The sequence below is a fragment of the Marmota flaviventris genome, chromosome X (assembly GCF_047511675.1).
Source record: "Marmota flaviventris isolate mMarFla1 chromosome X, mMarFla1.hap1, whole genome shotgun sequence".
NCBI lineage: Eukaryota > Metazoa > Chordata > Mammalia > Rodentia > Sciuridae > Marmota > Marmota flaviventris.
Window position 1 is genome coordinate 84,884,220 of NC_092518.1, and position 72,089 is coordinate 84,956,308.

Sequence of the window (72,089 nt, forward strand, 5' to 3'; positions counted from 1 at the left end):
CTGAAACATCACTGAAGAACATTGGAAAGGCAAATATTCCCTTAGGAAAAATTCTGATCAATGAATCTGTTTTTTCACTTTGCTTGAAGGAATAAATAGTCATATGCATTTTTATATATAAAATAATTTACTGTGTCAACTAGTTTGGCTTGACAGTCAGGGATTACAATGAATATGATTGGAAAATTAATGATAAGTAGTATCATGGATGAGGCATGTGTATGAGGAATGACATCTCTGAATAGTTAAAAATATTGATGATATGTGGGCCCTATGTGCACACTCAACAAAGAGTGACTAGTAGAATTATATTTTAATAGCCTAGTGGGTAAGATGATTCATTATGTAAATAAAATTCATTCCATTTTCCAAGACATGCCTGTCTTCATTTGAAGGAATAATGAACAAAGAGACCATAATGTCTACAATGAAAGTTATGCATGGGCTTAGTAACATGAAATTTCATTTGCCAAGACTGATCTGTAACCAATGGTATGGACAACCACGTATGGGCCCACAACAATGGCAGGACTAAAGAAGGGTGCCCACTATGTTCCTGCTTTCCTCCCCTCATGATATGTTTGTGTGAGTATTGCTTACAGTTCCAGGAATAAGCAACATGGTTCTGCCCCTGTGCTGCTTTTGAACTTGCAGATCCCAATATGTTAAATGCACATTTAAGGTAATCTCTATTATACTAACCATAATATTTCTCAGAAGAAACATTATAGGCCATGAATAAATAGAATGATATATTACAAGTTCTGAAAAATAACCTTAAAACAAGAATATTATAAATAGTAAAGTTAACCTTCATATATTAGGAAGAAATAAAAACTTTTCAAGACAGGCAAAAACTGAGGAAATCCATCACCACCAGATCATATTTACAAAAGATGTTTAAATACTTATGGGAGTCTTGCATCTAAAAAAGAAAAGAAAGATAATTAACACATTGAATTAAATACATTAAAAAAACATTAAAATGGCAGAGCCGCCCCCCACCCCCCTCGCCTGCCAGGTAGGGGAAGGGTGACCACCGACAGAAAAGGCCCAGTGGCCCAGGGCGGGACAGAGCTTCCAATCACTCCTGCAAGGTAGGCGGGCCTGCGACCCACCGGCAGAAGAGGAGCAGCCGCCTGCTGAGAGGCTGAGCCGCCCCCTCCCCCTGCGCCGGATTAGTAGAGGGAACTGGGACCAAACACAGAGCAGGCCCAGCGGCCTGCTGAGGGGCAGAGCCGCCCCCCACCCCCCTCGCCTGCCAGGTAGGGGAAGGGTGACCACCGACAGAAAAGGCCCAGTGGCCCAGGGCGGGACAGAGCTTCCAATCACTCCTGCAAGGTAGGCGGGCCTGCGACCCACCGGCAGAAGAGAAGCAGCCGCCTGATGAGAGGCTGAGCCGCCCCCTCCCCCTGCGCCGGCATAGTAGAGGGAACTGGGACCAATCACAGAGCAGGCCCAGCGGCCTGCTGAGGGGCAGAGCCGCCCCCCACCCCCCTCGCCTGCCAGGTAGGGGAAGGGTGACCACCGACAGAAAAGGCCCAGTGGCCCAGGGCGGGACAGAGCTTCCAATCACTCCTGCAAGGTAGGCGGGCCTGCGACCCACCGGCAGAAGAGGAGCAGCCGCCTGTTGAGAGGCTGAGCCGCCCCCTCCCCCTGCGCCGGCATAGTAGAGGGAACTGGGACCAAACACAGAGCAGGCCCAGCGGCCTGCTGAGGGGCAGAGCCGCCCCCCATCCCCCTCGCCTGCCAGGTAGGGGAAGGGTGACCACCGACAGAAAAGGCCCAGTGGCCCAGGGCGGGACAGAGCTTCCAATCACTCCTGCAAGGTAGGCGGGCCTGCGACCCACCGGCAGAAGAGGAGCAGCGGCCTGCTGAGAGGCAGAGCCGCCCCCTCCCCCCCGCGCCTGCAAGGTAGTCGGAACTGAGACCACCATCAGAACAGGTCAGACCTGCAACCGAGAGACAGAACAGGCCCAGTGGCCTGAGGAAGGGTAGAGCTGCCCCCCCCCCACGCCTGCAAAGTAGGCGGACCTGCGACCCACTGGCAGTACAGCCCCAGAGGCCTGCAGAGGGGCAGTGCCGCTGCCTGCGCCAGCAAAGTAGGCAGAACTGCGACCACCGACAGAACAAGCCTAGCGGCCCGCAGAGGGACAGAGCCGCCGCCCGCGCCTGCAAGGACGGCGGACCTGCTACCGACTGGCAGAGCAGGCCCAGCGGCCTGCCGGCGTGGTAGGCACATTGCCCCAATTGGCGGAGGGGCAGAGCCGCCGCCCGCGCCTGCGAGGGAGACTTTGCAACTATACAAGACCAATATAAATATATAGGGGGAAAATTCAATAGCACAACAGTTTCACCAAGAAGAAAGGAACGCGAACAGTATGAAGAGACAAGGAAAGAAAGGACCACAAGCATTGCAGGTCAACTCAACTTTAGAAGAGGTAATAGCTGCAGCTGATGGAATGTCAGATAAAGAATTCAGGATATACATGCTTCAGATGATCTGGAGTCTCAAGGAAGACATCAGACAGCAAAATCAGACAATGAAAGATCACTTCAACAATGAATTACATAAACAAATCCAAGAAGCAAAAGATCAACTATACAGGGAAATAGAGGTTATAAAAAACAAACAAACAGAAATCCTAGAAATGCAGGAAGCCATAAGCCAACTTAAAAACTCAATTGAGAATACTACCAGCAGAGTAGAACACTTAGAAGACAGAACATCAGACAATGAAGACAAAGTATTTCAACTGGAAAAGAACATACACAGCTCAGCAAGACTGTTAAGAAACCATGAGCAGAACATCCAAGAAATATGGGATAACATCAAGAGACCAAATTTAAGAGTCATTGGGATACAGGAAGGAACAGAGTTTCAAACCAAAGGAATGAGCAATCTATTCAATGAAATAATTCGAGAAAACTTCCCAGACTTGAAGAATGAGACAGAACCCCAAATCCTAGAAGCCTACAGGACGCCGAATGTGCAAAATCATAAGAGACCCACACCTAGACACATTATAATGAAGATGCCCAACATACAGAATAAGGAGAGAATTTTAAAAGCTACAAGAGAAAGGAAGCAGATCACATTTAGGGGTAAGCCAATCAGGATAACAGCTGATCTTTCAACACAGACTCTGAAAGCTAGAAGATCCTGGAATAACATATTTCAAACACTGAAAGAAAATGGGTTCCAACCAAGAATTGTGTTTCCAGCGAAATTAAGCTTCAGGATGGAAGATGAAATTAAAACCTTCCACGATAAACAAAAGTTAAAAGAATTTGCAGCTAGAAAACCATCTCTTCAAAACATCCTTGGCAAAACATTACAGGAAGAGGAAATGGAAAATAACAATGAAAACCAACAGTGGGAGGTAGGACACTAAAGGGGGGAAAATAATCAAAGTGGAAAACAAACCATGTTTAGTAACATAAATAAACAAATATGGCTGGAAGAACAACCCATATCTCAATAATAACCCTAAATGTTAATGGCTTAAACTCACCAATCAAGAGACACAGGCTAGTAGAATGGATCACAAAACAAGACCCAACAATATGCTGCCTACAGGAGACGCATTTGATAGGAAAAGACATACATAGGCTGAAGGTGAAAGGTTGGGAAAAATCATATCACTCATATGGACTTCGGAAACAAGCAGGAGTGTCCATACTCATATCAAATAAAATAGATTTCAAGCCAAAGTTAATCAAAAGGGATAAAGAGGGACACTATATACTGCTCAAGGGAACCATACACCAACAAGACATAACAATCATAAATATATATGCCCCAAACAATGGTGCAGCTATGTTCATCAAACAAACTCTTCTCAAGTTCAAGAGTCTAATAGACCACCATACAATAATCATGGGAGACTTCAACACACCTCTCTCACCACTGGACAGATCTTCCAAACAAAAGTTGAATAAGGAAACTATAGAACTCAATAACACAATTAATAACCTAGACTTAATTGACATATATAGAATATACCACCCAACATCAAACAGTTACACTTTTTTCTCAGCAGCACATGGATCCTTCTCAAAAATAGATCATATATTATGTCACAGGGAAACTCTTAGACAATACAAAGGAGTAGAGATAATACCATGAATCCTATCTGATCATAATGGAATGGAACTGAAAATCAACGATAAAAGAAGGAAGGAAAAAGAATATATCACTTGGAGAATGAACAATAGGTTACTGAATGATCAATGGGTTATAGAAGACATCAAGGAGGAAATTAAAAAATTCTTAGAGATTAATGAAAACACAGACACAACATATCGGAATCTATGGGACACATTGAAAGCAGTTCTAAGAGGAAAATTCATTGCTTGGAGTTCATTCCTTAAAAAAAGAAAAAACCAACAAATAAATGATCTCATACTTCATCTCAAAATCCTAGAAAAAGAAGAGCAAAACAACAGCAAAAGAAGTAGAAGGCAAGAAATAATTAAAATCAGAGCTGAAATCAATGAAATCGAAACAAAAGAAACAATTGAAAAAATTGACAAAACTAAAAGTTGGTTCTTTGAAAAAATAAACAAAATCGACAGACCCTTAGCCATGCTAGCGAAGAGAAGAAGAGAGAGAACTCAAATCACTAACATACGGGATGAAAGAGGCAATATCACAACAGACACTTCAGAAATACAGAAGATAATCAAAAATTATTTTGAATCCTTATACTCCAATAAATTAGAAGATAGTGAAGGCATAGATAAATTTCTTAAGTCATATGATCTGCCCAGATTGAGTCAGGAGGATATAGACAACCTAAACAGACCAATATCAATTGAGGAAATAGAAGAAACCATCAAAAGACTACCAACTAAGAAAAGCCCAGGACCAGATGGGTATACAGCAGAGTTTTACAAAACCTTTAAAGAGGAACTAATACCAATACTTTTCAAGCTACTTCGGGAAATAGAAAAAGAGGGAGAACTTCCAAATTCATTATACGAGGCCAACATCACCCTGATACCTAAACCAGACAAAGACACTTCAAAGAAAGAAAACTACAGACCAATATCTCTAATGAACCTAGATGCAAAAATCCTCAATAAAATTCTGGCCACTCGGATACAAAGGCACATCAAAAAAATTGTGCACCATGATCAAGTAGGATTCATCCCTGGGATGCAAGGCTGGTTCAATATAAGGAAATCAATAAATGTTATTCACCACATCAATAGACTTAAAAATAAGAACCATATGATCATCTCGATAGATGCGGAAAAAGCATTCGACAAAGTACAGCATCCCTTTATGTTCAAAACTCTAGAAAAACTAGGGATAACAGGAACATACCTCAATATTGTAAAAGCAATCTATGCTAAGCCTCAGGCTAGCATCATTCTGAATGGAGAAAAATTGAAGGCATTCCCTCTAAAATCTGGAACAAGACAGGGATGCCCTCTCTCACCACTTCTGTTCAACATAGTTCTCGAAACACTGGCCAGAGCAATTAGACAGACGAAAGAAATTAAAGGCATCAAAATAGGAAAAGAAGAACTTAAATTATCACTATTTGCAGATGACATGATTCTATACCTAGCAGACCCAAAAGGGTCTACAAAGAAACTATTAGAGCTAATAAATGAATTCAGCAAAGTGGCAGGATATAAAATCAACACGCATAAATCAAAGGCATTCCTGTATATCAGCGACAAATCCTCTGAAATGGAAATGAGGACAACCACTCCATTCACAATATCTTCAAAAAAAAAAAAATAAAATACTTGGGAATCAACCTAACAAAAGGGGTGAAAGACTTATACAATGAAAACTACAGAACCCTAAAGAGAGAAATAGAAGAAGATCTTAGAAGATGGAAAAATATACCCTGTTCATGGATAGGCAGAACTAACATCATCAAAATGGCGATATTACCAAAAGTTCTCTATAGGTTTAATGCAATGCCAATCAAAATCCCAACGGCATTTCTTGTAGAAATAGAGAAAGCAATCATGAAATTCATATTGAAAAATTAAAGACCCAGAATAGCAAAAACAATGCTAAGCAGGAAGTGTGAATCAGGCGGTATAGCGATACCAGACTTCAAACTATATTACAGAGCAATAGTAACAAAAACAGCATGGTACTGGTACCAAAACAGGCGGGTGGACCAATGGTACAGAATAGAGGACACAGAAACCAATCCACAAAACTACAACTATCTTATATTTGATAAAGGGTCTAAAAGCATGCAATGGAGGAAGGATAGCATCTTCAACAAATGGTGCTGGGAAAACTGGAAATCCATATGCAACAAAATGAAACTGAATCCCTTTCTCTCGCCATGCACAAAAGTTAATTCAAAATGGATCAAGGAGCTTGATATCAAATCAGAGATGCGCCGTCTGATAGAAGAAAAAGTTGGCTACGATCTACAGTCGGTGGGGTCGGGCTCCAAATTCCTCAATAGGACACCCATAGCACAAAAGTTAATAACTAGAATCAACAAATGGGACTTACTCAAACTAAAAAGTTTTTTCTCAGCAAAAGATACAATAAGAGAGGTAAATAGAGAGCCTACATCCTGGGAACAAATCTTTACTCCTCACACTTCAGATAGAGCCCTAATATCCAGAGTATACAAAGAGCTCAAAAAATTAGACAATAAGAGAACAAACAACCCAATCAACAAATGGGCCAAGGACCTGAACAGACACTTCTCAGAGGAGGACATACAGTCAATCAACAAGTACATGAAAAAATGCTCACCATCTCTAGCAGTCAGAGAAATGCAAATCAAAACCACCCTAAGATACCATCTCACTCCAGTTAGATTGGCAGCCATTATGAAGTCAAACAACAACAAGTGCTGGCGAGGATGTGGGGAAAAGGGTACACTTGTACATTGCTGGTGGGACTGCAAATTGGTGCAGCCAATTTGGAAAGCAGTATGGAGATTTCTTGGAAAGCTGGGAATGGAGCCACCATTTGACCCAGCTATTCCCCTTCTCGGTCTATTCCCTAAAGACCTAAAAAGAGCATGCTACAGGGACACTGCTACATCGATGTTCATAGCAGCACAATTCACAATAGCTAGACTGTGGAACCAACCTAGATGCCCTTCAATGGATGAATGGATAAAAAAAATGTGGCATTTATACACAATGCAGTATTACTCTGCATTAAAAAATGACAAAATCATAGAATTTACAGGGAAATGGATGGCATTAGAGCAGATTATGCTAAGTGAAGCTAGCCAATCCCTAAAAAACAAATGCCAAATGTCTTCTTTGATATAAGGAGAGTAACTAAGAACAGAGTAGGGTCGAAGAGCATGAGAAGAAGATTAACATTAAACAGGGATGAGAGGTGGGAGGGAAAGGGAGAGAGAAGAGAAAATGCATGGAAATGGAAGGAGACCCTCAGAGTTATACAAAAGTACATACAAGAGGAAGTGAGGGGAAGGGGAAAAATAATACAAGGGGGACAAACGAATGTCAGTAAAGGGGGCAGAGAGAGAAGAGGGGAGGGGAGGGGAGGGGAGGGGAGGGGAGGGGGGATAGTAGAGGATAGGAAAGACAGCAGAATACAACAGACACTAGTATGGCAATATGTAAATCAATGGATGTGTAACTGATGTGATTCTGCAATCTGTATATGGGGTAAAAATGGGAGCTCATAACCCACTTGAATCAAATTGTGAAATATGATATATCAAGAACTATGTAATGTTTTGAACAGCCAACAATAAAAAATTAAAAAAAAAATAAAAAAAACATTAAAATGTAAAACCCATGGAAAAGTAGACATACAAGAGAAAGAAAAAATAATCAAATCTTATAAATGCAATAAACTACCAAATCACAAACTTCAACAGGAGAGGAAGAATAGAATAAGAAAAACTGAAAGAAAATTAGAAATATAACAAAATGATAGCAGATGTCATTGCATACATATACCAACCTTGAATGTAAATAAACAAATTCTCCAAATTAAAGATACAGACTGGCTAAATAAATATACAAAAAAAGTATTATTGGTTTTTCAATTGTTTTCTTTTAGAGCTTGGATCATCTCATTCCAAGCCCTTCTGGAATTTAGAGTTCAAGCTTGAGAAGTGAGAATTGATCTTTTACTTCTAAATTAGACCTGACTTGATTATTTTGCACTTTTTAATATACAATCCTTATTATATGTGAGGAATTTTGAGAGTTATATGTCTTGGAGAGGTTCTCTATTATTTTCTTTTTAATTTGGGATTCTATATTTATACTAAATATGGATGGCTATCTCATTCTTAAGGTTTGGAAACGATTCTAATATTATTTCACTAGGAATGATCTTAATTCCATTAACCTGTATCTCCATGATGTACTCATTTTCAATGTCTCTTAAATTTAATCTCTTAATCTTCTTCCAGAGTTGTATGTTCTGATTTTGTCCTTTGCATTTTATTTTTTCTTTTTAAACCCACTGAGTGTTCAAATTCATATCCCCTGTATTTGAGGCCTGAAGTTCTGTTCTCTACATAATCTAACTTATTAGTAATACTTTCAACTAAATGTTGACATGATTTATTGTGACTTTCATTTACAGGATTTCTGATTGGTTTCTTTCTAGAATATCTATTGGCTTATTGAAATTATATTTCACCTGCTATATTTTCTGTTTCTTCATTCATTATATCATCTTTCAGCTCATTGATGTGTTTAATAATCAAATATTTATTGTCTTTCTTTGTATTTTATTTTCTTTTTTGCTTCTTTTCTTTTCTTTTTTTAGAAAAGAAAAAGGAAGATTTATTGGTTTGTTAACAAAGGAGAAATATAGGAAACTCCTATCCCAGAGGTTGTGATTCTTCCCATCAGCTGGAGCAGGGTGCTTTTAAAGAGGCTACATATTGGAGTTGCAATTCACTTGTTAATTTGGGACGTAGTCATTTCTGAGATCTTCTGGTACTATACCCAAAGTCTGTATTACTTTGTTCCTATGGTGGGTGTGCAAAAAAAGAACAAGTAACTTTGCTTAGAGTGGGGAAGAAAGGCCATCTTGCTTTCCCTGAGATTAGGGAGGGGTAGGAGCAAGGAGAGAGCAAAGGAAAGAAACATGTCCATTTAAAAATAAGTTGCAGTGGCAGAGCAGCAAGGGTTATATTCAAATCAGTGGACCACTGTTACATTTTTCCATTGTCAATTTCTACATTCCATTTCTATGGGAAAATTCGTGATGACATCTCCAAACTTCTTCCTGCTGAAAGAGGGCAGAAATGGGGAAAGTAACCCAAAGTATTTTTTCCTCTATCAGGTGAGGTGTGGAGAGTTAAGGGTACTCAGCATAAGAGCAGTTCAGAGGTCCATGGTGGCTGATGACATATGACTGGACAAGGCATACATAGGGCAGGAATCATGCTAAGAAAACAATAAACAAGACAGCAAAGCATTACTTTTTCGGTAAACAATTAGCACAAAAGCAATTTGCATTTTAGCCAGTTCCTTAAAACCACAAGACAGTAACTCATAATGATATCAATGAAAAACTGACCAAGTTTTTCAATATAGGAAGTTAGGATGATTTGTAAGTCTATGAGATCCAGCTCAAATTAACTCAGGACAAACATGTGATTCTTGAGTCCTTTGTGATCATTATTATTAGGCACTTTCACACAAGAAGACTTCCTTTATAGCCTCTAACATTACTCTTGGCAGAGCTGACACAAGTGTACATTTTAAGTTACATTTAAGAAAAAGCAACAAAACATTGTTCTGTCTTTTAAATGTTCCTTTAGGACAATGCTCAGGCTATTTCCTCCTGCCAGGTGTTTAAGACTAAGTCAGTCAAAACTGACGTTGTTCCTATCTACTATTAAGAGTCAGCTGAGATTTCTCAGAGATCACTCTTGGGCATGTATGCAAAGCCTCTTGCCTCTTTTAGATTTTCTCTACCAGAAGTGTCATCTACCAGGATGGGTCAGAGTCCTGCTGACCACATGTGCACTCTCTTGGAAGCTTCAGGGATATTTCCATCTCCATTGACCCTCACTTTGCAAAAAATGCACTGGTTGGCTTCTGGTTGTTTAGTGTCCTCTGAATCTCCTTGTTCAGTAGATTGGGTGACTCACCAGATTTGTAGGGCCCAGAGAGGGGTTCCATCATTCTCTGGATCCTGGCTGACCTTAGAGGGCAAGGGCCAAAATGTTGGCTGTTTTTTCCTTTACCCTTTTACTTCCTTGACTTTGATCTCCAAGTTTTGGGTTTTAAACACATAGCAAGCAAGTTTCACTAGTCTTAAAAGAGTGAGCAACAGGTTATAACTTCAATATCTATAATTTTACAGTTACCCCTTTCATTTAATTGGGGTCAGTATTAGTACTGGGTGTCAGCATTATATACTATCTGCATGTGATGGTTTATTATCTCAAATTAACCCAGGTGGGTTTCTTGTTTGTTTGCTTGTTTCTTAAGCAGTACCTCTGCAAAACATTAACATACAATAGTTACAAAGTTTATAAGGAAAACGCAAAATAAAACTAACAGAGAAAACATATTCAGTTTGTGTAATATGAACCAAAAAATGACTTTTATTTTCTTGTTCTTTTATTTAGCTATAGAGTGTATTCCCTGCTCAAGATCATAGTGATCTTTACAACAAAAAAACAAACTTTTGAACACTACTTTAAATGAGTTGAAGTCTAGCCTATTTTTGAGCCATTCTTATATGTACTAAGATAGGAGGCAGAGCCTTATCTCAGATAACATGGAGTTGTTGACAAATACACAGTACACCATTATATCTGAAACATGAATCAGAGAAAGACTAAGAGTAATCCTTTAACTTTCTTTTTCTGGAAAAAGTAGCAGAATGCTTCCATGTTTTACAATGTTACCTTAAACAGATCAGGCTCTCATTATTATCTCCCAAAAATGCTTTTAAATTCCAATTTCAGTGTGAGAAGTAACACAAAATTGTACATATAACTTATTGACAACAGGTTATTTCATCCAGCTATAAATATCAAATGACATGAATAAATACCAATCAAATTTTTTATTCATATAAAATTTGAGATTTTGCTGCACATAATTTTAGTTTGGAGAACACCAACTTGACAAGGTACTCTCTTAATCTTTACATTTCAATAAGTTAAAATTTTAAAGTACAATTTAGAATCTAGAATGTAATGGTAACAATAATCACAGGTCTTCATGGGTTAGTAAAAATCAAAGGATAGCCTTAAATCTCCTATACATTTAGCAAACAGTGTTAATCATTGTAAGTTGATTTAGTCAAAGCAAATGATATAAGGTAGGTGTTCAAATGACAGTGTGACCCTTCTATGTCAGATACAATGTATAAAAGAGAACAGTTATTGGTTATCTTGACAGGAAGATAACCAATAATTGTTTTATATATATATATATATATATATATATATATATATATATATATATTTTTTTTTTTTTTTTTTTTTTTTTTGGCTGTGTATGTGGGGCTGGGTACCAGAGATTGAAGTCAGGGGCACTCAACCACTTAGCCACATCCCCAGTCTTATTTTGTATTTTATTTAGAGACAGGGTCTCATTGATTTGCTTAGCACCTTGTTTTGTTGAGGCAGGCTTTGAAATCCAGATCCTCCTGCCTCAGGCTCCTGAGCCCCTAGAATTACTGGCATGCACCACCAGACCTTGCTGATTTCAATAATTCTTAAATTTTATCTCTTAGTTTTGAATTAGAAGTGATGCATATTTTGATCATGGTTACTTAATTTTTGTTATTGTACACTGAATGTTCAAGTTCATGTAACTTGTCTTCATGATCTAGAAATCTGTATTTTATATAATCTGATCTACCAGTGAGAATTTTATCTGAATTTTTTTATTTGATTACTGGGTTTTTCATTCCCAGGATTTCTTATAAACTTTTACATAACACTTAAACAAGGCTTAGGCAGATCTAGCTCTCAGATGCATATGTATAACTAGTCCCATATAATCTGGGTGTTGACTATATTGTTACACATAACAGTTTTTTAACCAGTTATAAAGTAATCATTTAAGACTTTGAACAGGAAAAAAATAATAATTCCTTTAAGACTTAGTTTCCCCCAAGTAATAAAACCTAACAAATACAATAAAATTATTTTGATAGATAAGGGCAGAACAATGTTTCATACTTTGTTGTGTATCAGTACATTAAAGTTCTAAGAACTTTGTTATTAATTATAGCCAATTTAATCACAAACACAAACTTTTTTGAGATTTATCTTCCACAGAACTTCTGTGACTTACTTACATTCTCAATTTTGCATTCTTACTTTGGTCCACTTTCATCTTGGACTTTAGCCAGAGAATATTACTTTACCAGACAAAATACTTTCTCATCTAGAAACATTTATTTTAAACTTCTAATTTTCTGTATGAAAATATATTTCCATACCTATACCTTTCTTTTCTAGTTTTGGACCTTTTTTAAAATTCATATTCTGAAGCAGACCTTATGAATGGTATCTGTGCATTTATTTTTTTTTTTAATTTATTTTTATGTGGTGCTGAGGATCGAACTCAGTGTATTTCCCATGCTAGGTGAGTGCTCTACCACTAAATAACAAGCCCCTGTGAATTTAGTTTAGACAACAAATTTCATCTCAGAAGAGAGTTGGAAAATTCAGCATATATAAAAACTTTACATTACTTATTTTCCTCTGAGGTTGCATTCAAGGGGTTGGAACACAGGATATTTTGATCCTGACCTGGCTCTCTTATTATTATCACATTCACTCAACTTTAAGTGAGTTTCCCATTGTCATTTATATCTGGAGGCTTTTTTTTCCTTTGGCCATTTTCTTATGCTAGGCATATTGTCATACAATGGAAGAGGCCCTTTCCATTCTTTTTTTTAGGCTTCCTTGAGGACCCATTTGCAGAGGCTTCCTACAAAACATAGGTTGGCTTTAGTTTCTGTCTTTTTTTTTTCTTTTCTGGGTGCAGTTATTTATTCTGTCAGTTTCTCCAGGCATTTGGTTTGATGGGATACTACTATAGCAAGAATTGCTTTGCCCTAGTGATTAATACGCCCTGGCCAAATGAGGTACCCTGTCTCAGCTTAAAAGGGAAGACTATGCCTTTCTCCAGTCATAAACTGACTGTGCTGGAAACTATTACCACATTGTTTGTAGCCAGTAGCCTCCAACATTGCCCCCCAATGCAAAAAGAGGTTGAAGGCATGACAGAAGCCAGGTTATCTTTAGCCATTTTTTCTGTAGCCCAAGCAGGTTTTCTGGGATTATTTTTCTTTTTTTATACAGTATAGGGCTTGTGTCCTTGGCCCACAATAAGATGATCTGTGGCTGCCAGGGGCCAGGCTGAGAAATAATGCTGGGAGTGTCAACACTGAATTTAAAATATGGATTTAAAAAAAATTTTTTTTCTTCTCATATTCTGCTATCCTTGTACACCAGAGGCAGTGCCTTTTGGCTCCTTTAAATTAGTTTTTGACTGTTCAGACCCCTTGTCATGCAACTGCACAAATGCCTATACATACAGAATCTTTTTCATATACTTTACTCCTGACAAACTTCAACTTCAAGATTATATAATAATCCAGAAAAAAATACTTAATATCCAGATTGTGTTACACTAAACCATCTTTCTCTTAGACAGGTTTATACCCATATTTGGCTGATGTGATCAAGATGTCTCTGCTAAAGAGACTACCAGTAAGATCAATGCAGCATGGCCCATGTCTTAAAGGGCCAGTAACAGAGAAAAAAACAGACAAGAAAGGATCACCAAAACCAGGTGGACAGATGGGAACATTTAAAACAGACAGATCCACCCATGAAAATTTATTCTACTCTTTTTACCTTTGACATACTTACTCCAACTGCAAGATTATACAATAATCCAAAAAGCTATTTAAAAGCCAAGCCATTACAGTAAAACACTATCTGAGACTTATACCTATAGGCAGCACTTTCTTCAACTATTTGTAACTCTTATATGCCAACTCCAATTGCAAGATTGGGGGAAAAAACAGAAAGAGAGACAAGAGACAACCAGAGAGAAGCCTCAAAACCATGGCTGGCAGATGGGAACCTTTAAATAGACCAGCCAAGATCATTCTCAAGAGTTTACCTATAGAATTAATGCAATACTGGCCACGTCTTAATAGGAGCAGTAGCAGATACAAACAAAACAGACAACTAGAGGGAATTACCAATCCCAAGGTCAACAAACAGATGAGAACGTAGAACAGATCAGAAGGAAGTTCATATCCCTCATATCCCTATGTTCTCAAGTCCTGCTTTACCATGACTCCTATACCAGTGGTGTTACAGATGTCCCCAAAAAGAAGGACCAGGTGTTTCCACAAAGAGGAACCCAATGTGCAGGATGAAGGGTTTTGGCACACACACCAGGGGACTTACCAAATGGCCAAGGTTGTCACCATTTTACTGAGTTCAGTTTCCTTTCTCTCAAAGTGGACCATGATGGAACAACCTATACTGTTCAGAGAGAGAATGCAAAACCCCAAACCAAAAGGAGCTTTAGTAGCTGCTGGGATGCTCCCTCAGTCCCTCCCTTTACTGACAGGAATAGATCCTCTTCTTTGACCCCAGGCAAAATCACCTGTCTCCTAACTCTTTTGCTGTTGGCTCTCAACAAGTTAGCCAGCACCTTGGTATGGATGTGGGTTTCCTTGGAGCCAGGCCTGCCAAAGAAAGCTGGAGTGGGTGCTGGTCTTGGGTCCCTTCAGGGTGTGAAATTTGTTGCTAAAATTTGGTCCTTGTCCCCAATGCCAATCTAATAATGAGGACATGGTTTGCCAAAAAAAAAAAAAAAAGGAAGTTTAATGTTTTGTTAGCAAAGAAGAAACAAAACACAGGGTACCCCTGTCCCAGGTGCTATGATTCTCTGGAATTTCTTCCAGTTAGTGTCTGTTGGCTCCTTTATTGGTGAGTTGTAACTATTAGGGTTGGATTATATTATTCTGTTTCCTCATGATTTCTGAGGTCCCAGATTTGACCATCCCTTGAAATATATTCTTTCTCTTTTATGTAGGACCCTTCAAGATAAGATAGATAATAAACTGGGTATGTAGTCAGGTTAATAGACCCCAATTAAGACTTTTTTAATGTAAAGGCCACATTTTGATAATTTCAGCCAAGTCTTTGTCCCAGAAAAGCAGGAAAACTGGTAGGAACAGATCTGGATAGAGGTTAGGAAAGTTGCAAAAAATGTGTGGTCAATCAGAAGGTCACCAACTGAATCAAAAGACTCAACACTTTCAAATACTTGTTTAACAAAGATTTTGACCAGTGACCCTATATTAACCCATAGGCTGACACACTGGGAAGTAAAAAGACTGTTATCCAACCCCCCTTCTCATTTTAAGAAAGCACTGCTAATTTTCTTCTCTCTGGAATAAATCCTACTCTTTTACACTCACCCTTCATTTTCCATGGATTTCATTATTCAAGTTCACAAGAAAAGAACCTGAAGTGAAACTGGTGGTGAGCTGCTTGGGTCTGCTATTATATGGAGAAGGGTACTCCTCAGCACTGAGAAGTGTAACATGCCTGTTGCTGTAGCAGCAGAGAAAAATCTGGCTTCATTGTTTTTAACCCACAGAGCTGATAACAGCACACATTTCTCTGCTGTGATTAGCTGCTAACACTAGAATAAGCTTTCTTGTCTGCAGAGGCCTTAAGTTAGAACTTCCCTACTCCATACACTGCAGAGTGGAAAATTTGGTTTTGTGAAGAACTCCAGTTTCACTGGGATGAGTAATTGTTTCTTTAGAACCAGTCCTGTGCTGACAGTACATCTTAGGTTCAAAACATATGCTCAGTCTAATCCAAGTGCTAATTTCAATCTTCAGTGACCCTGTGGAAGAATAGAATGCCAAAAGTAACAGTTATAGATTAAAAGTAAATGATATATCAATATATAATATAAATATAATTATGAATGATCTCTACAACTTTCTTAACATAAGAGTAATGTGTGAGGTGTAATACAGAATTGGCTGAAATGGTTACAAATTAATAATTGCATAATAAATTGAATTTGAAAATGCAATGAAAATAAATAAGACTGAAATAAGGTAAATAAAAAAGAAAAGATGGTAGAGAGTGGGGTCAGAGGAAAGACTGTTTAAAGCGGGAAGAATAAGATGAGTGCAAAAGAAAAGGGTGACATGGAATAGTTGTTTATAGGAGACACTAGGTATTAGATAATATCAATCAGTTAGAACATCACTTATCCTACAAAGATCCAGATTACTTTTTTGTTTCTTTTTTTAATATGGAACACTTTACAAATTTGTGTATTATCTTTTCACAGGGGCCATGCTAATCTTCTCTGTATCATTCCAATCTTAGTTTATGTGCTACTGAAGCAAGCACTTTTTTGTTTTGTTTTGTTTTTTCTTTTCTTTTTCTTATTCTTCTTTTTTAAATGGAGTCTGTGTCTGGTGTTTCAATATTTAGAAACTGCCACCTATGAAGAAGCCATTAAAACAAATTCTGATACCCTTTCAATTTAGCTCTGACAAAAACTGGCCAAACATGTTAGGTAAATATGTACGCAGAATGCAAATATGATCCCCTTCTTGCATGGCCACCTCTATTGGGGGGATCGATTAGGATATACTACTTTTCATCCTCAGAATGTCTTTTTTAGAGTATCAGTAGGTGAGAACTAAGTTTTATGGGGCAATTGGCCAGATTCCTCACTTTCTTATTCTATAGATTAATCTGGCCTGAATTGCACCTCTTGTTCTAAGAGTACCTATGTGTGTGCTATGAAGACATGTGTGAAAGAACTACCCTATCTTTCAGCCACTTCTGTGGTTGAGGGAGGTAGTATTTTTCATCAACTTCTGATTAGTCCCTGACATATGTCCTTGTCAGCCACACCTTTATCTTTCAAAATAGACTGTCAATTTCAAAAGATAGTACCCTTTGCTCTCCTCTACTCTTCTGAGTCCCAGCAGGAATCCAGTATTTCTTATGTATTCAGATTGGCTGTCATTATAAGTACCCACTGATCCAGTGAGAAGTACATCCTAAATACCTGTTCATAACAATTATATAGAAATACACCCAAGTATTTCTATACTAATGGTTCTGTAATTCAGAAATATCACCATTACTTATAATAGTGTGATTATTATTATTATTATTATTATTATTACTATTATTATTATTATTGGTACTGGATATTTAACCCAGGGATGCTTTATCACTGATCTACATGCCCAGTTATTTATTTTTTGTTATATATGTTATTGTGAGATAGGGTCTTTCTAGGTTACTTAGGGCCTCACAAAGTTGCTGAGACTGGTCTCAAACTTAAAATCTTCTTGCCTCAGCCTCCACAGTTGCTGGGATTACAGACATGTACCACCATACCTGGTTCAAATAGTCTCTCTAATATTTAGATAATACTAATGAATTTGACTAAAATGTCTCAGATTGAAAAAATACTCTTAGTATTATTTTAGAGAAGACTAAGTTTTTACAAAAAAAAAATATATATATATATATATATATATAAATTTCAAAAGAATAAGGAAGTTTGAAGATCTAATATTTTAAGCATATTGAAGTAAAAAAAAACAGTCATATAGAAATTAATCAGAATTACTTTTTAAGAATTGAACTTTACATAACGAAGGTAAATCTTTGGGTAAAAAGGCTATTATAAATTTTGTTTTACTGTAATAGATGTTATTTTATTTTACTATTTCCCCTAAATCATTACAGGTTTATTACTTGAGAAAGTTAAAATTGCCACAACATAATGTTAAAAATTATCGAAATGTAGAACTTTTATAAGTTAGTTTCTGTAAGGACTAAATGAGTTCAGAAAGGACACATGACATAAGATTAGCATGCAAAAATGTATTAAAATTTTATATATTAATAAAAATAATGGGAATAAAACTACAAATAAACACAATTCTATTAGCTATTGCTCCCCTAAAGTTGAAGCACATACATATAAGTGTAACAAAATATATTCATAATTCATTTGTGAAAATTACAAAACCTTAATCAAAAATAGCAGAGAAATCAGACATGGTGGTGCATACCTCTAATCTCAGAACCTTAAGAAGCTGAGGTGGTAGGACTACAAGTTCAAATACAGCCTCAGCAATTTAGTGAGGCCCTACATAACTCAGTGTGACCCTGTCTCTAAATAAAATACAAAAAAAAGTCTGGGGATGTGGCTCAGTGTTTAAGCACCCTTGGATTCAGTCTTTACTATAAAAAAATCAAAGTTAAATAGAGGGATATGAAGTGTCCATGATTTGAAGACTCAACATAGTAAAGAGATAACATGTCCCTAACCTAAAAGGTCTGGAAATTTAGTGTATATCCTATATTTAGACAAAGACAATTTTATTTTAAATTTTATGCAAAATTATGCAAGCTCTAGAATAGCTACAAATTGTGAAGTGAAAAAATGACATAGGAGCAACCAGTTTTCTCAATATTAAAACATGATAAAATAATCAAGATAGTAGGGAACTAGTGAAGGGATAGAAGCATAAATTAATAGAGTTGAATAAAGATCCCAGAAATATGTATACAGATATGCTTAATTAACATCATAGTAATGTGAAAACAAGAAGTTTGATGGAGGAAACTGATACATCAACAAATACCACTGAAACAAATTGATATATGTAGGTAAGAACATCGAAGTAATCTTCATATCTTATGCAAAAATTAACACAAGTGGATGGCAGACTGTATTAGTCAAGAGTTCTAAAGGTATAAATAAGCAATAGAATCTGTGCATGTGAGAGATTGATTGATAACAAGAAAATGAAAAACCTAAGAACAAGAGGAATGAAATGTAGAAGTCCCAGAAATTCAAGACCAAGAATCAAGAGCTGTGATATCCAAGAACAGGAGAAGAAGGATTTATCAGCCATAGAAAAGGGAGAATTTGCCTGTTAAGGATGGATTTTAAATGCCTCGCAAAAGCCTTATTTTGAAAGTTTATTCACTAATCTGTTTTCCTATTGGGAGGTAGTAAAGTTTTTAAGATGTGAGACCTACTGGAAGAAAGTTAATTCACTAGAAGAATAACCTTAAAGGAAAGTTTGGGCCCGGTTTCTTATTCTATTTCCTTCCCAGGCAATGTTGTAAGTATCTTTCTCCAGAAATCTCACCATGCCATGATGTTCAGCCTCAACCATTGCAAAATGATAGGGCTAAGTGACCATCATAAGCTGAAACATCTGAAACCATAATCCAAAATAAATATTTATTTGTTTTATGGATGTCAGGAATTTTTTTTTTACATCAATAAAAGGCTAATACATGTCCATCTTCCATTTTTTTTTCTTTTTTCTCTTTATCTTTTTATTCTCAAGGTATTGAATGATGCCTGCACACTTTGGTGATTTACACATACTATGTTAGTCTACTCACTCAGTGCTAATTTCTCTCAGAGAAACCTTTAAAAACACACCAAAATAAAGTTCTACCAGATATAGTAAATCTTTAAACCAGAAAAATGTACACATAAAATTATCCATCTCACAGACGAAATGTAAAATGAAAACAAAACTATAAAATAAAAACAGAAATATCTAAAAAAAAACCTTGTGATTTAGGGCAATGCAAAGAATTGTTTGGATTAAAATCAAAAGTATAATTTATAAAAGATTAAATTGAGCAATGGGACCTCACAGAATGAAGGAAAAATACTATTCAAAAGATCACATAAAAATATAAACAGTCAAGCTATTTGTAAGGGTTCTGTGTTTGTGATTGGAGTCTCTGAGAGCTTCATGGCTATGGCATACTTGGTGGCTAAGGAAGTTTTTGTGCAGAGGCACAATATACCTGGCTGCTAGGAAGTTTCTGTGTAAAGCACAGAATGTCTGGCTACTAGGAAATGCCTGGCTATTGTAGCAATTGCCTGCATGAGGAGGCTGTGTATTAGAGTCTTATCAGACTTGACCTTGATCTCAGGCACACAGTGCCTGGGAATAAAGAAACTCTCTTGTTAAACAACCACAATGTTTCACCAACCTCCACTGCATCTAGACCTGTCCACATAAAAATAACTTTAAACAATGGAATTTCTTGAGAGCTACACAAAACTCCTAATAATTGCACATTGCAACTATTGTATGTAACTGAGGAACAAGCAGCATAAAGTTGCTAACTCTGTAACCTGCCTAATGACAGAGTGAACAATAATGGACTACTGATGCCAGTGTCCTAATGTAATCTATTAATATAAATAAAGTTGCAGCTTGGCCATTTGGCCATCCTGCCATCTTTCCTGCCTCTGCATCTTGTCTCTGTCTCTTTATATTTTTTCCTTACAGCTATTGAGAAAATATAGTTCCAAAGTACATATCCCATAGAGAACTCAAAACTAGAATAAAGTTTACAGCCCTCAAAACTAAACTCTAGATATCTACTATTGAAATGGTAGCATGAGAATCTCAGTGAATCCATTCTTAAATTAACTACAACTTGAGAAAATTATAAAGTAAAACATTTACAGTATCTGAAATTTTTTCTAAGACAGTGGAACAAAGGAAAAAATATATATTCAATGAAGCCTACCAATTTTTGATTTTTTTCATTTGTTCTTTTTAGATATACATGAAAGTAGAGTATATTTTGTAAAGAACAATAAAATTGTGAAGCATTTAAACCATTACAAATTTTTTCACCTTCTATCCTAGATCACCATGATGGAAGTTTTGTTCCAGATAGGAGTAGCCAGAAACACACAGCTTTATCTTTCCTCAGTACCTACCATCTTTCCTCAGTTCTTAGTCACATGACTAGGGGTATGATCTTTTACCTAACAGGACAATACATCAGAATTCCATCTTCTCTTTTTTATTTACTTAAGAAAATAAGTTTCTCTTCATTATCAATTTTTATAAAATCCTCTGTTTGCTTTTATTGGTTCTTTTTAGTTATAAATTACACTAGAATTTATTTTGACATAATTATACAAGCATGGAATATATAATGTTTTAATTAAGACCTAATTACATCTCCTTGTGTTCCAGAGACTAAATATATGGCAACTCTGGTTGAGAAATTAGTATATCCTTTTCTCCACTAAGCCCATTCACAGAAATATTCTCTACTACAAGGGCATCAGCCCTAAAATAATGATACCATCACCATTCTCACTCAAACATGATATATGACAAAGTTTCAAACAAAAGAAAGTAAATAGATAACATTGGAAAATACCACCTCTCTCTATGCCCTGTTAATATTCAAACAGGGGTAGCATAACCACCCCAAGTCTGAAAGCATGGCTCATAGACTCCCAGTGGGAAAGGCTATCCATATGAACATAGAATTTCAAAGTATACCCCCAAACTAATTTTATCTTGTAAACTATGTGAGAATTAGCAGGATTAAGAGTTCTCTTGAAAGCAATGGAAATTTTGATGGCAAACAACAAAGAAGAGAGCAGCATTATGGTGCAAATAGCTAAAACATGGGACACCTAGTTTACAGGAGGGAAACAGGGAAATAACCCACTGATGGGCGGACACCAGATAAATGCAGTCTGGACTACACTTCTCAAGAAAACAGTCTAGTAATTCTCCAAAATATCACTTTTGATTTGTGGTGTATTTTTAATCATATTGTATATCCTTTCTTCAATTGAACATCCTTCTTTTATGGTTCTTAATAACTTGTTCTGTATAGGACAGACCCTCTATCTTCTCTAATACCTTTCTTAAGATATGAATAGATTATAGATCAGCATATCAGAGAACACATTCAGCCTTTGGATTAGGGGACTGGCTTATTTTGCTTAGCATGATATTCTCTAGTTCCATCCATTTACAGCAAATGCCATAATTTCATTCTTCTTTAAGGATGAGTAACACTCCATTATATATATATATATATATATATATATATATATATATCACATTTTCTTTATCCATTCATCTGTTGAAGGACATCTAGATTGGTTCCATAGTTTAGCTACTGTGAATTGTGCTGCTATAAATATTGTAGTGGCTTCATAACTCTAGTATACTGATTTTAAGTCCTTTGGGTATAAGCCCAGTAGTGGGATAACTGGGTCAAATAGTGCTTCCACTCCAAATTTTCTGAGAAATCTCCATAATGCCTTCCATATTGGTTGCACCAATTTGCAGTTCCACAAACAATTTGTGAGTGTACCTTTTTCCCCACATCCTCAACAACATTTGTTTTTGCCTGTATTCTTGATGATTGCCATTCTGACAGGAGTGAGATGAAATATCAGTGTAGTTTAATTTATACTTCTCTAATTTCCAGAGATCTTAAATATTTTTAAAAGAAATTTAACACCTGATCCATAAATGGGGTAGGAATAAGAAAGAATGGAGGAACTTTGGATTGGGCAGAGGGGAGTGAGAGAAGGGGAGGGAGGAGCATGGAGGTGGGAAGGATGGTGGAATGAATTGGACATTATTGCCCTATGCACATGTATGATTGCACAACTGTTGTAATTCTGCATCATGTACAGACAGAGGAATAAGAAGTTGTGCTCCATTTAAGTACAATATGTCAAAATATATTCTGCTGTCATATATAACTAATTATAACAAATAAAATAAATGAATAAATAAATAAAATATTTGAATAGATTAAAGCAAAGGTGATGATTAAACAAAAAAGCAGAAAGTTATGCAATGCATTCAAAAACTTTTTGAAATTTTGGGTTTATTCTAATTCTTAAACATGAGTTCTATAAAATTTCTTTTTTCTATAAAAAAACCTTTTATTCCTCATGCACAGAGCTTTTTCAAAGAGTGTAAGTTGCTTTTGGAGTCCGCCATGCTTGGGATTCACCTTTAGTGTCCCGCTCCGGTTCTTAGGAGTCCCAGCTTTTGCTGCCGTTCAAGGGCTAGAAGATCCCCGTGGAGTACACCGGGCACCCTGAAAGCCAGCAAACGGATATGTTGACATTCAGGGATGTGGCCATTGATTTCTCTGAGGAGGAATGGAAGTTCCTTGAGCCTGCTCAGCGTGATTTATACAGAGATGTGATGTTAGAGAACTACAGAAACCTCGTCTTCCTGGTGACATACTTGGATTCCTCTTCCATTTGCCTTCTATGAATATTAATTTTTTTCATTTACATGGATATTTTTTAAAGATCACTGGTTTACACTATTTTAATGTGGTAAAAATTAACTTCGGAGGAGATAGCGACGCAGGGATACAGCGCTGCAGTTTCTGCCAGCCATGCAAGCACCATACTCAGGGCTGAATTCTGGGTTCGAGATGGGGGAAGGAAGCGGTCCATCTCGGTTCTCCACACCGGTCAGACCACAGAGGAGGCCAGCAGCCACCATGTTGGAAAGCTGACGTCACCATCCCTGTTTTCGACTGACCACAGCTCATTCAGCCATAGAACAGGTAATTTCAGGCTGCCATTCGCCTGCGGCTTGCAGATAGATTGCTAGGGTTCAGTGCCTGGGGGCTTCTTAGAACCTGATCTTATCGGACTGATCACCGAGCGTGGGGCGGCCGAGTTCCGGCTCCCGGAACCGCCCTGGCCCAGGGCTGGGGAGCCTGCGGAGGCTGCTTCTTGGACCCTGCTCCTATCAGAGCATACACCAAGCACTAAGTGGCCGAATTCCAGCTCCCGGAACTGAGCCCGCGGGGACTGCTTCTTGGAGCCTACTCTTATCGGAGCTTACACCGAGCACGGAGCGGCTGAGTTCCGGCTCCCGGAACTGCCCTGGCCCAGGGCTAGGAGCCCACGGAAACTGCTTCTCTGTCCGGGTCCTGCTGAGGGCCGGTCAGGACTCACCCTTTGCTTTGGTTGCCTGGCAAGGGGAACGAAATGCTGCCATTCGCATAGGATACAAACATGGCAGAGATCTGATGTCATCAGAAAGCGGCGGAGGAGAGAACTTCATCAATACCAGCGGCGACAGAAACAGTTGGTCTCCTGGTAGGGGGGGTGAGGCACAGACACCCGAGTCTCCTCAATTTGTCGTCGAGCCAGAGGGGAGGAGCCGGACCGCCGCCAGCGCCCGGAGCAGGCCCAGCGGCTCGCCAGCGTGGTGACCGCGTGACCCCAATTGGAGAGGGGGCGGAGCGGAGCCGCCACCCGCACCCGCAAGGTGGGCAGACCCGCGACCCAGTGGTACATGGGCGTGGTAGGAGGGGCAGGGCAGAGCTGCCGCCCGTGCTTGCAAGGTAAACAGACCTGTGACAGACTGGCAGGTCAGGCCCAGTGGCCTGCCAGTGTGGTACACACATCACCCCAACTGGAGTAGGGGCAGAGCAGATCGTTCTCCCACGCCCGGATCAGGCCCTGCCAGTGTGGTGGCCATGTAACCCCAATTGGAGTGGGGGCAGAGCGGAACCGCCACCCGTGCCCGCAGGGTGAGCAGACCTGTGACCAACCTGCAGATCAGGCCCAGGGGTCCGCAGGCATGGTAGGAGGGGCAGGGCAGATCCGCCGCCCGCGCCTCCAAGGTAGGCAGACCTGCGACAGACCGGAGGATCAGGCCCAGGAGCCTGCCGGCGTGGTACACACACAACCCTAATTGGAGTAGGGGCAGAGCAGAGTCGCCGCCCGTGCCAGGAACAGGCCCAGCGACCTGCAGGCGGGGTAGTCACGACACCCCAATTGGAGTAGGGGCAGAGCAGAGCCGCCACCCGTGCCCGAAAGGTGGGCAGATCTGCGACCGACCAGCGGGACAGGCCCAGTGGCCTGCCAGTACGACAGACACGTCACCCCATTTGGAGTAGGGGCAGAGTAGGACCGCCGCCCGCGCCTGCAGGGTAGGCAAACCTACAACCGACCGGCGGATCAGGCCCGGTGGCCTGCCGGCGTGGTACACTGGTCACCCCAATTGGAGTATGGGCAGAACAGAGCCGCCGCCAGCGCCCAGAACATTCCCAGTGACCTGCCGGCGTGGTAGCCACGACACCCCAATTGGAATAAGGAGAGAGCAGAGCCGCCGCCCGTGCCTGAAGGAAAGATACACAAGCAGTATGAAAAGACAAGGAAAGAAAGGACCACAAGCAATGCAGGCCAACGCAACTTTAGAAGAGGTAACAGCTGCAGCAGATGGAATGTCAGATAAAGTATTCAGGATATACATGTTTCAGATGATCTGGAGTATCAAGGAAGACATTAGACAGCAAAATCAGACAATGAAAGATCACTTCGACAATGAATTACGCAAACAAATCCAGGAAGCAAAGGATCAACTATACAGGGAGATAGAGGTTATAAAAAACAAACAAACAGAAATCCTAGAAATGCAGGAAGCAATAAACCAACTTAAAAACTCAATGGAGAATACTACCTGCAGAGTAGAACACTTAGAAGATAGAACATCAGACAATGAAGACAAAGTATTTCAACTGGAAAAGAACATACACAGCTCAGCAAGACTGTTAAGAAACCATGAGCAGAACATCCAAGAAATATGGGATAACATTAAGAGACCAAACTTAAGAGTCATTGGGATACAGGAAGGTACAGAGCTCCAAACCAAAGGAATGAGCAGTCTATTCAATGAAATAATACAAGAAAACTTCCCAGACTTGAAGAATGAGACAGAATCCCAAATCCTAGAAGCCTACAGGACGCCGAATGTGCAAAATCATAAGAGATCCACACCTAGACACATTATAATGAAGATGCCCAACATACAGAATAAGGAGAGAATTTTAAAAGCTACAAGAGAAAGGAAGCAGATTACATTTAGGGGCAAGCCAATCAGGATAACAGCTGATCTTTCAACACAGACTCTGAAAGCTAGAAGATCCTGGAATAACATATTTCAAACACTGAAAGAAAATGGGTTCCAACCAAGAATTGTGTATCCAGCGAAATTAAGCTTCAGGATGGAGGATGAAATTAAAACCTTCCACGATAAACAAAAGTTTAAAGAATTCGCAGCTAGAAAACCATCTCTTCAAAACATCCTCGCCAAAATATTACAGGAAGAGGAAATGGAAAATAACAATGAAAACCAACAGTGGGAGGTAGGACAGTAAAGGTGGGGGGAAATAATCAAAGAGGAAAACAAAACATGTTTAGTAACAGAAATAAACAAATATGGCTGGAAGAACAACCCATATCTCAATAATAACCCTAAATGTTAATGGCTTAAACTCACCAATTAAGAGACACAGGCTAGTAGAATGGATCACAAAACAAGACCCAACAATATGCTGCCTACAGGAGACGCATTTGATAGGAAAAGACATACATAGGCTGAAGGTGAAAGGTTGGGAAAAATCATATCACTCATATGGACTTCGGAAACAAGCAGGAGTGTCCATACTCATATCAAATAAAATAGATTTCAAGCCAAAGTTAATCAAAAGGGATAAAGAGGGACACTACATACTGCTTAAGGGAACCATACACCAACAAGACATAACAATCATAAATATTTATGCCCCAAACAATGGTGCAGCTATGTTAGTCAAACAAACTCTTCTCAAGTTCAAGAGTCTAATAGACCACCATACCATAATCATGGGAGACTTCAACACACCTCTCTCGCCACTGGACAGATCTTCCAAACAAAAGTTGAATAAGGAAACTATAGAACTCAATAACACAATTAATAACCTAGACTTAATTGACATATATAGAGTATACCACCCAACATCAAGCAATTATACTTTTTTCTCAGCAGCACATGGATCCTTCTCAAAAATAGATCATATATTATGTCACAGGGCAACTCTTAGACAATATAAAGGAGTAGAGATAATACCATGCATCTTATCTGATCATAATGGAATGAAACTGAAAATCAACGATAAAAGAAGGAAGGAAAAAGCATACATCACTTGGAGAATGAACAATAGGTTACTGAATGATCAATGGGTTATAGAAGACATCAAGGAGGAAATTAAAAAATTCTTAGAGATAAATGAAAACACAGACACAACATATCGGAATCTATGGGACACATTGAAATCAGTTCTAAGAGGAAAATTCATTGCTTGGAGTTCATTCCTTAAAAAAAGAAAAAAACAACAAATAAATGATCTCATACTTCATCTCAAAATCCTTGAAAAAGAAGAGCAAAACAACAGCAAAAGAAGTAGAAGGCAAGAAATAATTAAAATCAGAGCTGAAATTAATGAAATCGAAACAAAAGAAACAATTGAAAAAATTGACAAAACTAAAAGTTGGTTCTTTGAAAAAATAAACAAAATCGACAGACCCTTAGCGATGCTAGTGAAGAGAAGAAGAGAGAGAACTCAAATTACTAGCATACGGGATGAAAAAGGCAATATCACAACGGACACTTCAGAAATACAGAACATAATCAAAAACTATTTTGAATCCTTATACTCCAACAAATTAGAAGATAGTGAAGGCATAGATAAATTTCTTAAGTCACATGATCTGCCCAGATTGAGTCAGGAGGATATAGAAAACCTAAACAGACCAATATCAATTGAGGAAATAGAAGAAACCATAAAAAGACTACCAACTAAGAAAAGCCCAGGTCCGGATGGGTATACAGCAGAATATTACAAAACCTTTAAAGAAGAACTAATGCCAATACTTTTCAAGCTACTTCAGGAAATAGAAAAAGAGGGAGAACTTCCAAATTCATTCTATGAGGCCAACATCACCCTGATACCTAAACCAGACAAAGACACTTCAAAGAAAGAAAACTACAGACCAATATCTCTAATGAACCTAGATGCAAAAATCCTCAATAAAATTCTGGCGAATCGGATACAAAAACATATCAAAAAAATTGTGCAAGTAGGATTCATCCCTGGGATGCAAGGCTGGTTCAATATACGGAAATCAATAAATGTTATCCACCACATCAATAGACTTAAAAATAAGAACCATATGATCATCTCGATAGATGCGGAAAAAGCATTCGACAAAGTACAGCATCCCTTTATGTTCAAAACTCTAGAAAAACTAGGGATAACAGGAACATACCTCAATATTGTAAAAGCAATCTATGCTAAGCCTCAGGCTAGCATCATTCTGAATGGAGAAAAACTGAAGGCATTCCCTCTAAAATCTGGAACAAGACACGGATGCCCTCTCTCTCCACTTCTGTTCAACATAGTTCTCGAAACACTGGCCAGAGCAATTAGACAGACAAAAGAAATTAAAGGCATAAAAATAGGAAAAGAAGAACTTAAATTATCACTATTTGCAGATGATATGATTCTATACCTAGCAGACCCAAAAGGCTCTACAAAGAAACTATTAGAGCTAATAAATGAATTCAGCAAAGTGGCAGGATATAAAATCAACACGCATAAATCAAAGGCATTCCTGTATATCAGCGACAAATCCTCTGAAATGGAAATGAGGACAACCACTCCATTCACAATATCTTCAAAAAAAAAAAATAAAATACTTGGGAATCAACCTAACAAAAGAGGTGAAAGACTTATACAATGAAAACTACAGAACCCTAAAGAGAGAAATAGAAGAAGATCTTAGAAGATGGAAAAATATACCCTGTTCATGGATAGGCAGAACTAACATCATCAAAATGGCGATATTACCAAAAGTTCTCTATAGGTTTAATGCAATGCCAATCAAAATCCCAATGGCATTTCTTGTAGAAATAGAGAAAGCAATCATGAAATTCATATGGAAAAATAAAAGACCCAGAATAGCAAAAACAATACTAAGCAGGAAGTGTGAATCAGGCGGTATAGCGATACCAGACTTCAAACTATACTACAGAGCAATAGTAACAAAAACAGCATGGTACTGGTACCAAAACAGGCGGGTGGACCAATGGTACAGAATAGAGGACACAGAAACCAATCCACAAAACTACAACTATCTTATATCTGATAAAGGGTCTAAAAGCATGCAATGGAGGAAGGATAGCATCTTCAACAAATGGTCCTGGGAAAACTGGAAATCCATATGCAACAAAATGAAACTGAATCCCTTTCTCTCGCCATGCACAAAAGTGAATTCAAAATGGATCAAGGAGCTTGATATCAAATCAGAGACACGCCATCTGAGAGAAGAAAAAGTTGGCTACGATCTACATTCAGTGGGGTCGGGCTCCAAATTCCTCAATAGGACACCCATAGCACAAAAGTTAATAACTAGAATCAACAAATGGGACTTACTCAAACTAAAAAGTTTTTTCTCAGCAAAAGAAACAATAAGAGAGGTAAATAGGGAGCCTACACCCTGGGAACAAATCTTTACTCCTCACACTTCAGATAGAGCCCTAATATCCAGAGTATACAAAGAACTCAAAAAATTAGACAATAAGAGAACAAACAACCCAATCAACAAATGGGCCAAGGACCTGAACAGACACTTCTCAGAGGAGGACATACAATCAATCAACAAGTACATGAAAAAATGCTCACCATCTCTAGCTGTCAGAGAAATGCAAATCAAAACCACCCTAAGATACCATCTCACTCCAGTAAGATTGGCAGCCATTATGAAGTCAAACAACAACAAGTGCTGGCGAGGATGTGGGGAAAAGGGTACACTTGTACATTGCTGGTGGGACTGCAGATTGGTGCAGCCAATTTGGAAAGCAGTATGGAGATTTCTTGGAAAGCTGGGAATGGAGCCACCATTTGACCCAGCTATTCCCCTTCTTGGTCTATTCCCTAAAGACCTAAAAAGAGCATGCTACAGGGACACTGCTACATCGATGTTCATAGCAGCACAATTCACAATAGCAAGACTGTGGAACCAACCTAGATGCCCTTAAATAGACGAATGGATAAAAAAAAATGTGGCATTTATACACAATGGAGTATTACTCTGCATTAAAAAATGAAAAATCATAGAATTTGCAGGGAAATGGATGGCATTAGAGCAGATTATGCTAAGTGAAGCTAGCCAATCCCTAAAAAACAAATGCCAAATGTCTTCTTTGATATAAGGAGAGTAACTAAGATCAGAGTAGGGATGAAGAGCAGGAGAAGAAGATTAACATTTAACAGGGATGAGAGGTGGGAGGGAAAGGGAGAGAGAAGGGAAACTGCATGGAAATGGAAGGAGACCCTCAGGGTTATACAGTGGAGTATGTAGAGAGAGAGGAGGGGAGGGGAGGGGAGAGGTGGGGAGGGGGGAGGGGGGAGGATGGGAAAGGCAGCGGAGCACAACAGACACTAGTATGGCAATATGTAAATCAATGGATGTGTAACTGATGTGATTCTGCAATCTGTGTATGGGGTGAAGGTGGGAGTTCATAACCCACTTGAATCAAAGTGTGGAATATGATATGTCAAGAAATTTGTAATGTTTTGAACAACCAACAATAAAAAATTAAAAAAAAAGAGTGTAAGTAAAAACAAAAGACAATTTTTTATTAAAAGTATTATTAAAAGTAAAAATTTAATTACTAATTTAATTAGACACTAATAACAACAGCAAAAATAACACATAAACACATACAACAAAAAAAAGAAAAACATAAATCTATTATTTAAAGAAATACAGAGAAGGGTGAAGATGCAAATGATTTTTATTTTTCATAAATGCTCTTAAAACTTTTCTCTTCCCCTGAATATAAGCTCAGTATAAAAATTCCAAGCTACTATGAGTGCTTAGGCTTCAATCTTATTTTTGATTTTATGATCAAGCCTGATAGTGATAAACATAAGACAGCATGGCAACTCTTTAACATATTGTCCATATTTGTGTGACTGATAAATTGAAATAATACATAAGATAAAAATTGGAGTGGACTTCCTCAATCTAACCATCTGAAACCATGAACTATCTGGAATTTTATTCAGTATACTGGATAATTGGATCAGGAGTGTTAATGATACATTCTGCATTAAAATTGTTAACCTAATTGCCTTATTAATGCATTACCTGTTTAGTGGTCTCAACATTGTAAATTACTTTTTTCCAAGGAAGAAAATGCATTTTTTAGTTGTAGCTGGACACAATACCATTATTTATATGTGGTGCTGAGGATCGAACCCAGAGCCTCACATGTGCTAGGCAGGCGCTCTGCTGCTGAGCTACAACCCCAGCCCCAAGGATTGCATTTCTTATATCTGTACCTTGACTCTCAAAATACAGCCTCAGATTTGGAAGGCATTCAAATCAACCTCAACATAGTAGCAAAAATTGTGTTGTACTTGAATCAATGCCTTGAACTACATAAAAAATGAAAAACTTAAAGTTATCAGGATATCTAGAATAGACCTTAATAGACTGTGGGACATCTTCCAGTGGCCTGTTAATTTATGGGACTAGTTATTGCATTGAGTCCTCTAGGAAGACCTGATAATTTAGCTTTGATTGAACTTGATCATGACCATAGTCCATTGTTGTTCCAGACTAATTACTGTTCTTGTCACAGCCCATCAAAGTCAAACCTATTAGGTTTCTTGATGCAGAGTCTGTTTCTTGCTCAGGTCTTGAAAAAAATAATCAAAGGGGTAGAGTTGAGGTGTTAAGCTCCTTGTTGATAACATTTATATAATTTTCAGGCTCAAGCATAAAAAATTACAAAGGTTTTACGTAGAAGATTTCATGTTTGAAATCCACCTTTCCCACTACAGACATGTTGCACAGACTGCATTGCAGTCTCTGAAGGGAAGTATAATCTGTGACTCAAGCACCTTCGTCAGTAATATATTCTCATGAATATATTTTTTTCATTCTTATTTCAGGCATTTTCATTACTAGGTGTCTTCAATCCAGTCATGTTTATTTCTAAGCTTTTGCTGAAAGTACTTCTTAAAAACTTCTTCATGGAAGAAACAGGAACGAATTCCAAAGGCACTTTTTTCTATAATCTGACCCCAAATTTTTCTACTCCTATCTCTACCCCAGCACTGTACCCCTATTTAGGGTTTATAAATGTGCTCTAGCCTTCTACTTATGGCTACATAAATAATGAGATGATGGTGTCTGTTAAGATTCACCTGATCTTTGTTGCACTGTTCCACAAGGTACAAAGAAACTGAGAAGCCTGTGGTTATTATGTTTATTTCTCTCTTGCTTACCATCTCAGTAAATGATTAAATGTTTCAATACTACTTTTATTTTAGATTGTGTTTTAGTTAGCTTTTCCACTGCTGGACAAGAACAATATTAGAGGAGGAAAAGTTTATTCTGGGGATCATGGGTTCAGAGGTCTCAGTGCAGAGACAGCAAGCTCCAATCCACAGGGCTCAAGATGAGGCAGAACATCATGGAAAAAGAGTGTGGTAGAGGAAAGTGGCTCATGACATAATCAGGAAGCAGAGAGAGAATACACTCAGCTCACCAAATATAACCCAATGACATGCCCCAGTGACCCACCTACTCCCGTCACACCCTACTGTTGGCAGTTATCGCTCAGATAATTAATACACTGATTGGGTTAAGGCTCTCATAATCCAATAATTTCTCCTCTAAGTCTTCTTGCATTTTTTATTATTTTTGTTTTAGTTGTAAATTAACAAACAGTATCTTTATTTATTTTTTTGTGGTGCCACCCACATGCGAGGCAAGCACTCTACCACTGAGCTACAGCCCCAGCCCTTCATGCATTATTTTAAACATGAGCTTTTGGAGGATAAATATCTAAACCATTACTGATTGTATTTACTTTATTTAATTACTGTAAAACCCAGAAACTTAGTTCTCTCTTTTACAAAGATGAGCTTCTGACACTATAAATGAATAATAGCATGAAAGGTAGGATGGAGATAAAGTTATACAGAAGTGTTGTTTCTATCACTCACTGACATTCAGTCTAATTTTGAAGCATATATTGATAAGTTAGGATATATCTCTATTCTGTGTAACTACTGAAAAAATAAGTTAAAAGTCAGTGAAAAATCAGTAAAAGGATTAATGCAGTATTAAACACTTTTATAATTATATAAATGGATTAAAGGAGGAATAAGAGCACAAAAATGAATTAAAATATATGCAAAAAAAGTATGTCAGGAATATTATAAGGCAGGAATATTTCAAATATATATATATATATATATATATATATATATATATATATATAAATTAAATGTAAATGGATTAAGCAATCCAATCAAAAGTCATAGATTTACTAATTGGGTGTAAAACAGCTTTCTACTATATATTTTTAACAAGAGACACAATTTAGACTCAAATGTGAGAGAGATTTAGAGTAAAATGAAAGAAAAAGAAATATCACACACACAAATAAAACAACAACCAGAAAGCTAAAATGGCTATATTAGATTTTAAACAAGATACTTTTAGAAACAGGGAACAGTATAACACACTAATAAAAGTGTTAACCCATCACAGTAACAATTATAACACACATATCTAATAAAAGCATCCCAAAATATATTTAAAAAGACTGGTAGAATGAAGGGAGTAATAGAAGAGTCAATCATATTAATTTCTCATTTTAGTACCTCAATGGCATAGGGGATAGAATAAGTAGTTTATCTACAACTAGTAGATTGATGAAGAAACTATTCAGATAACACTATAAATTTGTCAGGCATTTACTGCACAGCACTTTGTGATAGTTTTTTTTTTTTTTTGTGTGTGTGTGTGTGTGTGTGAACTTATCTAGGCCACATTATTTTCAGATAACTGCTACATCATTCCTTTTTTAATCATAGAGAACACATTTCAAGACTGTTAGTGGATATCTGAAACCATGAAGGGTACCAAGCCATATATATACAATTTATTTCTATACATAGATACATAAATTCATATCAATTTTAATGTTCAATATTTTAATTGGGTATTATACTATCCAAATCTCTGTTGACTCTTTATAGAAATTGCCAAATAATCTTATTATTTGGGTATGAAAGACACCAACCTAACCAATCAAGGAAAAGAAGATAATGATTGAAAAACTTATATTATATATATATATATATATATATATATATATATATATATATATATACATATATATATTATTTTCTTTCTTTCTCTTCCTTCCTTCCTTCCTTCCTTCCTTTCCCTCCCTTCCTTCCTTTCCCTCCCTTCCTCCCTTCCTCTCTTTCTTTCTTTCTTTCTTTCTATCTTTCTTACCAGGGATTAAACCCAGGGTTACTTAATCATGAGCCACGTCACGTATCCGACCCATTTTATTTTTTTGAGACAATGTCTCGCCAAGTTGCTTAGGTCCTGGATAAGTTGCTGAGATGGGATTTGAACTTGCAATCCTTCTGCTTGGGCCATCTGGGCTTCTGGGATCACAGTTGTGCACCACCGCACCAGGCATCACACTTCTTAATTTAAAAAGAAAATATAAAGATACAGAGATGAATATCATATGATACTCAAATATGGATAAGTGTATACACTAATGAGGTAGAATTGAGTCCAGAAATACATTGTTATATTTATATTTAATTGAAGTTTGAAAATTATGCCAAAGCAACTAAATGGAGGCAAATTGGTGCTGTTTAAAGTGGAAGTCCATATATATAAAAATAAATTCAGACTCCTAACTCACAATATATACAATAAATTCACTAAAAATGGATCAAATATCTAAATAGAAGTCTTGAAACAAACTCAGAAGAAATCTTAAGCATAAATCCTTAATATCTTATGTGTTGATAAATGTTATATCAGCTTAACTGTGTTAGGAAATGTCAAAATGTCTTGTACAATATTATTTCAGAATGTGTCTGTGTATGTGTTTCTCAAAGACGTTACCAACTGAATTGTAGTATGAGTAAAGAAGATGAACATTCCCAGTGTATGCACACTGGCATCATTCAATCAACTGAGAGTCTAAGTAGGATGAAGAGGTGGACAAAATATGAATTTGATTACTTTACAGCTTAAGCATTTATCTTTTCTTGTCTTCAGGCACTGATCTTCATGGTTATTAAGACTGCAGACAGGAACTGAGTTATAACCATGATTTTCCTGGTTCTTGAGATTTCAGACAGCAGAACATGGGACTTCATGTGAAATGCCAGCATATAAAATAATTCCTTTAATAAATCTCTCTCTTTCTATTTATAATATGTAGAATTATATATACACATAATTGTGTATTATATATAGATACATAAATAGACCTCTTTCTCCAAATATATATAGAGAAATAAGATATAGAGAGATACCTATACTTGAATAAAGTGACATATACATGACATATATGATATAAAAACAAACATATTTTTATGAGTAATTCTTACTTCTATACCTTTTATTTAGGCAAAGGTTTCTAAAATTTGATACAAAAAGTAGAATGCAAAAATTACAAAAATAATTAAATTTTTATAAATATGAAATTTGTAAAAATAGATAAATAATAAAATAGATGATTTTTTGTAAACATGAAAAAATATTTTTTAAATCACCAAGAAAATGAATACACAGCATACATAGTAGGAGAAAACATTTGAAGACTACACAGTTGATAAAAGACTTATAGCTTAAATATCTAAGAACTATTACAATTCAAAAATAAAATATATACTCTTTTAAAAAAGTGAGCCAAAGAATATGAAAATTTGCTCAGCATCTTTAGCTATCAGGGAAATTAAAATCAAAACCATAGTCAAATACCCCTACATATCCACTTGGAGGACTAAACAAACTGGTGTTATACTTTATATATGAGGTATCTCTCAAAAGCTCAGGTGTGAGACAATGTGCAAAGTTTATATGTGAACTGATAGGGTTATGAGAATCTTAACCTAATCAATGCATTAATTCAATGATAAGGATTAACTGGGTGGTAACTATAGATAGTTATAGTATGATTGGAGGAGGTGAGCCATTGGGGGTGTACCTTTGGGGTTTATATTTTGTCATGGTGAGAAGAGCTCCCTCTGCTTCCTTGTGGTGCCATGTCCACAGCTGTTTAGCACATCACAACCTTCCATCATGATGTTCTGACTCATCTCAAGACCAGAGCAATGGAGTTGGCCATCTATGGACTGAAACTTCTCAAATCATGAGCCCCCAAATAAACTTCCTTTTCTAATTGTTTTGTCAGGTCTTTTGATCACAGTAGTGAAAAAAATAATTAAAACAGTTATATTTATGAAGTCATAAGGATACTGGAACTGTTATTAAGAAAATAAAATAGTGCAGTACAGTGGAAAACAGTCTGGAAATTATTTAAATATCAAAATCAGACTTAGCATATGGTCCTGTAATTCATTCCATGTGTGTGTGAGAAAGTGTAAGTATAAAATAAATATTTATGTATATATTAGTGGCATGCAAATATATGAAGAAAACTTGACAGAATTTAAGCCTTCACTACTTTACTTTCAATGATAATGATTACTTTACATTCATAAGGATGTATTTTTAAGTTTTTTTTTAGTTCTAGATTGACACAATACTTTTATTTTATTTATTTATTTATATGTGGTGCTCAGTCTCAAACCCAATGCCTCACACATGCTAGGTGAGCGATCTATCACTGAGCTACAACCAGAGCCCATAAGGATGGAGTTTATAAAAAAATAAATTTAAAAAGAAAAGCAATAAAAAATTTAAAACACTTAATGACTAAAGTTGACAAGGATAAGGAGATATTGGAACACTTGTTTGTTTAGTGTAAAAATGTAAATGCTGTAAGAACTGTGGAACATAGTTTGGTGCTGCTCCCCAAATAATTAAACAAAATTATCATTATGATTCACCAATTTAACTTTTGGCTATAAACATTAAAATGATTAAAACATGCAGAATGAAAGTTATGGAATCATGACAAATCTAATCAATTTATAAACAAAACCTGGGAAGTCAGGCACAAATTTGATACAGGGTCAGAACCCTTGTAATTAGCCCTTGATATAGGAGTAAAGTTTCAGCATTGGACCAGACAAAGATAGAGCTGTCAATAGTGTGAATCTTCCACCCAGAAAAACTGAAGACAGAAGTGTGCTTCCCAAAAGAATAAGTATGTGGACCATCAAAGTCATATGTGTAGGCCTACTGAAGGTCTTCTGGCCCCATCCCTTTTCTGGTACAGCCAGACCATGATGCAGTGTATGGAGGATGATGAACTTGGAAATATAGGATTTGATGTCAGCCCTGCTGCATTTTTTAATTCCTTTGGGCCAATGTGCTCCCTTCTGCTTCACTAGTCCTGTCTTTTGGAATAGGACTGTTTTATCTTATCTCTTTTTCTCAAGTTTACCTTAGAAATATACAACTGGAATGTTTTAAAAAGATAGATGAAAGAGTCTGTCTTCAGTATTAGGGGAGACCATGAACATAAATTTTTAGTGGTGGTAAAGCAGTTAAGATTTTGGTGTTCTTGAGGATAGAATGAATGCATTTTGCATTGTGAAACTGATAAGAAACTTAGCAGATATGGGGTAGAATACTATGGTTTGAGTGTGTTCTCCAAGTATCCATGAGTTTGAGGCTTGGTCCTTACTATGGTGACAAAGGGGTGTTGTATGGATCATTAAGAGGTGGAGGCTAGTGAGAGAGTCTTAGATCAATGAGGATGCTTCTTATAGAAGGGAAATGCAGTTCTTGCAATAGTAAAATTTCACAAGAGTGAGACTGACCCCTGAGTTTCTCTCTTCCTTCCTGTTTGGAGATTTGACCTCTCCCTCTTGCTTGCGCTTGTGCTATCTGCCATGTGGTCCTCATGGTAGCTGAACTTGAGCTGGTGCTGTGTTCTTGAATTCCCAGATCTGTGGCCTACATAAACCTCTTTAAAAAGTTACCCTTTGGGCTGGGGATGTGGCTCAAGCCTGGCATGCGTGCAGCCCCATGTTGTGTCAGCCGAAAACTAAAAAATAAATATTAAAATTCTCTATCTCTCTCTCTCTCTCTCTCTCTCTCTCTCTCTCTCTCTCTCTTTAAAAAAAGTTACCCTTTGTCAGGTATTTTGTTGTAGTAACAGAAATCAAACTCATATGGTATTAAAGAATAATAGTTAAAAGCAGAAACACTGGAGTCAAACACAAGTTCAACTTTTTCCTCCACTCAAGACTCTATGTATGTCCTTATAAAAACTTCCTTCCTCATCGGTCAGAATTTTATTTAATTTTTCAACACACATATATAATAGGTTGTATCTGCCAGGCAAAAAGGATTCCCTTTAAAAAAATGAGAAAATTTCTATTCAGAAAATTTCTTGATAGCCTGATGTGAGAAATGTGCTTAGCTGGCAATCTGCCCCATTAGCTACTACAGTCTACATTAGCCTTCAAGCTGACCTCTTGCTCTTTTTTAATGGTCTCTGCTAATGACAGAGCAAGGCACTTTTAGAAATACCCACCATTTCTATCCAATGTGGGACACTACTAATAAAGAATATATGCTCTTAAGTTATCTGTACATCTGGCAGAAAAATTTTTCAAAGATCTGCATTCATCACCTGATAATTTCCCTTACATAGTCCTATTCTATCAAAACCCATCATATACTACTATTCAATAAAAACTACACACTTACAACATTGATTCATTGTATATTCTTCAAACAAGTTGACATCAGGCACTATTCTAGGTATTGTGACAATAAAATGTATTTGTTCTCAGTACATTGATCACTCACCTTAGGGACATTATACAGGAGAACAAAAGAAAAAAAAATAAGAAAAACTGAGACCAAATGGATAAATATTTTTCTGATCTTTTGTAATCTTTTTCATTTACTAGATAAGTAAAGTCAATTGAAAAATTTATATTTTAAGCTGACATTTATTGCCTATTTTTCACATGTTGTGCAGTTAAGTATACTATACATGTGAACTCATGTAGTCCTCAAAACATCCCAGTATGAAATAAATTATTATTATTGTTTCCATTTTATGAGTGAAAATGATATATACATTTTGTAAATTTACCAATTATATATTCTGTATATGAGAACACTTAAAAAGCTAGATAGCCTGAATATAATAGGACACAAGTTTTTAAAACATTACCACTAAATATAATTATTCCATTAAAAAAGAAAAAAATGAGATTATTAGACATTGTCTTCTGCTTCACTGGATAAACAACAAACATATCATTTGATTAAAAATTACTATTATCATTTTCATTATTTGATTTATTTTCTGTCTTACACCAACTTTGTTATATTTGTCTGAAACAATAATATTTCCTTCTGATGTACTAAAGTAGTGTGATATTCTACTAAGTTTTCATCCTCTTATAAAATATTTGAATTTATTTAATATATATATATATATATATATATATATATATATATATATATTATTTTCATTTGTTACTATATTTACATTTACATATATTTTCTGAAATTTCCTCATGGACATGTTTCCTTTTTCATTATTTTCATAGGCTATAAGAAACAATTCTTAATCAAAAGGAAAAGCATTCCTCAGAGAAACAAGGTCAGAGTACAACAGCTTTTACATATGTTTTTCAATTTCTCTAATTATGTTATTTCTGCTGTAGGGTATTTCACAAAATAATCTGTTCTTGTATTCTTATTATCATACTGGAAGAATTGAACTGTGAATTTATTTATCATAAGAATAGCATCACATTTTTTGTTTTCTTTCTGAAGTGGCCAGGGAAATCTGTGGAATCCCTGATACTCTTCTTAATGGGAGGTAGTGACAGAATGTCTACTTGTAGGAAATTTACACTATTTTATTCTTTTTTGTATCCGAAGAGTTAGAATTACTTGAAACTCCATATTTTTTGATTGTTATGAGTTGGTAGATAATTAATTTAAACAAAATAGATATCTATGAATGCCATTTAGGTGAATACTTATAAATAGATAGTTTTGGTTCTCCAATATTTTTATTGTGAAGATTTACAAATAAACATTTTAAAAAGTCATAATATATGAAATCTTAATTTTGTGGCAATTAAACATATTGATACCCAATAATTTTGAATATGGATTTTAAACAATAAAATTAAAGAGCACTCACATTCATTGATGGGAACAAGCATATTCAAATGAACTCAGCAGAAGTTTGTGTGCCTTAAATGGGAAAACGTCAGAAGTTTCCTTGCTCTAATTTGTTTCATTTAGCACAATATTAGTGCTAGTAGAACCTTAAAAATGTTTCAGGATTTTATATAAAAATGGCATAACTCAATGGTATAAAAGGATTTATTAAAAGGAAAGCAAGGGCAGGACGTAATGGTGCATGCCTGTATTCTCAGAAGCTTGGGAGGCTGAGGGAGGAGGATCAAAGTTCAAAGACAACCTCAGCAACTTAGCAAGGCCCTAGGAAATTTAGCACGACCCTGTCTCAAAATAAAATGTATTAAAAAAAAGAACTGGGAAGTTGATCAGTGATTAAGCACCCCTATTTTCAATCCCTGATATAAAAAAAAAAAAGTAAAAGAAAAACAAGCATCTTTCTTATTCATTTTCACATAAGAACAGGAATTTGAAAACAAAAATCCTAAGATATGTTAAATATGCACAGGAATTATTACATGTGCTAGGAAGTAAAATGTCACCATGAGGTGCTTGTGTAGAAGATGAGTTAGACAAACATGAATTGATTGTTTATACCATTACATTAAATTGTTTTTAACATTCTCCTTTGGGGTTTTTGACTGTTAAATCCATTGCACCCTTCTGTGCATTCCTTTGTGGCAAATTCTGTTTGGTTGTGTTCTAAGCTACCGTATTACTGAACTTTCACTTATACAAATGATGTTTCATCTAAAATTTAGTAGATAAATTCCAGTCAGTTGGGAAAACAGAAATTTTATTCAGATGATGGATATGTGTTGCATGTGCACACATAGCTTTGCAATCATATTTGATCTCCAATTTTATGAGTATGAATTTTTGGTTCACAAATTAATGTGACTATTTTGGTTTTGCAAACCACAATACTTGGGTATTTCAAATACAAAATCCATAATATATTTCCTTTAATTTGGGAAAGTAGAAATTAAATTTTATTCACGTGAAATCCATGCTTATTTCTAAATAAAATGTATTTGTATATTTTGCAGAAAGGAAAATCATTATATTGCCATCACTTTTTTTTTCAGAGCAAAACTAACAATTCAAATAAAGTTCTTTTATTGAAAATCTATATAACACACTATGTTTGTGGTAGGCTGAAACAAAGCTGAACTTATCATGACTGTATGATTAAATAACTTCCAAAATCATATGTAAAAAAATTTAATTGATATTCAGTGGTAACCACAAATAAAAATAAAGTGAAACAGAATAGGCATTTAAAAGAATAAAACTGAATTAATATAGACTGCAGATGATTCCGTTACTCCCCAATTAAAATTCAACATATTTTCTGCACATCAAATGAAGCAATCAACAGAGTGAAAAGACAATCATAAAGTTGGAATTGGTAATTGCAATTTATTTATCTGGCAATAAGTTGATTTTCAGATCACAAAAGAAACCCCAAAGACCAAACAGCAAAAAAAGAATTTTTAAATAAGCAATAGCTTATTTTTAGATAAGCAATAGCTTGAAATAAATATTTTCACAAAAGTCATGTAAATGGTTACCAGGCACATAAAAAATGTGCTCAAAATCATCAATCATCATGGAAATGCAAAATAAATCATAATCAAGATATCATCTCACCCGAATATAAATAGCTAATATTTAAAAAATACTAAATATAACAAGTACTGGTAAAGAATATGGTTAAAGGGAAAGGATATTCCTGTATTTTTAAAATACTGAAGGATATAGTATTAATATAAAAAGATTTAGTTTGTTTTCTGGCAGATCAAGAGATTGCATTGTGTTTACTTCCTTTGTTTTTACTGTACATAAACAATTGAGGCTATCTGTGGATAGTGATAATGAACTTAATACATGAGGACTATTTCATCATTGTATCCCAAGAAAGTATACTGATAATCAGTATTTGTGGGTGATATATGGTTGAGAAAGGCAGAGATAAATTCTTTCCTGTAATATACTTTGCCTAGATTCTGGAAATTATTAAAATATAATATAAAGAAATCAAAGGACACAAATATTCAAAATGAAGACTTTTTACCTTAATATAAATACATTATTTATTAAATTAGAAAGACAAATTAGACTAAATTTTAAAATACTAGTGTAGTATTTAAGCACCAGTTGTTAGAATTTTTTTTTTTTATCTTGTCATTGCTTTCTAATTTCACCCCATTATGATCTGGTAGAATACAAGGAATTATCCCATTTTTGTATTTACTAAGGTTTGTTTTGTGACTTAAAATATGATATACTTTAGAAAATGTCCCATGTGATGACGAGAAGAAGGTAAATCCAGTAATTGATGGATGAAATATTCTAGAGATGTCTATTAAGTCCATTTGGAAAATAATATATTTTTTATTTGAAGAATCTTTTTTCTTAGTTTATATCTGGGTGATATATCTAGTGATGAAAGAGGTATGTTGAAGTCACCCAGTGTTATTGTACTGTAATCTATTTTATTCTTCATATTTAGAAGAGCAGGTTTTGTGGGGAATAAATATTTATAATCATTTTTCTTGTTGAAAGACTCTCTTAACCAATATGAAGTGAACTTCTTTGTCTCTTATGATTAATTATGACCAAAAGTCCATTTTGTCTAATATAAGAATGGTTACCTCTGGTTTTTAACAGGTACAATTTTTAGGGTGTGATATAATGTATCAAAATCTCCAGAACATGGGCTGGGGCTGTAGCTCAGTGGCAGAGTGCTTGCCTAGCATGAGTGAGGCACTCAGCACAATCCATAGCAGCATACAAAAATAAACAAATGAAATAAAGGCATTCTATCCATTTATATCTACAAAAACATTTTTTAAAAAATCTCAGTTTGGGGCTGGGGCTCTGGATCAGTGGTGGAGCAATCACCTAGCACGTGTGAGACCCTGGGTTCGATCCTCAGCACCACATAAAGATAAATAAATAAAAATAAAGGTATTGTGCCCAACTACAAAGGAAAGTTTATAACATTGAGTTTCATATTTAAAAACTTAGAAATATACCAAGTAAATAATCTAACATTACTCCTCAAGGCCCCAGAAAAAGATGAAAAAAATCAAATTTGGTAGAAGACAGAAAATAGTTAAAATCAGAATTGAAATCAATGAAATTGAGAAATAAAAATTTAAAAGGATCAGTGAAAGAGAATTGTTATTTTTTGAAAGAATAAACAATATTTATAAAACCTTAGCCAAGCTAAACAAAATAAATACACAGAAGGACCAAATAAATAAAATTAGAGGTGAAAAAGGAAATATCATCATGGACACTACTGAAATACAAGGGAACATCAGAAACTTTTTGATAACTATACTCCAATAAGCTAGAAAATCTTGAAGTTACAAATTCCTAGAGACATATGAACTACCAAATTGAAACATGAGGACATGGAAAACCTAAAGAGATCAATATCAAGTAATGAAATTGAAACAGCTAATGAAAGACTTCCAGAAAAGAAGAAAACCCAGGAACAGAAGGACCTTTACCTGAGTTCTGCCTGACTTTAAAGAAAAAACAGAGCCAATCATTGTCCAATTACTCCATAGAAATAGAAAAAGAAGAAATACTGCCAAATTCTTTCTATGAAACTAGTATTATGCTAATACCCAAATCAGAGAAAGACATCAAGGAAAGAAAACTTCAAGCCAATATCTTCAAGGAACATTGATATAAAAATTCTTAATAAAATACTGGAATGTAGCATAAAAATGCATTAAAAATGTTGTACTATGATCAATTTGGTTTCATTCCATGGAACCAAGTTCAGTTCAGTGTATACAAATCAATAAATGTAATTCATCACATAAATAGAGCACATGACAAGAATCATATGATTATCTCAGTAGATGCAAGAAGAAATATTTGACAAATCAAACACCCATTTATATTTAAAACACTGGAAAAACTAGGAATAGAAGGAACTTATCTCAGCATTATAAATGGTATATATGACAAACCCAAGATCAGCAGCATAATGAACAGAGAAAAACTGAAAACAGGAACAAGGGAAGAAAGAACACTCTTATCACTCCTATTCAACATAGTCCTTGAAACTCCAACCAGAGCAATCAGGCAAGAGAAGGAAGTTAAACACATACAAATAGGGAAAGAAGAGTTCAAATTATCTGTTTGCTGACGACATGATCATATATTGAGAAGATCTGAAAATTCCACCAGAAGACTTCTAGAGTTGATAAACAAATCAAGTGAAGTAGAAGGATACACAAACAATATTCATAAATCAGTGACTTTCTTTTATGCCAATAATTAATTTGCTAAAAAAGAACTTGGGAAAACTATGCTCTTCACAATAGCCTTGAAAAAATCAATATTTGTGAATTTATCTAACAAAATACTTAAAGGACCTTTATGATGGAAACTATAGAACACTGAAGAGAGGAAAGTGAAAATGAACTTAGAAGATGGAAAGACTTCCAATGTTTTTAAATAGGTAGAATTCATATTATCAAAATGGCCATGCTACCACAAGCATTATACAGATTCAGTGCAACCCCCAACAAAATACCAATGGTGTTCTTCACAGAACTAGAAAAAGCAACTATAAAATTTATTTGTAAAACAAGAGACCCAGAATAGGTAAAGCAATCATAAGCAAAAGGAATGATTGCTGGTGGGCTGGGGCTATAGCTCAGTGGCAGCGCACTTGCCTTGCACGTGGGAGGCACTGGGTTCCATCCTCAGCACCACATTAAAAAAATACATAAATAAGGGCTGGGGTTGGGTCTCAGTGGCAGAGTGCTTGCTGAGCATGTGTGAGGCACTGGGTTCGATTCTCAGTACTGCATATAAATGAATAAAATAAAGGTCTATTGACAACTAAAAAAGAAAAATAAATACACAAATAAAATGAAGGCATGCTGTCCATCTACAACTACAAAATAAAAATAAACAAAAGAGTGATTCTGGATGCATCCCAATAATGGACCTCAAATTATGCTACAGAGTTATAATAACAAAAACATCAAGATTACTGGTGTTTTAGTCAGCTTTTTTTGCTTCTGTGACTAAAGGATCTGACTAGCACACATGTAGGGTAGGAAAATTTATTTGAGGGCTCACAATTTCAGAGGCCTTAGTCTAGATAGGCTGGCTCCATTCCTTGGGGCTTGAGGTAAGGCAGAACATCATGGCGGAACAGTGTGGCAGAGGCAACAGCTCACATAATGGTGATCATGAAGCAGAGAGAGAATCCAGCTCCAGATACAAAATATATATCAATAGCCATGCTCCCAGTTAACCACTTCCTCCAGCCAAACCCCACCAGCCTCTAGTGACCACTCAGTTAATCCCATCAGAGATTAATTCACTGCTTGAGTTAAGACTCTTATAATCCAACCATTTCTCCTTTGAGCCTTCTTGCATTGTCTCACACATGACCTATTGGGGGACACCTCATGTCCAAACCATAACAACTGGTACACAAAAACAGAACAAAATAAACAAAAATACATGAAGATCAATGTAATAGAAAAGAAGATAGACAGATAAAACCACATAAAAACAGTTATCTGATACTGACAATGATATCAAAAACATATGTTGGAGAACAGATAAACGTTTATTTCAACAAATGGTGTTAATAAAAGTGGAAATCCACATGTAGAAGAATGAAATTAGACTCCTATTACCCTGCACAAAAGTCAACTCAAAGTGAATAAAAGACCTACAAATTACACCAGAAACTCTGCAACTGCTAGAAGCAAATGAAAGCCCAACACAGGAACAAGCTTCCTCAACAAGAATTCTAAAGCACAAGAAATAAAGCCACAAATCAATAAGTGGGATGGAATCAAATTAAAATGTTTCTTCACAGCAAAGGAAAGAGTTAAATGTCAACAAAGAGTCTACAGAACAGGAGAAGATAGGGCATTGTAACTTGAATATATAAATAACTCAGAAGTTTAACATTAAAAAAAAGCCAATGAAAAAATGCTCGAAAGAACTGAACAGACATTTCTCATAAGAAGAAATACCAATGATCAACAAATATATGAAAACAATATTCAACATCTCTAGCAATTGGGGAAATGCAAATCACAACTACATTGAACTGGGTGTAGTGGCACATGTCTATAATCCCAGCAGTTGGAGAAGCTGAGGCAGGAGGGTCATGAGTTCAAAGCCAGTCTCAGAAACTTTAGTCAGGCCCTGAGCAACTCAACAAGATCCTGTATCTAAATAAAATACAAAAAGAGGGCTGGGGATGTGGCTCAGTGTTTAAGTGCCACTGGGTTCAATCCCTGGTACAAAAATAAAATTCATATTTCATCTCTAGTCAGAATGGCAATTATCAAAATACAAATATTAATATGTATTAACAAGGATGTGGGGGAAAGGGTACACAAATACATCATACCTTTTGGACTGAAAATTAGCACAACAATTCTGGAAACCACTAGGGAGATTTCTTTAAAAAACTAGCAATAGAAAAATCATGACCCAGTGATCCCACTCCTCAGTATATAGGCAAAAGATCTAAAATTAGTGTTCTATAGGGATGTGGCCACATCAAATTATGGCAGCACAATTTACAACAGCCAAGCTATGGAACCAACTTAGATGCCCTTCAGCAGATGAACGGATAAAGAAATGTGATACACACACACACACACACACACAAACAATGGAGTATTAATGAAACATGAAGAAGAATAAAATTATGGCATTTTCTGGTTAATGGATAGAACTGGATACTCTCATGCTAAGTAAAATAAGCCAGACTCAGAAAGTCAAAAGTAAAATGTTCTCTGATATGTGGAAAAATGAACAAAATGAAGGGGGAAAAGAGAGAAAAATAAAGGCAAATTGCAGAGGGGTCCATCAAAATACAAGAAAGATTAGTGTCCTAAATGAAGGAGATTGACAGAGAGAGAATGGATGTGGAAAGGGGAGAACAGTTGAATGAATCTCCTATGATCATATATGAATATACTAGAGTGAAACTCAACATCATAGATCCACGATACACTAAATAAAACAAAGTAAAAAAAAAAAACTAAAATAATTAGCAGAAAGATCAGTAAAATATTGCAAAGGGAAGAGGCAGAGGTAGGAGGGGGAGGGAAAAGGAAAATACTGTGAAATGAATTACTGCAAATTATATCCCATGCTTTTATAATTATGTCAAAATGAAATATAATGTTATGTATAAGTGAGAAGAACCAATAAAAAGAAAAATAAAAAGAGAAATAGGGTACATCCATGAACAAAATCCAAATGACCTTTTCAATAATTGTGTAATAAAAGATAAATATATAAAAAATGAAAAGAACAAATGTCTTCTTTATATTTAAAAATGGTTATGTGTTAGGAAAAAACAAATATTTGATATTTATAAAAAATTCTTACTAATAAAGTGATAATGAAGATAATACAATAAAAAAGAATGTTTTCCAGATCCACAATGCAAAGCTTGCCAAGAAAGTTATTATTACTGTTATCACCATTGTTTACTTAAGATCCATGATGATTGTTAAGGGAAGAAAGATTAAGTCTGAAATTAGATGTAATCACTTTTTAGCACCAACATATGTAGTGATATTGCAAACACATATTTTTCTGGAAGAAGGAAAAAAACTATATATATATATATATATATATATATATATATATAATATGATCCTGTGAGATTTATTTCATATGTCTTACCCTTTCCCTTTCTTCCTCCCTCTCATTCTCCTACTTCTAAACCACTGATCTTTCCTTTGTCTCTTTATATCTGATAACTTTTCTCTCTGCCTTCTTTCCCTTATTGTACTTTAAACTCACATATGAAAGAAAACAGTTGACCCTTAATTTTGGAGTTGTTTCTTTTTTCTTTTTCTTTTTTAAATTTTTTTAACGTAACATGGTTTTCTCCATTTCCGTTGATTTACAGGAAAATGCTATTATTTCATTCATCTTTATGTCAGAGTGAAACTACATTGTGTGTATATACAACTTTTTTTTTATTCATTCATCTATGGATGGGCATCTGAGTTGATTCTACAATTTGGCTGTTGTGAATTGTGCTGCTATAAATTTTGTAGTGGATATATCACTATAGTATGCTGATTGTAGGTTTTTTTTTTTTTTTTTTTTTTTTTTTTGCATATATACCAAGGACTGAGGGAGCCGGTTATTATGGTGGTTTCATTCCTGGTGTTTTCAAGAATTTCCACACTGCTTTCCAGAAAGATTGTATTAATATTTGTAGTCTCACCAACAATGTAAGAGTGTGCCTTGACCCCCAGATCCTTGCCAACATTTATTATTATTTGATTCCTTGATAATTGCTGTTGTCACTGAAATGAGATGAAATCTTAGTGTAATTTTGATTTGTATATCCCTGATTACTTGAGATTCTGAACATTTATTAATTCCTCTTTCAACATAATGATGGAGCCATCTACTTGGTTATATGTGGAAAATATACAACTGGTCAGTGGATGAAAATCCAGTGTTTTTTTTTTTTTAATTTCTGTGATTTATTTTATTGGAAGATAGCTAGAAAATAAATGGTTTACAATTTTGTGTGGAAATCTGCATTCTCTGTGTAAAGACTGTATGAACAATTCTACATATTTTTACCATCTTGAATATTGCCCTTTATTATGGGATTCTATAGTCTCCTATAAGGTTATAATTGGCAAAAAACAGATAAATAGAACAAAAATTAATATCTGCTCTTTTTCTAGGCATGAATACAAGCTCATTGAAAGTGATTTCATTATAAGCTAAAAATAAACATTGATGGTTAAAATATTAACGTTTCTTTTTGATGATATTTTGTAACTTTTTGCTACTTAATGCTTGGGTAAAAGTTGTGTTTGTTTATTATGTTCACCTGGATCTACTGATAGTAGAAAATAAGAAGAACTCTACTATTGTCAAAATGACCATACTACCAAAAACATTATGCAGATTTAATGCAATTTCTATTATAATTCCAATGACATTCTTCATAGAAATAGAAAAAGCAGTTATGAAATTCATTTGAAAATATAAGAGACCCAGAATAACCAAATCAATCCATACAAAAAAAAGTGAAGCAGGAGGCATCACAACACCAGACCTTGAATTATCCTAAAGATTCATATTAATAAAATTGGCATGGTATTGGCACAATTGGTCTACACCAATGGCACAGAATAGAAAACAGAGAGACAAACCCACATAAATATAGTAATTTCATACTAAACAAAGGCACCAAAATCATATGTTGGAGAAAAAAGCCTATTCAACAAATGGTACTAAGAAAATTGGAAATCCATATGTAGCAAAATGAAATTAAGCCCCCATCTCTCAACCTGCACAAATTCAAAGTGAATGAAAGACATGGGTATTATAAAAGAGACCTTTTGCCTAATATAAGAAAAAGTAGGCCCAAATCTTTATCATGTGGGCTTATGAACTGACTTCCTTAACAAGACTCCTGGAGTGCAAGAAGTAAAATCAAGAATCAATAAATGGGATGGATTCAAACTAAAAAGTTTATTTTCAGCAAAGGAAATAATCAATAACATAAAGAGAGAGCCTACAGAATGGGAAAAAAAATCTTTACCACATTCACCTCACATTAATCTCTAGGATATCTAAAAGAACTCAAGAAAAACTCAATACCAAAGACAAAACAAATGTGATGCTCATCATTTTACAAAATATATGTATGAAGATTTGAATTTAATGTCAACATACCTTGTGTTCTAATAGAGATATGAAAAACTGTAGTATATATGTGTATTAAGAATTGTAATGCATTAAAGAGTATATGTATAATGGCATAATTTTGGCTTGAACATACTTTATATACAGAGTTGTGAAAAATTGTGCTGTAAATGGGTAATAATGAGTGTAAGGCATGGCATGTTTTACATGTATGTAAAAAATAAATAAACAAATAAATAAATAAATAAAACAAATACAAATAACCCAATCAAGAAATGGGCTAAGGAACTGAACAGATACTTGATAGAAGAAGCAGTACAGTTGATCAAAAAATATATGAAAAAAATGTTCAACATCTCTAGCTATTAGAAAAATGCAAATTAAAACTACTCTAAGATTTCATCTCACTATAGTCAGAATGGCAATTATCAAAAATACAAGCAACAATAAATATTGGCCAGCATGTGGGGAAAAATGTACACTCTTACATTGTTGTGGCTATTGCAAATTGGTGCAACCACTCTGGAAAACCGTATGGAGATCCCTCAGAAAACTTCCAATGGAACCACCATTTGGTCCAGTTATTCCACTCCTGAACTTGAACCCAAAGGATTTAAAGTCAGTATACTAGAGTGATGCAGCCATATCAATGTTTATAGCAGCTCAATTCACAATAGCCAATGTATGGAACCAAAATAGATGTCCTTCAACTGATGAATGGAAAACGAAAATATTGTGTATATACACAATGGTATATTACCCATCCTTAAAGAAGAAAAAAAAAATGATGACATTTGGCAGTAAATGGATGGAGCTGGAGAATATCATATTAAGTGAAATCAGCCAATCGCCAAAAACCAAATCCCAGATGTTTTCTCTGATATAAAGATGATAACCCACAATGAGGAGTGGCAGCTAGGGATGTAAAGGTACTTTAGTTTAAGGAGAAGGGAGTGAAGCGAGGGAGGAAGTGTGAGTGTAGGAAGGATAGTAGAATGAATCAAACATTATTACCCAATATGCATACATGACTACACAACCTGTGTAAGTCCACATCATGTTCAACTGAAAAATGAGAAGTTATCCACCATTTATGAATGATGTGTCAAAATGCACTTTAGTGTCATGTATAACTAGAACAAATGAAAATATATGATGTGCAGTATGAGGACTACACACACACAAAATCTTCTTTTTTCTTGATTTTGATGAAAGAATATTTGCCTTCAAACTTATTCTTTTTATTATTCATATTGGCATCATCTCCATCACAGCTTTCCTTATTTTTAAAAATGATTTTTTAGTTGTGGATGGACAGAATGCTTTTATCTTATTTTATTTATAGGTGGTGCTGAGGATCGAACCCAGTGCCTCATGCCTGCTAGGCAAGCACTCTGCCACTGAGCTACAGCCACAGTCTTCCATCACAACTTTTTGATAGAGGAATAACCACAAATACACCATAGTTCAGTTGCACATTATAACTAATATTAAGTTGATACTCTGGATCCATGAATTCCACATCAGAGGATTCATTCAATGTGAATTAGAATGGTATTTGAAAAAAAGTATGTATCTGTACTGAGAATGTATGTACTTCTTCTTGTCATTATTCTCTGAACAATATAACAACTATTAACATAGGCTTTAATTTATAGTAGGTGTTACATAAAATCTAAACAAATTATTTAAAATATATATATATATATATATATATATATATATATATATATATATATATATATATATATATATAATGGTATTACGGGTTGTATGTAAACACTATTCTATTATAATAAAGAACTTGAATATCAACAGACTTTGGTAGTCAAAGGAATTGTATCCTGAGACTAATACAGATTCTAAGAGATGATTTTACTTTTCTCCATATAAATTTGAAATATTAACCATATGAACAGATTCTTTTTAATTACCAGTGTAACTTCCCTATCATTGTACAAATGCAGACATGACTTAAAAGCTGTTATGTTTGACCTCTGTTATCATAAAAATGTAATCCCTGGGGCTGCTTAACTAATATGATTCAAATACTTGTGTTTCAATCAGTGCTTGATATCCACTCTTATATATTTTATATTGTTTCCTTTCCCACAATTTACCATGAAAACACACACACACGTGTGTATGTGTGTGTGTAAGACAGACAGCAAGCGAGAGAGAGAGAGAGAGAGAGAGAGAGAGAGAGAATGAATATAAGTCCTTTGGGTATAAGTCCCAGGAGTGGAATAACTGGACCAAATGGTGGTTCCACTGGAAGTTTTCTGAGGAATCTCCATGCTGTTTTCCAGAGTGGTTGCATCAATTTGCAATTCTCTCTCTCTCTCTCTCTCTCTCTCTCTCTCTCTCTCTCTCTATATATATATATATATATATATATATATATATATATATATATATATATATCTCCAGTCTGAATGGCAGTCATCAGTGTAATTACTGTACAAATAACTAAATACTGGTTAGGATGCAGGAAAAAAAAATAACCACTTTAGATTTTGGTAAGAATAAATTATTACAGCCCCCATAAAAATCAATATAGAAGTTCTTCAAAAAACTGAAAATGGACCTTCCATGTGATATAGCTGTAACATTATTCAGTATTTATCCAAAATAAATAAAGAGAGCACACATATTCACATGTTATAGCCACACAATTCATAGGATCCAAGTTATGGAACCAACCTAGCTCTCTGAAAACAGATGGAAGGATAATACCAATATGGTATATATACAAAATGAATCTTTATGTGGCCATAAGAACAAAATTGACATTTGGAAGAAAAAGAATTGAACTGGAGACCACTGTGCTAACAAAATAAGTCAGACTCCGAAAGATAAATGTCCTATGTTTTTGCTTATATGTGGAAGTTAGATAGCAAAAAATGATATAAAGGGATATAATGAAGATAGAAATTAGATTATTAGTGTGCAAAAAGTAAATCAGTATGTAAATAAATTACATGAATCACTTCTGTTGTGTTTTAGCTAGTTTACCTGGACATATTGGTTTAAAGCAACCTATTTAAAAAAATGTTTATTTATTTTTTAGGTGTAGATGGACACAGCACAATGCCTTTATTTTTATGTGGTGCTGAGGATTGAACCTGGGTGCCTCCTGTGCTATGCAAGCGCTCTACCACTGAGTCATAATCCCAGCTCTATTTTTTTTAAAGTCCATATTAAATCTCTATGGATTTTAAAATCCATAGAGAACTGAAACTATAGCCTAGATATATAACAAAGAAAACAAAAAAAAAATTAATGCAACATTCATAATTGTAAAGAAGTGGAGAAAAACTAAATATTTATCACCATTAGAATATGTAAATAATATGTGGTATGGTCATCCAAAAGATTATTGATCAGCCATAAACCCAAAGCACAAGTACATGGTACATAGATGAACCTTGGGAATATTAGGGTAAGTGAAATTATTTAGTCATCAAAAAATGCACATTATATAAATCCATGTGTATAAAATGGACAGAATAGCTAATATATCAAATAGAATATCAGAGATACCTATGGATGGGTAGTATAGTAAAAGATGAATGGAGTATGGCCTTATTGGGCACAGGCTTTCATCTTGATTAATCCTTTGTTGGTGTCAAGATATCCGATGATCTGACCTATTTCAAGTATATAGAGAGTGGCCTGAGAAAATATGTGGTAACAAGAGGATTAGGGAAGGGCTTACACATTCACAATAAACAAAGTGAATTTTTTTTCTTGAAATAAGTGGGATTGGAATGCTCTCTGACACACAGTATTGCCTCAATTATTAAAATTCCACAAGAGGTAGTTTGGTAAAATGCTCAGTGGAAGTGAATTTTATGAAAAATACAGCAATGCAGAAAATTGAATAACATAGAGAAAGAACTACCTAAAGAGAGAGATTTGTCTGGTTACTACTAAGTTATATTGTCAAGCTATAAAAGTATAATGAGAGATGATAGGTTTTTAACAAGCAATTAATGGCAGAGTGAAGAGTTCTTAGATAATAATGAAGAAATAAACCTTTATTGCTGCCAATAGAAGGTCAGGATTAATTGACCAGTAGACTGAAGACCTACCTGTAAAAGTTGAAGAACTCAAGAGATATTAGAATGCTAACACCAGAGCTCTTTGGCTTTTCAACTAAGGCATTAACTTAAGCCCTTATCCCTTATATTGTCTTTATACTTGTACTTGTTCCATTATGTGGATGGAGATCAGGGCCCTAAAGGGGAAAACTCATGATCACAAAAACTGAGACAAAGGCATCTGGTTTATGTTGACTTTATAACACGTTTTTCTCTGAATATATTGGAGAATGAATTATAGAAATAGCTATCCAATTCTTAGTATAAATTAGCATGTACAGTGTGTTAGAAGGTACAACAGAATTTTTTTTCTCTCAGAAAGCCATAAACACCTTGATATCTTCACCTGGCTGGTAGCTAATGTTCAATATCAACATAATGTGACTGTGGATATGCTGAGCCTGCAAGTAGAGGAAAGAAGAAATAAAACTAAATAATTGTTGAAACTAGCCAGCATGAATTGGTAGAAACCTGGGCAATATTCCAGGAACTTCATTTTCATACCATTTGATTAAGTAGAGTGGAACATAAGACTATATATAAGCAAGACTCACAACATGGGATATAACATCCCAGCTAAAGATGTTAGAGAATGCTTCTTGCTGAGATGGATCCTTCAATCTTGAAGAAAATAGAGGCAAAGTTTCAGTGATATAAAAATTCCTGATTTGCCCTGAAAGATTAGAGAGGAAGAAATAAAGAAATTGAGGATATACATATGCTGGATTGGATATATAATGTTCCATTAGAAGGCCAAGAAAACTCACTATTTGCTAATACCATTAGGAATATATTGGTGAGAGGGGCAACTGAATTTCTAAGGTCAACAGCAGCTTTCCTCTGTAAACCTGTAATGATAATGAGGTAGGCTCATTAACGTTCATGGAAATGGTTTGAAATTAAAAAAAAAAAAAGGCCAGGTAATAGTGTCACATTAAGTGCTAAAAGACAGGAGACCATGATTACCATAATGATCTGGAAGGCCAGAAGGGCAACCAAGGAGCTTTAAATCTCCTTGAAGTGGTCAAGTTGTTCATTAGAGCATGTAGTACATTGGAGCAAAATGTATGGTTAAATAGCAAGGGTTTTGCTGCTGTGTGTGTTTCTCACACATAGAGAGAAAGTGGGGGAGAGACAGAGAGAGAACAAGAAAGGTTTGGGGATGTAGTTCAGTTGTATAGCACTTTCCTATCATATGCAAAGCCCTAGGTTAGATCTCCAGCATCACAAAAAAGGAGGGGGAAGTGTAAGTGTGAAATAGTTGAAAGTTAAGAGCAATCACCTCAATAAAATCATACGACATTCCTAATGTTCCACTTCTGAGCTTAGGTTCAAAATTAGCAGAGGATCTTACCTATATGAAGGAAAAAGGAGAGTAGATCCATGACTGTTGATACCTGTTTCACAGTGCAATAAGTAGGTTTTAGTTCACATCATGTGCTGCAGTCTGGCTGGGCACAAATAATCAGGAGGTCGAGCCGCTTGTAGATTCAAGCAGGAACAAACTTAATTTTCAAACTCACGCGAATGAAACCCACGCGACCCTCCAGGGACTCCGTGCGAGCTCAACTGGAACTCAACCAACCCACGCAAACTCTCTAGGAACTCCGCGAGAACTCAAAAATAGAGGGCACCCGAGGCAGCAGGAACCGCCCTTCTGGCAAAATGCCAGGCACCATCTTGACCTGGCTGTGGCTCTCAACATCCCCCCCATTTTGTTTAATTAAACAACAAGTATGTGGCTTAGGGATCATGCCTGTCTTAGGTTGTCCAATACTACATATGGTCCTTACCCGTCATCGGATGAGCTGACCTCAAGGCATCAGCCTCCTGTCTTAGGTTGGTACCATTGCAATTGGATCTTATCCACCATTGACTAGGCAGCCCAGCATTTAGCCACACTTGTGGATAGTGGTTTTTACACAAACACCATAAACAACCTGCTATAAGCAGAGAGGGAAGGATTCCAAACGCCATGACACCAAGCCAATTGACGGTCCCTTTTGGAAAAATTGTACCACCGATGACATCATCAGCAAAGATACCCCGGCACTACCACAATTCACTGCACCAACAGATAGTTCACAATGCATACAAGTGATACATAGTCCAGGCAAGTTCTGCAAGCAGTTCAAAGCAGAGGAATCCATTAATATGTCCATTTCCTCCCAAAGTAAATCAACTCCTTGATTGAGTATCACTTGTTGAGTTACATTATTCATTGATGCATCAGTTTATAGAGTTTGTTGTGATAGCTATCGCAGAAGCTGTAGTTTGGTTTTATCTTTGTCTTCATCGGCACTGGGATGAAGATAGAAATTCTGGCAATGATGACTGAAAAAAATTATGTAACATTCCAGCAGGCACGAAAAAAAAGCAATTTTCTAAACAATTTAGTATCCTGAATAGAATTAGATATAATGAAAAGGAAACGTGAAAGTAAACAAACAGATCTGTCAACCTCCTATTTTGTTCACATTTTAAAACAATCCTCAACAGCTGTTTACCCAATTTAAATTAAACCATTTAAATCACGTGAATAATAAAAAAAAAATTGGATCCATTTTTTAATGAGCGCTCCTCATATATGATATGTGGACATACGCACATACAGACATACAACACTAAACACAAGTGTGCACACATAACACAATACATACAACACATAACATAATAGTAAAGGCCTTGTAGCTTTTAACAGGTGAAATCCCCATTGCAATGTTCAAAAACTCCACAGTCAAAAAATAAAACTGATCAGAAAAACATTAACCTAGGTTTGTATGAGCTCAAAAAGCAAAATAAAACTTCATGATGTGGGAAAGGGCAATAATAAATAGATATTGAAAAAAGCATCCTGGTTAACACCTGGGTTTGACTCTTCATTGATATCCCATCCTTTTTCCTATAACTTGCATGTGGGTCTGAAGGTATTACCACAAGCAAGCCCCAAGGTTTCTTACATTTGAAATAGGCCTTAATAGTGTTCATTATTCATTAGCCTCCTGGTGTGAGAGAACCACTGTCGCAGATGTAAGGATAGCCAAACTGGAGTTCTGGATATCAGCTGTTATGGATTTGAGCCAAATCATCTTCTTTTTGGTCTGTAGAAATTGCTTTAGTTAGTCTCTCTGGAATCCAAATTGGCTGCTGTTTTCCCTGTGGAAACACACAAATAGACCTCCGACTCCAGACAATTACTGGGTCAGGACCTTTCCATTGTCCTCTTAGAATATCCTTCCAAAGTACCTTGGGCTTATGTACATTTTTTGGACACATGTGCCTTTCACAGCACTAAGCCCTGATGAATCCAAATTTAAAAAGTTTAGAGTAAAAAGGGTTATTTTAAGTTTATCTTTGGAGGATATATATCCCTTCCCAATTCCCTCTTTTTGCTTTAATAAGTACATTTTAATAGTTTGATGAGCTCTTTCAACTATTAGATGGTAAGTGGTTATCAAATGAAACATTAGATTTGCACATGATTATTGCCCAAGTATTTAACTCATTAACTAACTCATCAATTTGATCCATAGTATATGGAGTAATAATTTTATTGGGAGAAATTCCAAACACTCCCTTTGCTGCTTTTTTTCCTTTGAGTATTAATTGTCCTACAATTCAGCATACCTAGTAAGAATAGTGTTAAGAGAATAAGATAAATGTATCCACAATAATGGACCTTCTTGCCAAAATACTCCTGTAGGAATATTTTTTGTTGGTAGTACAATAAATAATAAAGACAAACTTATATCAATTCTATCCAAATGCATATTTTCCATATATGTTTCAATAATTTTTAATGCCTTTCTTGCTTCAGGCGTTAACATTCGGGGTGAATTTGGATCTGATGGACCTTTTAGGATATCAAATAAGGGGCCCAACTCTCCTGTTGGTATGCCTAGATAAGGCCTTATCCAATTTATGTCTCCTAATAACTTTTGAAAGTCATTAAGTGATTTGAGTTGATCTACTTGTATTTGAATTTTTGGTGGACGGACCATGGTTGAGGATAATAGAACTCCTAAATAATTAATTGGAAAATTTAATTGTACTTTATCTATTGCTATCTCTAGATTATAATTTTTTTAATAAATTTGTAAGTGTAGCATAACATTCCAGCAATGTGTTTTTATCTTTATGTGCTAATAATACATCATCCATATAGTGAAATATTTGTAGTTCAGGATTTTGATTTCTAAGTGGCTGGACTGCTTTGTTAACATAAATTTGACACATAGTTGGGCTGTTAGCCATCCCTTGAGGGAGTACTTTCCATTCATATCTCTGATCAGGACCTTCATGATTCAGTGCAGGGATAGTAAATGCAAAACATGGACTATCCTCAGGATGAATTGGAATTGGAAAAAAAAAACAAAACAATCTTTAATATCTATAACTAAAACATACCAGGTTTTTGGCAAAGCAGACAATTGAGGAATCCCCAATTGAGCAGGTCCCATAATAACCATCTCATTATTAATGTCTCTTAAATCTTGCAATAACCCCCTTTACCAGATTTCTTTTTAATGACAAAAATGGGAGTATTATGGGGAGATACGGAATGTTGTATGTGTCCCTCCGCTAATTGTACTTTGACCAGGTTATGGGCTGCTTGTATCTTTTCTTTAGTCAGGGGCCACTGAGGAACCCATACTGATCTTTCTGATTTCCAAGTAATTTTGACTGCCTCAGTGGCCCCTTCTGAAAAACCAATCCATGTCTATTTATTCCTTGATCTATTTGAATTGGTACTGCTATACACCTTGTTCTTGTTCTCCTAATCTTTTTTCTTTCCTAAAACCTTGTCTAGCCCTAGTAATGGGCACATTAGGATTGATGTTATTTGTTAATGTCAAACCTAATTGATCTAGGACATCTCGTCCCCATAAGTTTATAGGAAGATGATCCAATACATATGGCTGTATAGTTCCTTCACCTCCTTCAGGATCCTTCTATGTGGATTATTTGCCACTCCTAGGCCTCGATGCATTTGAGTGGCTTGTTGTAATGGCCAATGTTTTGGCCATTCTTGATGAGATATGATGCTAAGGTCAGCACCTGTGTCCAGTAGCCCATTAAATTCATGTCCTTGAATATTTAGTTTTAGCATTGGGCGAGAATCTAAATTTAAAGACAGGATAGCCCAATCTACACCTGTGGAGCCTAATCCCCTGGAACCTCTTTCTACAGTACGACTGGAAAATTTATCATGCAGGCTGGGTATTATTAATAACTGTGTTATTCTATCTCCTGGTGAAATTACTGATATACCCTTTGGAGAACTAGCTATAATTTTTATTTCACCTACATAATGGGGATCAATTACCCCAGGACTTATCATAAGTCCTTTTAGTGTAGAAGAACTGTGTCCCGATAATAAGCCTACTGTTCCTTGGGGACCAGGTCCTTTTACTCCTGTGGGAATGATTTGAACTCCCATCTATGGAGTTAGTACTGCTCTGGCGGAGGTGCAGATGTCCAACCCTGCACTCCCTCTGGTTTGTCTGATGAGGGATTTAATGGACAATGTGTCCTGGGCACTACCCTGATGGTGTTGCTGGGTACCTCCATTGCCCTGTATATTTGTGGTTGTGGGCCCCGAAGAATCGGGCCCCCCAGTCCGTTTTTTGGCAATGGAGCCTGATGCCTTTCTCCACAATATTGTGGGCAAACACCTGGTCCTTGTCCGTTTTTTGATAACGGAATACCCTCTTTGGTGGTTTGAGAACGGCATACATTAGCCCAATGTCTCCCTCTATGGCATCATGGGCAAATACCTGGTATTCTACTCCTTTTATACCTAGTTTTGTTAAACCCTTTTCCTATGGGGCAATTCCCTTTTAAAATGTCCTGTTTGTTCACAATTGTAGCATGTTTTTGGCCTGGCATCTAAAGCATGTTGTACTGCAGCTGCCAAGACTTGCCCTTGTTCATTAATGTCTCTACATAATTTAATGTATGTGTTTAAATCTTCATGTTTCCATGGTCTAATAACCTCTCTGCAGCAACGATTTGCTTGGTCATAAGCCAGTTGTTTTATTAATGGCATTGCTTGTTCTGTATCCCCAAAAACTCTGGCAGCTGTTTGAATAAGCCTATCTACAAATTCAGTGTAAGGTTCATTAGCTCTCTGTATTACCTTAGATAATTGACCTTGTAAATCTCCATGTCCTTGTAAAGTCTTCCATGCCCTAACTGCGTCTGCAGCAATTTTTGCATATATAGCAGGATCATATTCAATTTGTTGCCGTTGACCCTCATAAGGTCCTTTTCCTAACAACATATCTAGATTTCTTTGAGGGTAACTGGCTGTTGCATTTCGCCTAGCTCTCTCTGTGCAAAATTCCTCATTGGCAACCTTCCATAACAAATATTGTCCTCCATTTAGCACAGATTTACACATGCTGGCCCAATCTTCTGGCGTCATGTCCAAGTTGGTAATGGATTTGACCATGCTTTCAGTGAAGGGTGCTTGTGGACCATAGGTTGTTACAGCCTCCTTTAACTGCTTCACTGTTTTGAAGTCTAAAGCATGGTGAATTCGCTGCCCTCCTGCCTGCTCAAGTACAGGGCATGCTCATCTTTGAGGTCCTGTCTCAGGATTCCATCTATCAACTACAGGGGTTGAGGGCCACTCAGCTGTTTCTATAGGTGGAGCTGTTGGTTGAATTGCGCCCTCTGGTGATAGAACGGAGTTAGTAGCAGCCTCCTGTTGTATCTTCCCCCCTAATAGCTGTTTCTCCTCTAAGCTTTTTTCCTTTAAATTTTCTTCCTCTATCTGACTAGCTGGAGAGACCGCCTCTTTTGCTTGATCTAACGTTTTCTACCATAGTCTGGATCTCTAACAATTTACTTAACACTTTAAGTTTGTTATTTACTAATTTCTAATCTACTATAAAGATAATGCAACCTAATAAGATAACACAAAACAAAACTGAAACTGAATGAAACAAAAACCGAACAAAAAATCGTTGTATCAATTTTCTCTTCCTCAGGGCCGAACAACTTCAAACCTTGAGCCAACCATTTTTCCCAGTTTGCCTGAGAAAGATCTAGGGATAGGCAGCTTGAAACAAAAACAAAATAAATCAAAACAAGAACACATTGTTTTTGAATTGGTCACCCATTCTCTCGCCTTCCCTCGGGGCGAGCAATTTCACTTTCCTCAGATCTTCAGGGGTTCCCCATATGGGCCGCCAAATGCCGCAGTCTGGCTGGGCAAAAATCACGAGCCACTCAAGGAGGAACAAACTTTATTTCCAAAAGTCCTGCAAATGCCACGCAAGCGGCCTTCTCCCGGAACACACACACTCCAACAGAAAATCCCTTCTCCGGAAATCCCTCCTACTGCACTTCCCCAACCAATGGGAACTCTCTGGGGAGTCCCATGAGAGCTCCAAAGTAGCAGGCAGAGGCAGACAGCAGGGGTCTAATCTCCAATTGAATGCCCATCTTAACATAATCATTATCATCTCAATGGCTTGCTGGTGTCACCTTTCAACCAAAAATGCCATGTCATTCCTACTTGGCTATGGTTCTCAGCATTGATGAACCTTTATTTTATTCATTTTATTTTTGTGCAGTGCTGAGGATCGAACTCAGTGTCTCATATATGCTAGGAAAGTGCTCTACTACTGAGCTACAACCCTAGCCCTCATATTTTTTAATGTTTCCATAAACTCTTCTTACCTATGACTTTTTATGTATTTCTTAATTTTGAATTTTTTGATTTCTTGTTTTGGTCAGTTTGTAGAGTACTGCTTAAGCAATTTGTACAATTCCCTTAATTTGGATTTTCTCTATTGTTAGTCTCGTGGTCAGTTTAGGGTTATGGGTTTTGTGATGGAAAACAGAAGATATACATTGCCACTCTTATACAGAACATAATATTAACCTTACATATTATTGTTGATATAAAGTGGTTCACCTGGCTAAGGTAGTTTTACCTTAGTTTCTCCACTGTAAATTTATATTTTACCTTTGTCTTTTTATCTCTTCAGAAAAATTACTATGTGTAATTCACACTTAAGGAGTAAAAAAAAATATGCTTAATTTCCTTGAAGTTTGATTATGTATATAATTTATTTGGAATTGAACTGTGCAGAAGACTTGTTTATTACATTTATTATTCATTTATATTGAAATGGACTCATGAGGATTTGTCTTTCTCTTTGAATTTTAGTCCAACATTATCTTTTGCTCAAATTGTTCCAGTTTTTTTTTTTTTTTGAGCACTTTCACTTGGCTCTAGTTCTGTGTTCATGTTTAGTTCCTAATAAATATCATGATTTATACCCAGTCTTTCCTTTGTATATAACTTTAATATATTCACATGTGTTGTGGATTGCATTTAAGTGCATGGTCATTGTATCAAACACATTTTGTAGGAAAAAGGTACACTCATACATTGCTCATGGGTGCAAAATGGTGCTACCACTATGGAAAGCAGTATGGAGATTCCTCAGAAAAGTTGGAATAGATTCACCATTTGATTCAGCTATCCCACTGCTCAGTTTATTCACAAAGGACTTAAAATTAGCATACTACAGTAATGCAGCCATGTCAATGCTTATAGCAGCTCAATTCACAATAGCTAAACTATGTAACAACTCTAGGTGTACTTCAATAGATGAATGCATAAGGAGAATGTGGTACATATATTCAAAGGAATATTACTCAGCTTTAAAGAAGAATGAAATTATGTCATTTGCCAGTAAATGGATGGAGTTGGAGAATATCTTGCTAAGAGAAATAGATTAATACTGAAAAACCAAAGACTGAATCTCTTCTCTAATATGAGGATTCTAATTCACAATAAGGGAAGGATTACTAGAGAAGAATAGTGTTACCTTAGGTTAGGTAGAGGGAAATTAAGGGAGGGGATGGGAGGAGATGTGGGGATAAGAAAGATAGCAGAATGAAACAGACATTATTACTTTCTTTATATATGTGATTCCATGACCAATATGATTCTACAACATGTACACTCAGAAAAATGAGAAATTATATCCCAACTATGTATTATATATCAAAGTGCATAAATGCATTCCACTGTTATGTATAACTAATTAAAACAAACAAACAAAATTTTAAAAAACACATATTGTAGTCATATGAATAAATAGTAGCTGTCTACAGATACTATCTCTATTATCACCCTGAAAACAATAGGTATGGATTTAGTACTATAACAGCTTCTCAAAACTTCCAGCAATTAATTTTTTAAACATTACCATAAAATATAATTTTCTGAATATTGTTACAGAGACTATATAACATAGATATTAAGATATACTATATGTAACCTTTATTCTTATTTGAGCTAAAATGATACTTTTTATTTCAGATTGTTTTTCTTAGAGTGTTCCATCAATTTTATCCCCCAATTTTGTTCTATTTAGGGTCTAATTCCCTACCAATAACTCTTTTTTTTCCAAAATATTTCATGTTTTTGCACTAACAACTATTGCTTTTCCCAAGCATATTAAAGCATGACTTATTTATATAAGACTAAAAACTTCTCAGAGTAACAGAGATTATGATAAGTATTAAGGTAGATTACTAGCCATAGTATTTATCCAGGTGAATACTGCACTCATACTATGGTCAGATCTTTTTATGTTTTTCCCAGTAATGCAAAGTATAAATGGGAACTATATGCTTTGGAAATAATAAAACTCTCATAGTATTCTTGAACACATAAATTCAATACTTTTGGATTCAGAATGGCTAGGGGAAAGCACTAGAATTTGCCATCTATCACTGTGCAAAAATGGTAAACCTAAAATTAAGTCATCAATTACAGAATACCATTATTATAGATACCATTAAATAACTGAAAGTTCCCGATTCAGAATTTTATAGAGCATTGCCATTTATCTTCCATATTGAGTTGGTGGAAAGTTAGATGAATATGGAAAATAAATAAAACATTGCAAACTGAATCAAGTTGTAACTTCAAAAATAACTGTATTTTTAGGCATTATATTTGTATTGGTACAAACCAACAAAGAAAAAATGCTTTCCTCCCATGTATGTCAGTAAAGGGAAAGATTTCCCCCCATGTATATCACTACCATATAATGACAATGAAGTGATTCAGTATTTTACCCATAGGTTATGCCAACTCCTGATCTTTATCCTACTTTAGAGAGACTTTGGCCAACATGATAGTTTCCAGAACACATTTCACTCATCCATTATATTAATGGTATTATGCTAAATTGATCTATTCAGCTAGAATTAGAAAGCAACTTTGATTCGTTGACTTCTAGGGCTTGGGGTTAAAGGGTTTACTCAAAAACTACCAACTACTCAATATTTTAAAGTACATACCAAAAATTGTTATTTAATTCTGGATGATCCTGAACACATGATTTTGAGGTAGTTTATGGAAACCAATTGGCCCATGATGAAAGAACTATAATTTGGTCCACCAAATAGCAAAGTTTGGTGTGAAAAAGATATATGTGATCCCAGTTTTATACAATTCTACAAAAATAAGTAAATTTGATGACATTGTGGCTTATGCATCTATAGTATTTGGTCTCACTTGTGCTGATTCTGGATGCCTAATTTTCAAACTCCATTGGCCAGTACTTAGCACACTAAGCTATAACAAAGGGGCACATAGGACAAAAAACCTGGTGACATGCTGATTAGTATTAACTAATCTATGTTGAAATAATGACAAAGAACATCATGAAAGGCAGAGATATATTATAGATAAATATTTTTACTCTATTACTGTTATCCTTTTGCCATTAGAAATATTAATGAATTTATAATGTATGTTACAAATTACCATGATATCCTATTCATAATCACATGTGAGCAGGGTTATTGATGCATAAAAAAGTAGAACAGTACCCTCAAACAAAATGGATTTTGCTAGCTATAATGTATAATGTATTTCTCAATCCCAAAGTATAGTTTGATAAAATGGTAAAGTGGATTTTTGTAAGCCTGTGAAGTTGGAATGTTGTACAAAGTGATAAAACATAGATCTTAACACAATTGTTAACATATAGTGTTCTCTCTTCAATAACAATAATTCAAAAGATAAAGAGTCAGTGAATATAAGTGGGAATTTTCCCTTATTATTTTATAAAATAACTTTTCTTTTCAGTTATTTTTTTTTCAGTATTTTTGAATGATAGTAATATTGAGATCACCTAGTCTGGAGAACCCAGTGTCCAAATGAAGAATTACTATGTAAGTGAAAAATTGGTAGATATATCATTTTGTAAATGAATCAATCCCCTAACAACTGTTACGTTGTTGTGATAACAATTCAGAAATAGAAGGGGTTTTGGAATTGAGGATGAAAAAATGAGCTATATTTATCAATTTGACTCCATGACTAGCTTCAGAATCAAGAAATATGTCAGACAATTGTCACGTCATTTTCTTATGATCTTGCTGTATTTTTATATTCTACAGTCTATGTGAAGCATTTTTTGTAGCTAAAGAACTTGAATTCAGGGGGTTGATATCACACCTTCGTGGTGATGTAACTGATGGGATGTATGTATCTGCTTTGTATTGGGAATAAATGATTTCAAATGTACAAAGGACAACGTATATGATGAAGAATAAGTGTTATTCTTTGGGGGGGCATTTTTCATTTCCTTTCCCAGGAGTAGTCACATGATGGGCACTGCACACCCACTGCTATGTGCATCACATTTTTCTGGGCCACCCAAATGTCCCTGTTCATATGTTGTCCCTAGAGTCAATGTGTCCCTTTGACCCTGACATGGCACACACCATACAGAAGAATATAGCAAAAGAAGCTATAGCAAGATTACAATGTAATAAGTCACTGTAATAAATGCCACTGTTTCATTCCATTATGACATCCAAAGATAAGGAGAATATTAAAAGAATAAAAGTCCACTTACAAATGTGGCAGAGAGAAGTGGTCCACCAGATGTGCAAATTCCAATGTAGTATCACAGGGATTAAAAAAAAAAAAACAGGTGTCATGACCACCAAACAGTCACAATAATTGTAGATAATGATAATGTTGAATGGCTCATAAAGATTTTGAAAGCATAATTACAAAATAACTCAATAGATTAAAAGAATATACACACTTGAAAAATTAGAAAAATAATGTGTGATATGAAAGAGATTCAGCAAAGACAGAAATCTTGAGAAAGAAATAAAAATCTTGGAGAGCAAAAGCTAAATAAGTGAAATAAAAATATAGTTGAAATCCCTGACAGTAGACTAGATGAAGGAAAAGAAAAGAATATCTCAATGTAAAAGCAAGTCATTTACACAAGTCATTGAAATACCTTAGTAAAACAAAATTAAAGAAAATAAATAAAGGGTAAAATTGAAAAAAAAAATCAGAAAAAAGACAGCTTGTTAGATTTCTAGGAAACGACTGAACAAACCAAGAAGTTGTTTTAAATTACCAGGGTACCTGAATGGAAATAAAAGAATAAAAGCATAACAATAAATATTCAATGAAATAATAGAGAAAATTTTAGAAAGATATGGATATAAATGTATAGAAAGTCCATAGGACACACAAATACAAATGACAAGAATAGGTCCTCAACATGACATATTATGGTTAAATTGTCCAAAATATGTGACCAAGAGTTTTGAAATCTACAATAGAAAAGCACAAAGTCTCATATATAAGGGAAACTTCCTTGGACTTATTGTGCTGACAGTGGGTCAATCAAAAGAAATCTTCTGGCTTGTAATTAAGGAGAGAATGGAATTACCTATTCAAAATTCTGAAAGAATATAACTTTCAATAGAGCATCAGAAAAGTTCCCCTTCAGAAATGAATGAGAAAAAAAGACTCTTATTAATTTATTTTTATTTATTTAATTTGCTGGTTCAGGAGATTTAATTCAGGGACTCTACTACTTAGATACATCCCCAAACTTTTCATTTTATTTTGAGACAAGGACTTGCTAAGTTGCCAAGACTTTCCTCAAACTTGCAATCTCAGACTCTCAAGTAACTGGAATTATAGGAATGAATTAACCTGCCTGACCATAAAAGACTTTTAAAGAAAAGCAAAGACTTAGGAAATTCATCACATTAATAGCAGACTTTAAATATGCTTTAGGGTGTCCTATATATAAGACAGATATAGAGCTGGGAATGTGGCTCAAATTGTAGCATGCTCACCTGGCATGCACAGGGCTCTGGGTTCGATCCTCAGCACCACATAAAAATAAAATAAAGATGTTGTGTCCACCAAAAACTAATATATATATATATATATATATATATATATATATATATATATATAAACAAAATTCTCTCTCTCTAAAAAAAGACAGATATAAAAATAGCTGCTATCATATAAGCACATAAAAGTATAAAATCCCTTAAAATAGGTATAAAAATAAAGAAAAGGAGAAAAACTTATGAATACAGTAAACTACAAAACACAAAGATAGTTTATTTTATTTTTAAATACATGACAGCAGAATGCATTACAATTCTTATTACACATGTATACCACAATTTTTCATATCTCTGTTTGTATATAAAGTATGTTCAGACCCAATTCATATCTTCATACATGTACTTTGAATAGTGATGTCTATCACATTCCACCACTATTGCTAATCCCCTGCCCACTTCCCTTTCCCTCCCACCCCTCTTCCCTATCAAGAATTCATCTGTTCCTCCCATGCTCCCCCTCCCTACCCCACTATGAGTCAGCCTCCTTATATTAGAGAAAACATTTGGCATATGGTTTTTGGGGATTGGCTAACTTCACTTAACATTATCTTCTCCAACACCATCCATTTACCTGCAAATGCCATGATTTTATTCTCCTTTATTGCTGAGTAAAATTCCATTGTGTATGTATGCCACATTTTTTTATTCATTCATCCACTGAAGGGCATCTAGTTTGGTTCCACAGTTTATCTCTTGTGAATTGTGCTGCTATAAACATTGATGAAAACACAAAGATGAACAAGAAAAAAAGAATAAGGAAAAGGTTTTTAAAAACAAATTGAGGAAATTCAACACAATCACAAGAGAATTCCTTACTCATTGATAGTACAATTCAAAGTAAATTCCTGAGTTTTCCAATTAAAAAATAACAACTAGACGAATGGATACAAAAATAAGACACTGTAGTATGTTGATAAATATGTCTAAATATGAAGGGATGAATAAATTTATTTTATAGAAATATAAAGTGAATGCAAGCAGAAATAGTTACTCCTTCATCTTAAAGACAAAAATTGAAGAAGAGCCAATATCACTATATAATTATCAAGCAATTAGTTAAACTATTATGAAACTCTAGCAACAAATGTCAGAACCCCAATGTTTACAAAACACTATTAGAACTAAAGAGACTGACAGGCTCAAATAAAATAAAAATGGGTGACTTCCATACCCATTCATAAATCAACAGCTCGTCCATACAAAATAACTTATAAAAATCAAAATAAATTATATTATATATCAAACAGAATTAATAGACAAATGCAAAAAATTTCACCCAACTGCTATAAACTATACATTCTTGTCTTTAGCCCAATGAAAATTTCATATAATACACCATAGAGTAGGCCACAAAAAGTCCTAATAATTAAAACACTTGAAATCATATTATGCATATTTTTCACAAGAACAGAATAGAGAAAAAACATTGAAAATCATAAAAAATCATCATGAAAACAAATGAAAAAAGAAATGCCAAAAATTATGGGATAGAGCAAAAATAATTCTAAGATGAAAATTTATAGCAATAATTTTTTATACAAGCAACCTAGATTTAAAATAAACTAATGATATATCTCAAGGACTAAAAAAAAAAGCAAAACGAACAAAAGGGAAAGAAAAAAAAAAAACAGCAAAGCAGAAATAAATGAAATAAAGACTAATAAGCACTAAAAATGATCAATGAAATATAGTTTTATTTTTGAAATGTTGAAAAACCCAAATATTTAGTTGTAATAACTAAGAAAAATATGGGTTGCCCAAGTACATAAGATTAAATGTGAAAAAGAAAATATTACTTCCATTCACAGAAATGTAAAGGTTTTTTAGAGATGGTTAAGTGGGTCTTCATACCGTCACCATCAAATTAGAAAACAGAAGAAATGGATACATTTTAGGACACATACTATGCTGCAAATTACATCATTAAGACATGGAAAATCTAAATAGACCTAATTATGAATAGTGAGATTGAAGCAGCAGTAAAAGGTCTCATAACAAATTCTAGGACTGAATAATTTCCCTGCAGAATTTTATCAAATGTTTAAGGGAGAATTAATACAATTTCTTGTCACTATTGAAAAAAAAATCAAAAGGAGATATTTCTCCCAATCTTAGTCTACGAGACCAGAATTGCCCTTATATCAAACCAAACACATTTACAATAATATAAGAAACTAAAGACAAATATCTCTAAAGAAAATAGATAATAAATTTTCCACAAAATACAATGATGTCAAATCCAAAAATAAATCAGAAAGACCATTCATCACGATCAAATTGAACTGATTCCAAATATGCAAGATATTTCAACATATGCAAATAAATAAATGTAGCACTACATATCAACAAATGAAGAAAAACATCATATAATTATTTAAATAGATGAAAAACATTCAAAATAATTAATCATACCTCAACATAGATGTAAAAAATCTTAATAAAATACCAGCAAATCATATACAAAATTATGAAATTGTGCACCATGATAAGTGGGGTGATCATAAACAGTTGGTTCAACATATGGAAATCAATAAATGTAATTCACCACATCAATAGACTTAAAGACAAGAATCACATGATTATCTCAGTAGTTTCAAAAAAGGCATTGGATGAAATTGAACATCCATTCTTACTCCAAACACTGGAAAAACTAGGATACTAGGAACATACATGAACATTGGAAAAGCTGTATATGCTAAACCCAAGGCCAATGTCATTCTAAATGGAGAAAAATTGAAAGCAATCCCTCTAAAAACTGAAACAAGGCAGGGATGCCCTCTTTCACCACTTCTATTTCACATAGTTCTTGAAACACTCGCCAGAGCAATTAGACAGATGAAAGAAATTAAAGGAAGGAAAGGAAAGAACTAAAATTAGCGCTGTTTACTGACAATATGATTCTATACCTAGAAGACCCCAAAAATCCACCAGAAAACTTCTAAAACTAGTAAATGAATTCATCAAAGTAGCAGGATACAAAATCAACACCCATATATCAAAGGCATTTTTGTACATCAGGGCCAAATCCTCTGAAAGGGAAATGAGGAAAACCACCTCATTTACAATAGCCTTAAAAATAAAATGAAATAAAATACTTGGGAATCAACTTAACTGAAATTCTAGCCAGAACAACTAGACAGAAGAAAGAAAGTAAGGAATAGAAGAGAAAAAGAAGAACTCAAAACAATTCCTGTTTGCAGATGTCATGATTCTACAATTAAAAGTCACCCCCCCAAGGAAAAAAAAAACTCCACCAGAAAACTTCTAAAATGTGTAAAAGAATTCAGCAAAGTACCAGGATATAAAATTAACATCCATAAATCAATTGCATTTCTATACACCAATGATGAATCAACTGAAATAGAATTTAGAAAAATTATCCAATTTACAATATCTCACCCCAAAATAAAATACTTGGGAATAAATATAACAAAGAGGTAAAAGACCTCTACAATGAAAACTATGGAACACTGTAGAAAGAAATTGAAGAATATCTTAGAAGATTAAATGATTTCCTATTTTCTTGGATAGGCAGAATTAATATTGTCAAAATGGCCATACCACCAAAAACTCTACACAGATATAGTGCAATTTCTACTAAACATTCAACAACATTCCTTGTATAAATAAAATAATCAGACACAAAATGGAAAATAATAGACCCAAAATAGCCAAAGCAATTTTTTTTTCTATTTTGTACCAGGGATGGAACTCAGGGGCATTCAATCACTGAGCCACATCCCTGTATTTTGTATTTTATTTAGAAACAAGATTTCATTGAGTTGCTTAGCACTCTGATTTTGCTGAGGCTGGCTTTAAACTCTTTATCCTCCTGTCTCAGCCTCCTGAGCCTCTGGAATTACAGGCATGTGCCTCTGTGCCCAGCCACCTAAGCATTTCTTAGTGAGAAAAGTAAAGCAGAGGCATTATAATACTAGACCTTAAATCATACTACAGAGCTATAATAACCAAAATTGCATCATCTTGGCACAACAAAGACATGAAGACCAAGGGAAAAAAATTGAAGTCACAGAAAATTTAGACAAACATGCTATAAATATGCATTGCAGAAAATATAGCCTCTTCAACAAATGGTGTTGGGAAACCTGGAATACATATGCAGCCAAATGAAATTGAACCCCTAACACTTGCCCTGCACAAAACACAACTCTAAGTAAATCAATGACCAAGGCATCAGACATGGGACCCTGCACCTACTAGAAGAAAATGTAGGCATGGCTCTCCATCATGTCAATCTAGAAACCAGCTTTCTCAACAAGGCACCTAAATAACAAAAGTAAAACTGAGAATCAATAAATTGGATGATGTCAAACTAAAAAGCAAAGGAAACAATCAAGAGCATGAAGAGAGAGCGTAGAGAATGTGAGAAAGTCTTTGCCACCTGCACCTCAGCTAGGGCATTAATCTCCAGGCTATATAAAGAACTTAAAATTTTTAACACCAGGAAACCAAATATCCCAATCAATAAATAGGCAATGGACCTGAACAGGTATGCCATAGAAGAAAAATGAATGATTAACATATATATGAAAAAAAATTTTCAACATCTCTAGCATTAGGGAAATGAAAATTAAAACTATACTGAGATTTCAGCTCCTTCCAGTTAGAATGGCAATTATCAAGAATACAAGTAACAATAAATATTGGTTGAGGATGTGGGAAAAGAGTCTCACTCATACTTTGCTGGTGGGATTAAAAATTGGTGAAACTACTAGGGAAAGCAGTTTGGATATTCCTCAGAAAATTTGGAATAGAAATATCATTTGACCCATTCATCCCACTCCTCATTATGTACCCAAAGGACTTAAAATCAGCATACTGTAGAAAGACAGCCATATTAATGTTTATAGCAGTTAAATTCACAATAGCTAGTGTCTGGAACCAACCTATGTGCCCTTGAAATAATGAATGAATTAAAAAATGTTGAATTTGTACACAATGGGATATTACTCAGCCATAAGAAAGAACAAAGTTATGGCTGGTAAATGTATGTAACTGGAGACTATCATGGTAAGTAAAATAAACCAATCACAAAAAAACAAAGGCCAAATATTGTCTGTGATATGTGGATATTAACACACAATAAGGGAGGGTGAAGAAGAAAATGCTTTTGGATTAGACAAAGGGGAATGAAGGAAAGGCAGGGTGTATGGGAATAAGAAAGACAGTAAAATGAATGGGACATAACTTTCCTATGTTCATATATATAATGCACTTCTA

The 72,089-nt window shown here is 35.4% G+C and overlaps 1 non-coding gene across 1 annotated transcript; it reads right to left on the reverse strand.

The window, feature by feature from the left end:
* Positions 1–16,275: 16,275 nt before the first annotated feature.
* Positions 16,276–16,382, reverse strand: LOC114092324 (U6 spliceosomal RNA). The gene has a single exon (XR_003582683.2). It is a non-coding gene; the product is annotated as a U6 spliceosomal RNA (small nuclear RNA).
* Positions 16,383–72,089: the final 55,707 nt, after the last annotated feature.